This window comes from Nicotiana attenuata, unplaced genomic scaffold (genome assembly GCF_001879085.1).
Source record: "Nicotiana attenuata strain UT unplaced genomic scaffold, NIATTr2, whole genome shotgun sequence".
NCBI lineage: Eukaryota > Viridiplantae > Streptophyta > Magnoliopsida > Solanales > Solanaceae > Nicotiana > Nicotiana attenuata.
The window spans coordinates 1149-73237 of NW_017672440.1; the positions used below are offsets into that span (position 1 = coordinate 1149).

General features: G+C 39.9%; 2 protein-coding genes across 2 annotated transcripts; both read left to right on the plus strand.

Moving 5' to 3' along the window:
* The first annotated feature begins 18769 nt into the window (after positions 1-18769).
* On the plus strand, positions 18770-22479 carry LOC109213211 (transcription termination factor MTERF5, chloroplastic). Its single transcript, XM_019376973.1, has 4 exons — positions 18770-19031; positions 20327-20376; positions 20506-20721; positions 20871-22479. Exons 1-4 carry the CDS (start codon positions 18955-18957, stop codon positions 21977-21979), a joined length of 1452 nt encoding a protein of 483 aa, XP_019232518.1. The 5' UTR covers positions 18770-18954; the 3' UTR covers positions 21980-22479.
* A 29537-nt stretch (positions 22480-52016) lies between these two features.
* On the plus strand, positions 52017-56925 carry LOC109213212. Its single transcript, XM_019376974.1, has 7 exons — positions 52017-52162; positions 52260-52349; positions 52450-52604; positions 53461-53581; positions 56056-56175; positions 56259-56329; positions 56419-56925. The coding sequence occupies exons 1-7, from the start codon at positions 52055-52057 to the stop codon at positions 56666-56668; spliced, it is 915 nt and encodes a 304-aa protein (XP_019232519.1). The 5' UTR covers positions 52017-52054; the 3' UTR covers positions 56669-56925.
* The last annotated feature ends 15164 nt before the right edge of the window (positions 56926-72089 follow it).

Genomic DNA, 72089 nt, shown 5'->3' on the forward strand with positions numbered 1-72089 from the left:
TCCTCATTTTTTCGGTTGAACCAGTGTTCAACTAGGTTAGCCTGTTTCTGATTTGTTAATCTTCATTGTCTTTTAATCAATAGTAAGAATTGGGTCATTTGTCAATTTAGTTGTGACTGAGTTCTTTAGAATTAGGATTGATCATGTTTAGGATTTAGTTTAAGTTTTGAGTCGCTTAAATCTTCTCCAGGCCTCATGAATGTTTAAGTTTGTTCTATTAGTTGTGTGTGTCGAATCTGTTTGCTTACAGTTTTGATCAACACTATTTGAGCACTGTTTTACTTTGACTTGTTATTAGTAGTTGATAATCCAAAAATCAGTAGTTATTTGAATTTAGGATTTGCGATTGGATTGGTGGCTGGTTAATTTGCAGAAATAGTTATTTTGACCAGGGTCAGTTAGAAAGTTTAGTGTAGTTAATGTAGGCTAGTAATTTCAGGAGGTTCAAAGGTAGTTTAGGCATAGGAAAAGGGTACTTTCATCAGATTTGGTAATTTTTGAAGAGGGGTAAGGATAGAATAGGGATTGTAATAGGCATAGAACTTTCTAGGAGGGACTATAGTGTAGGTTCTAATAAACTTAAGTTAGTTGCTTGTGTAACAAGTCAGAAATAATGGGGTAAATACTGAAATTAGAATAGGGACTAAGGGGGTAAAGGGAAAAATCTGAAATTGGATTAAGTTCACCTATAAATAGGCATTCATTTGCCTTGAGTGGGGAAGTTTTCTGAATAGCCATCTCGACCCCCCCCCCCCCCTCAAAACCCTCTGATCATCCTCAAGTTTCAGAAAACAACAGAAAAGTAAAAATTACTATTCCATTAATCTCTCCTAACCTCATTCTCAAATTTCAGTCATTAATCCCATTTCCTAGCTCGTTAAGGATAAGAAGTAACCTGAACTCATCTGTGTATGCTCACTTTGGATATTCACAAGCTGTTCGAATCATGTGTGCATGAGATTTACTTAGTCCAGGTTGATTTGTTGTTTGTTTACTGGGGATGTCAGTCCTGGGTTCATTTTTAGCTGTTTGGTGCTGTTTGGGTTAATCTGTGAACTCTATTGGCTCTCTAATTTATTCTGAGTTGTTGGGTCTGTGCTGGACTGTTGTTGAGATTTTAAACTGGTTTTCTGAGCTGCTGCTGAAGTTGTTACTGCTGCTAATCTCTCCCTTTTCTTATTTGCAATTACCAGGTACACATTCGAATCTGCCCTGCTGTAACATTAAGCTTGAAATGGAATACACATGTTCATCTGTTTGGTTTTGAAGTGTGCTGTTTGGACTGTGATGTATTGATAGTTAAATAGGTGTTAGATTTAATCAGCGTAGTGTCGAATCAATTTTGTAATATGTGTGTAAATGCTGGACTGTTAACTGGACTATTCATATGGACTGTGCAGTGAAATTTGATTCTGAGTATAGCAGTTCACATGTTAGAACCTAATGCCTACTTTCTGCAATGAGATTTATGATTGGACTGGTTCGATTTTTGTTTCATGTCAATAGGATTGCCTATAGCAGTTATTGTATGAACTTTTGGACTTGATCCTCTTAAGTTTGATATCTCCATATTATTAGTAATCACCTTAGTCTAGTTATCCCGTATACATTTCTGAAATTAGTTGCAGCCAGTAGTAGATACAATTGAACAACTTGAAAGAGGTTCGTTAGTATTTTGCCGTGTGAACTCGCTTAAGTTCCAGTACTAATAGTTGCTAACAGACATTAGCTTAAGTAGTCACCATAAAACTTGCATGATATAAATAATGAGTTAATTGAAGTAAGTACAAAACCAGCAAAATAGTAGTCTGATTCACTGATGCATTTGCTCGATAAGCTGAACTGGACGGGCCATCTGGGTCTGTTTTCATTGGATAAAGCCTCTGTCCAGTCAGCCTTTCCCGTTATCAAGTGGCATTAAAATGGCATTGGGCCAAAACTAAAGCCCAATTTTATCCAAAATTTACTGACCAACATAGAAAGGTTATAGCCACTTTAGGATTCCCTTTAAAATAAATGATAGACGAGCCTAGCCTCGCCGAATAAAACACACAAATTGCGGGGCCCTCATTAATTGCTTATATCAAAATATTTAGACTTCGGGATGTGCCATTTAGCGAATTTCATGGCTCCCCACACATTTAATAAACGCGTAGCTACTTTAGGCGCGCATTTTAAATAAAATCACCTTCCTAAAACACGGGTGCACATTTATGTGACCCAAATCCAAATCTCAACGAAGTCGAAATGTGTTAACAATCACGGGTGCACTGGTGCAATGTGGTTTAAGGCGCATTTCCACGACGTTGCAATTCGTTTAAAAATCGAATAAATAAAAATGAAAGCGGTTTATTAATAAAAGCACATAAGCTAGAACATATTTCGAAATCAGACAAAATCAAATACAATAGTTGAGCGACCGTGCTAGAACCGCGGAACCCGGGAATGCCTAACACCTTCTCCCGGGTTAACAGAATTCCTTACTCAGATTTCTGGTTCGCGGACTATTAACAGAGTCATAATTTCCTCGGCTCGGGATTCGATAGGTGACTTGGGACACCATTAATTTCCCAAGTGGCGACTCTGAATATTAATAATGAATCCCGTCCCGATTGTCACTTCAAATTGGAAATAACTCCCTTTATTATATCCTTGCGGGTGTAGTAATAAAAAGGAGGCGTGACACAAGTTAAATACAACCTGCTATCTAACAAGTTCATGTTTGATTCAAAGGCTTAACAAATTGATAAAACCCTCCACGTGACTCAACATGAGCAAAGCACTAACTACGAGCAGTTGATTTTAATGGACAAGGAAACTTTGAGTGAAGATTGAAGATCACTATACCAAGATAACCCTGCTCGCAACATAGTCTAAAAAAATAACTTCCATTTGACACCCATAATCAGACACATTAAAGTTGATCCATGTCATATCTATGTTTCTTGTCAGTACCTCTTTCTTGGATTATAAATCTCAGTGTTTCCTCAAAAAGATGGTGTATCTTGCTTAAATTTCGAAATTTACCCCTCAACAGCAACATGAAGGTGTGGTGAATTTTAGAAGGATTGTCAAGAGAATCGGCTCAGGTATGTTAAGGCTACATCTTCTTTCTTTTTGATATGATCCATATGACACAACGAAACGAGCACGCACGCAAGTTTCATAAATGACTCTATTCATAGAAATATTAGAGGTGCCTATGTTCTTGAATTCCCATGTGTCCTATTATTTTATCATATGTTCATGGGTCTCAGAAAAATACGTAAGTTGAAAAAATTTATTTCATGATATTAATCAGAGGTATAATGGTCTTATGACGTTCCGAGACGTTTTATTAACGTACTTCTCATGCATTGCATTCATTTACATGTACATTTACCCATGACTCAGACGATGTTATATACGCGTATATATGTATATGGGATATGGAAAAAGGTTACGGCGTTATATACGCACCACTACCTGATCAGCTGGTATACGTTGATGATTTGCCCATAGTGGCCGAGATGATATGATGGGACGCCCTCAGAGGCGTGATGATGTTATGGCGTTATATACGCGTATATATGTAAATATATGTATATGGGATATGGGAAAAGGTTACAGCGTAATATACGCACCACCACCTGATCAGCTGGTATACGATGATAATTTTGCCCACAGTGGCTGAGATGATATGATGGGATGCCCTCAGAGGCTTGATGATATTATGAATACATGTACCGATGCACGACATGACATTCATACGACACTATAAGTATTAAATGATATACAGAGTTATCCAGACATACATGTTGAGTTATGTACTCCATGTTTCTTTCATGCTCTTTATATATTTATTTACATGCCTTACATACTCAATACATTATTCTTACTGATGCTTTTGTTGGGGACGCTGCATTCATGCCTGCAGGTATAGATAATCAGTTTGACGAGCCCTCATAGTAGACGAGGTCAGCATTCAGCGAAGAATCGGTAAGACTCCACCTCATTCGGAGTGCAGCCGAGTTTTATGAGTCATCGTATCAGAATTTTGCTACGCACTTATGGGTAGGCCGGTACCCTGTCCCATTTGATGTCAAATAATCTTAGAGGCTTTGTAGACAGAGGTTCATTTTGTGCGGTATGTCAGAGGCCTTGATGGCCCATATGTATTCATTATAAGAACGATGGTTCATTAATATAAGATTGGCCCACTTACAATTGTACATTACGAGTTGTGGCCATGTTGGCCCATGATAGTTATAAAAGAAATGAATGAGTTACAGAGTGGTTCACTCGGGCCACTACGGCATCGGGTTCCAGTCACGCCTCCCCAGGTTTGGGGCGTGACATTATCCATATATACTCCCTGTCTGGCATACATATTGTTTCAAGAATCTGTGCCCACCAGACATTTGGTTGGCGATAAACAAGGTAATGATCTGTATCCCCAGTGAAAACTGGCAGCCGGTACACTCGGCGGATGGCCTCAAGTGATGCATCTACCCAGGTGTTGCGTACTGTGACAACCCCATTGACATGCTCTGGGCAGTTCGCATAGAACTCCCTAAGCATCAGTACATTCACCTCCTCTGGTTCATCAAAGAAGATGTCTAGCTGACACCCCCTCAACTCCGCAAAGATACTTGGGCATTCCGTTTGCAAGGCTTGCCGGTCAATATGTACTTCAGGTAACAATTTCTTTGACGCCTTGGCGTTATACCGGTCCTCAGCTGGTTTGGAGACAAACCTAGCGCGGTCGAACTGTGCCACACTAGCTTGACCCCTAGCTCTAGAAGAGTTGCCCGGTCCACTAGCGGAGGACCCTGTGGTACGTCTCTTCCTGGATTGATGCATTGTACCTGCCAAAAATAGAGCGTCCTACTAGTGAGATTTTTATTTCTGTGAACCCTGGGTGGTTACTCAGACTTCACCACCACCAAGGTCACATTAACCGTTACAACTTCATTGGGGCAATTTCACAAACACCTTGTGAGCAAGGGTTCTATTCTAACACACCTAGCCTCATGGACCCATCACTTTCTCCCCCAAATCAACCATTCGTACTTCACCAATTCACCCTACCACAATTAGTTTATACACACCAAATCACACACTTCTCTACAACATTGTGCACACAACCACGAAAAGGCAGACAAGAAAAGCAAAAGAAGGAGAAAAAAAAACCTACTAGAAATACTACAACAATTAAAGCAATAAACTTACAAAATACTACAACAAAATTACAAGAGAAGAGAGAGAGAAGCTTGACATACCTGGTAGAGTAGAGGGCTAGAGGAGATGGAGGTGGGGGAAGAGAGAGTGGGAGATGGGGGGATGTGAGAGAGAAGTGAAGAAGAGGAAGAAGAAAAGAGAGAGAGTTAGGGTTCTTAGAGAGAGAGAGAGAAGATGGGGAAATAAGAGCGGGGATAAGCGGGTGATTTAGTTTTAGTGGGGAGGGGGGGGAATTAGAAAAGAATTTAGAAAAGAGAGGAAAATTAAAAAAAAAATTAATCTACTTACCTGGGCGACGAAAAATCGCGAATCACCGCGGTCGACCGCGGTTCCACCGCGGCCGCGGTGAGTGACGAGACGACAAAACAGAATGCGCCTCTTTTACTGCGGTCGTGCCGCGATCGCGGTGAATTGAGCAGTCCTGAGGCAGAATGCTCCTCTTCTACCGCGGTCTAGCCGCGTTCGCAGTGACGAGCTATTTTTTATTTTTATTTATTTATTTATTTATTTATTTATTTCATAAGGAAGTTACAAACGACAATAAAAACAACAACATTCATGGGTTGCCTCCCATGCAGCGCCTAATTTAACGTCGCGGCACGACGCAGATAAGCGCATTCAAGGTTCGCTCGACCTCTGAGGTTCAGACAGGTGGATCTCTGACACTTCCTTTGGTTCATTCATGCCCACATATAGTTTCAATCTCTGCCCATTGACTCTAAGTGTATGAGAGTCTTTCTTAGAGGCAATCTCTACAGCCCCTGAAGGGAATACTTCGACCACTCGAAATGGTCCAGACCATCTTGACTTGAGCTTAACCGGAAATAGCCTTAATCTTGAGTTATAGAGCAGTACCATGTCCCCGGGGTTGAAATTTCGCTCCACAATGTTCTTGTCGGGCAACCTCTTCATTCTTTCCTTGTACAATCTTATGCTCTCAAAAGCAAGATATCGGAACTCGTCGAGCTCATGCAATTCTGTGATTCTCGTTGTGCCCGCAGCCTCAATGTCTAGATTCAGCTGTTTCATTGCCCACCAAGCTCTGTGTTCAAGCTCCACTGGCAAGTGGCAGGCCTTCCCGAACACCAACTTATATGGTGACATGCCAATTGGTGTTTTAAAAGCAGTTCTGTAGGCCCAGAGTGCATCATCTAGCTTTTTCGCCCAATCAGTTCTTGTGGCATTTACAGTCTTGGTCAATACACTCTTTATCTCTCTATTAGACACTTCAACCTGTCCACTGGTCTGAGGATGATATGGTGTTGCCACCTTGTGGCGCACATCGTACTTTGCTAGCAACTTCTCGAAGGCTCGATTGCAGAAGTGAGTGCCTCCGTCACTAATAATAGCTCTCGGGGTCCCAAAATGGGTGAATATATTCTTCTTCAGAAATCCCACCACCACTCTTGCATCATTGGCGGGAAGTGCTACAGCTTCCACCCATTTGGACACGTAATCCACAATAACAAGTATGTAATTATTGCCAAAGGAGCTGACGAAGGGGCCCATGAAATCAATCCCCCAGACATCGAACACTTCTACCTCTTGAATTGGGTTCATGGGCATCTCATGGCGACGGGAAATTTTCCCGGTTCGTTGACATTCATTACAGCCCTTCACCTATTGATGTGCATCCTTAAACACTGTTGGCCAGTAAAATCCGGCCTCTAGCACTTTCGCAACCGTCCTGACTCCTCCAAAATGCCCTCCACATGCCGATGCATGACATGCCTGCAAAACAGAAGATTATTCTATCTCGGGGACACACCTCCGGATTATATTGTCAACACCTATTCGAAACAGATAAGGTTCATCCCAATAATACATGTGGCAGTCACGATAAAACTTTTTCTTTTGCACAGAGGAAAGGTCATAGGGAACTATACCGCTTGCCAGGTAATTTGCAAAATCTGCATACCATGGCACTTCATCCATGCTTGTAGCTAGTAGCTGCTCATCTGGAAAGGTTTCCAGAATATCCTCAACCTCAACTGAGTTTTCAGCTCCCTCTAGTCGTGATAGATGATCAGCGACTTGGTTTTCTGTGCCCTTACGGTCCTGGATTTCAAGGTCGAACTCTTGTAGTAACAGCACCCAACGAATCAGGCGCGGTTTGGACTCCTTCTTCTCAATCAAGTACCTGAGAGCTACATGATCAGTATATACAATTACCTTAGAGCCAATCAGGTATGATCTGAACTTATCGAATGCAAACACCACAGCCAGCATCTCCTTTTCAGTCACAGTGTAGTTCAGCTGGGCTTCACTTAGCGTTCTACTGGCATAGTAGATTGGGTGCATTAGCTTGTCTTTCCGCTATCCCAGCACTGCCCCCACTGCGTAGTCACTGGCATCACACATGAGTTCAAATGGTTGCTCCCAGTCGGGGGCAACAATGATGGGTGCTGTGACTAACCTCTTTTTCAACTCCTCGAATGCTACCCTGCAATCATCAGAACACAAGAAAGGGTGATCTTTTTCTAAAAACTTACAGAGAGGGTTGGCAATTTTTGAGAAGTCTCTTATGAATCTCTGGTAAAAACCAGCATGCCCGAGGAAGCTCCTGATGGCCTTGACTAAAGTGGGGGGTGGCAGCTTTGCTATCACGTCAAATTTAGCACGATCTACCTCAATTCCCTTGCTTGATACCGGTGTCCCAAGACTATGCCCTCTTGTACCATGAAATGACACTTTTCCCATTTAAGAACCAGGTTAGTCTCAATATAACGTTTCAGCACTCGGGTCAGATTTATAAGGCACTCGTCGAATGAGTTTCCCACCACTGAGAAATCATCCATGAACACCTCCATTATGTCCCCGACCATGTCAGTGAATATGGCCATCATGCACCTTGGAATGTGGCGGGTGCATTGCATAGGCCAAAGGCATCCTCTGAAAAGCATAAAATGCCATATGGGCAAGTGAAGGAGGTCTTCTCTCTGTCCTCTGGTGCAATGGAGATTTGATTGTACCCTGAGTACCCATCCAGAAAACAGAAGTGAGATCTCCCTGCCAATCTGTCAAGCATCTGATCAATGAAGGGAAGTGGGAAGTGGTCTTTCCGAGTGGCCAAATTTAACTTTCATTAGTCCATGCAAATTCTCCAGCCTGTGACGGTTCTTGTAGAGATCAGCTCATTGTTATCATTTTTGACCACCGTCATGCCACCCTTCTTAGGAACACATTGCACTGGGCTAACCAGGTTGCTGTCAGAGATTGGGAAAATGATTCCCGCATCCAACCACTTAATCACTTCCTTCTTCACCATTTCCGTCATGTTGCGGTTCAGCCTTCTTTGGTGCTCCCTGGAAGGTTTGTGTCCTTCCAGTAGAATTTTATGCATACAGTATGCCGGGCTGATCCCCTTAATGTCTGCCATGGTCCACCCAATGACAGTCTTGCACTCCTTGAGTACCTGCAAAAGTTGTTGTGCCTGCATATCTAACAAACTAGATGAGATAATAACAGGTAATGTGGAGTTAGGTCATAAGAACTCATACCTGAGATGGGCGGACAGTGGCTTCAATTCCAGCTTTGGTGGCTCTTCTATGGATGGCTTGGCTGGAGGAGTTTCTCTGTTTTCTAAGTGTAGGGGCTCAAATTCAAGAGTTCTATCCCAAAACCCTCTGCCCTCTAAAGCGAACACCCATTATGCCAATTCTTCCCCATTTACCTCATCTAAATTTACCAGACATGCATGAAGAGGGTCCTCAATAGTCAACATTTCATCATCAGCTTCTACGATTACATCAACGGCATCAATAAGAGAGCAATTGGCGAATTCACTCGGTCGCCTCATAGATTTTTGCACATTGAATGTTATCTCCTCATCGTTCAATCTCATCTTGAGCTCCCCAGTTTCACAATCAATGAGAGCTCTCCCTGTGGCCAAGAACGGCCTTCCCAAAATTATGGGAATTTCTTCATCCACCTTGCAATCTAAAATCATAACTATCTACAGGAACACAAATTTCCCTACCTGAACCAGCACATCATCCAATATACCAGAAGGCTTTTTGCAGTCCTGTCAGCTAGCTGCAACAACATAGATATGGGTCTAGCTCTTCCAATCCCCAACCTCTTATAAATCGCTAAGGGCATAAGATTTATGCTATCCCCCAAATCACAAAGTGCCTTGGCAAAAGCAAAGTTACCAATGGTGCAGGGAATTGTGAAACTCCCTAGGTCAGACAGCTTCTCAGCAACTGGTCTAGTCACCACAGCACTGCAGGTCTGAGTAAGGGTCACTGTGGCCAAGTCCTGGAAATCGAATTTCCAGGACATCAAGTCCTTCATCTTTTTGCATAACCAGGCATCTCCTTCAAGGCATAAATCAATGGAATATTTACCTGGATTTGTTTCAGCATCTCCAAGAATTTCTTATATTGCTCTTCTTTCTGGTACTTGGCCAACCTCTGTGGGAATGGTGCGGGAGGTCTCTTCTTCCCAATGATTTGGGACTGCTCTTTGTCAGCTGCCACCTCAACTACCGGTTCCTGGGCTGTTTCAGCTTCTTTCTCAGCCTTATCTGTATGTTATGTTCTTCCTGGGCAGACACTGTCACCTCTGTCAGTTTCGTTGACTCATCTAGCTCGATGGGCACTGGTATAAGTGTCTCAGCATGTCTGCTTTCTCGGGCCCTCTCTTGCTCCAAGTCTAAGTATCTGCCATTACGTAGACTCACTGCCATCAGCTGCTTCGGGCCTTGATCTTTTGGATTTACCTGCGTGTCTGCAGGCAGTGTCCCATGAGGACGATTGTTCAAGGACATCAAAATCTGGCCCATCTGTACTTCAATATTTTTAATAGCTGACTCATGTGCATCTACTCTTTCACTCATTTTTGCATTTTACCCAATAACCTGCTGCATCATTGCCTCGAGTCTAGCAAACCCATCTCCATGTCTTCCACCATGCTGCTGCTGAGGAGGATGATAACCCTGCTGTAGATTTTGATTATTATACCCATGTAGCCTTTGGTAAGGCGCCATATTATTGTGAGGTCTCATACCTCCCATGTTTCCATTGTTGAGCTGTGGCTGGACTGGCCTGTATGGCTGATTTTGTTGGCCCCAATTTTGACCACCCTGTCTCTGGCCTCCATAATTAGACACATAAGTTATGTCCTCAGGGTAGTGATGATGATCACTTTCTGCATTCCACTGGTTACCAATTGGCTGACTAATGCAAGATGTGCATAAGCCCCCATTGATAGTATCAACAATGTGTACCTGCTGCTTCTGCCTTGACTCTTCCACCTTTTTGGTTAGTATACTCATCCGTGTCATTAATGTGGCCATGTTTTCAACAAGAGTGTTGGATGGATCTAAGGGCACTGAGTGAACTACTAGAGTGATAGGTGCATTCCTGGTTGTCCACCCCGAGTTCTGTGCCATCTTGTCAAGCTGACTCTGGCTTTCTCTTCATGTTTTGCTCAAAAATGCTCCACCAGCTGAAGCATCAACATTACCCTTCACGCCATCTGCCAAGCCCATGTAAAATCGCTGCCCCAATATCTGATCTGGAATACCGTGGTGTGGACATATAACCAACATCCCTTTGAATCGTTCCCATGTTTCTTGCAGTGTCTCCATTGGTCTCTGTTTGAAACTCAAAATTTCATCAATTTGTTGAGCAGTCTTGTTGGGTGGATGAAACTTGTTCACAAATTGCTTGACTAGCTCCTCCCAAGTCGTTATGGAATTAATGGGGAGTGAGTTTAGCCAAGTCTGGGCAGCTCCTGTCACTGAGAATGGAAACAACAACAGCTTTATTGCTTCCTGAGTTACATTGGGCTGCCTTTGAGTTTTGCATATTGACAAGAAATTCTTCAAGTGCTGTTGAGGATCTTCGATTTGTGACCCGGAAAATAGTCCCTTGTTTTGCAACAAGTGCAGCATGTTGTTCGTGATTTGAAACGAATCAGCCTGTATCTGCGGGACTAAAATCGCTGTGGCCAAATTTTCTGTTGTGGGTTGTGCCCAGTCATATAGAGCAGCCTCTGGCACAAGAGGTGCCACTGGCGCTAATGGTGCAGTTGGGTCTACCACGTTGTCCCCTATGTCCGGTTCGAATTGTTCAATTTTTTTTCCGGTTGGCCCGGTTCAAGGCCTTGAAAACTTTCTCGAGATCTGATAATGCTTCAAATACTTCACCAGTTCTCGATGAGTTTCTAGGCATGCACCTGTACAACCAAGTCAACAAACGTTAAAATTTCAATGTAAAGATTTGAAGTGAAGAAAACTGACTACACTAAGAATTTTTGTATTTCTTTCAATTGTAATTGATAACACCGTTAATTCCCCGGTAACGGTGCCAAAATTTGATCACGCCCAACTATGCCTTATAAAAAGGACTAAGCGGACGTTGCAAATATAATCTGAGTATTTAGCCCAGAGTCGAACCCACAAGAAATTAACCTATCAATTACTCTTGTTAGACTCACTAAATTCTACGCAATCAACTACCCAAACGTTGCGAATAACAATTGAGGATATTTTTACTAACTATAACTGACTGAATAAAGACTAACTATGATTAAGTTGTAAACAATTAAGAGAAGGATCTAAGGTTATGATTTCCCCTATTGATGGAATCCCTTCATGTTATGTTTCATATAGATTTGCCTAACCGTCTCTATCAAACATGAGCACTCTTATTACCGTAAATCTCTCCCGAGTAATCACGACAATTTACTAGACGCACTCCCCCGAGTTAAGCTAGCTGGCTTTTATTACAGCTCACTTAAGATTGCACCCAAGGCTTCGTTATCCCTAATCCCGCCTTTAAAACCTCAGTTATTGATCCCTCATATACTTTGGGAGTGGTGTTGTTCAACAATTACCTAAATATGCACTCTCTCCCGAGTAATACATACTAAATAGGCACAACTAATTGAGGATCCTATCAATTAACTACAACAAGAACGTAGTTGAACAAATAGAAAATAAATCGGGCAAACTATATTAACATAACATGAAGTTCATCCTTCAATAGGTTCCATCAAAACACTAGACAAAGTATTTATCTACTCATAACAAAGCAGGATGAAATCACTAAAGTATTCATAATGTGCAAAATAGAATAACAAAGAGAAGATTGAAAAACTCTAATAGTTGATTGCTCTTCTCACTCTTGTTCTTCCTCCCAATGCAGTCTAAAAACAAGCTTAACCTTTTATTGGGTGAGTTTGTTGAGTTTATAAAGGGTTAGAATAAGTTTCCCCCGATTTACACTTTAGTCCCAATATTTCTGGACAATTACACAGTCCGTCGCGGTCGCGGCAGAACGCGGCACGACCGCGGTGAAACACAAGTATTCTGCCTCACGTTCTTGGCCTACCGCGGTCCCGCCGCGGTCGCGGTGGCTTCTTGCCCAGTCCTCCTTTACTCTTTCTTGCTTATTTCTGTTTGGGTTCTTCTTGATTGGCCTTATATCCACATTGTTGACTCCAAAGCACTCCATAGTATCTTCCTAACTTGGATTAGTCCCTGCAAAGCAAAAGAACAAGATTTAGAGTATCTTGTTATCATTTAGCCTTTAAAACAACCATAAAGTATGGCACAATTAGAGTGTAAATAACATCTATATAGCCTATTATCAACACCCCACACTTAAACCGTTGCTAGTCCTCTAGCAACAAACCACACTCTATAGGCCTAATCATCATTTGGTCACTTCCCTACTCCCTATACCAAGAATAGTTCACATGGATAGACTACTTCAGCGCAACCTCCTCGCCTCAAGAGTGGACTCCTTTCTAGCCACGCAATGCCCCTAAACAACTCTCCTACTCTCAGTCAGAGGTCCAGACTTACCTTCCCTTCAAGAATCATGTGCCTACTGATAACTAGGGATTTTGACGCATTTTATACTTCTTCTTGCTTATGCTTTGATTAGAAATTCATACAAAATAGTCCCAAAAGGCTCATAAGTTGTGCTTGATTGTAGGTTTGATCATCAAAGTGACGAGATGTCAAAGATCAGCTCAAACGGAGTGAAACCTGCACAAGTGCCAAAGACAAGACAAGCTCAGGCTAAACAGGCCTAGTGCGGCCGCACACCACTTTGGGCGGTCCGCACTAGGAGATTCAGAGAGGCTAAATTTCAAGCTAAGAGGCAGTGCGGCCGCATAAGGTTCTGTGCGGTCCGCACTGAAGGCAATGCGGCCGCAGTCGATTTAGTGCGGTCCGCAGAGCCGAGAATCAGAGAGGTTGCATTTTCAGAGTTTCAAGCTTCCGCGGTCCGCGTAAAACGCACTGCGGACGCAGTCCATTATGTGCGGTCCGCGGAGCCTGAGTTCAGAGAGCTGGATTTTGAAGCCAAAAGCCCAGTGCGGACCGCGGTCCATTTTGTGCAGTCCGCACTAACCCCGTAGGGGCATTTTTGTCAAGATCTTTCAGCCTAGTATAAATAGCTTCTTTTTCCATTTTTAGGGAGGAGATATTGTAATTAAGCAGCTGCACTCGTGGGTTCGACTTTCTAAGCCATTTTAAATCATTGTATTTAACTTAGTAATTAATTATTATGAGTTTTTCTTCATCTATTTCTTGCTTTTCTTCTTTAATTATGAGTAGCTAAACCCATAAGCTAGGGTTGTGGCTCAACCCTAGTGTGGGTAATTGATGGATCTTGTATTTTAGGGCTAATTTGACTATGGGTGTTTGTTATTTGGGCCAATTTCATGATTTAGTTTCTGAATTAGTGGTTGCAAACACTAGTTTGTGTTGAGTTGACTTGAGCTCTTCTTGAGAAAGAGAGCCTAAGTCTCTGAAATTGGTCCAACAATGAATTGGGGCGTACTCAAGAGATTGATAGCCCCAATTAAAGGGTTAAACCTCGAGAGAGTAATATCCAAATTGAACCCTAGTTGCTTGTGCAAATTTGCATACCCAATTGGTCTTGAGAAAGCCAATTTGGGCAAAATCACTCGAACCACCGAGAGGTGTAGAGTGGGTAAAGTCGTGCAACGGTTATAACATACTCCCCAAACGTGTCAAGCATGCCTTAGATTCAAGTACCCGTCAATTGACCACCTAGGCGGTAGTCACTACCCTAGTGCCTTTTAAGCCTATTTGAACAACTCGTAGCATTATAACTCTTAGCATAATTTAGTTGCAATTACCATTTGTAGATTGATAATTGTAGAAGTAAACAAAAACCCCAAAAATATTGAGAAGTGTAATTAAGAACACATACGCAATCCTAAACTAGATAGATACTCGATTCCAATTCTAGCTCTCTGTGGATATCGATCCCGACCCAAAATCGGGTAAAAGCTATTGCGACCCTCTCTTGCTACTTTTTAGTAGTGAGGAGTTGGCAGCGATCACCTACTCACTACAAAAGAGGATTATATCGTTTACAAATCACACACTGAGGAATTTGAATACAACATTTCACTCACCCTCAGAACAAATTCTTATGCCACAAACAACACACCATAGGCTTGCCCGTAGTGTAATACTCGACTAATCGAGCTCATTCGATCTAGAATCAAGTAGGACTTTATTTGGTTGTAATGTTGGCTGCGGGACGGGTAGGATACATCTGGGTATAGTGACTACACCTCCCTAAGCACTCCACTACATTGTGTACTTTTAAACTCTTCACTTTATCACACCTTCCTTCTACCAATACATTAGTGTGTTAACCCCTTCTTTTTTCTTCTTAAGCACACTTTTTCTTTTAATAGCTGCCACCACTTTGATGCTTCTCTTTTTTTTTTTTTTCTTTTCTTTCTTTGGTGACCTCTAATATTGTTTATCAACAATTGCACTTTTTCTTTTTGTCCCCTTAATTCCACTTAACAGCCCAACCAATCATCCCACACTTATAATTTTCCATATCCGTTATACTTTGAGTGCTTCTAAGAGCTGATAGGGTTCAACAAGATAGGCTATTTAAACTCAGGTTAGGCTTGTAATGTGGTTGCCAAGAAAAACAGGTCTACAGGCTCAACGGGGTTGACTAGGGTATACACATTTAGGTGGGAACAAGCATACATATAAGGGTTAAGCAAAGAAACGCCTCTATCACTTTCCAGACCAAACAAGGCTACCATTTCGCTTTGCACACACACAGGGCAAGTTCTAGGCATTGAATGTTAACACAGAATACATAAAACCTCACTCACACACGGCACATGACTCAATTCAGTTAGGATCATCAGACACTCCGTTCTAAGTACTTGAGCCATTCAGGGACACACAATTTAAGGCCTTCTTTGAGTCAACTAAAGAGCCTAAGTGTCACACTAAAGTAGTCTTATTCAAGGTACCTTAGAGTTAAGGGTCCCTATTTCCATTTCTCGCCCAAGACTTTCTAAACTAAAAAAAAGAAAAATGCTAACTACACCCGGTTCAAATAGTAACCCTTAGAAAAGAACCGTGGTCTAAAGAAAAACCAAGGGGGAGTTGATACACTACCTAATCAAATGAAAATCTTTTTTTTCTATTTTTTTTGTTCGACTTATGTCCCTCAAGAGACCCGTCGAGAGGTGTCCATCTTTGGGCCAAGTCAAATTTAACTAACATAAACCAACAATACCAAACAACAAAACAACACCATACAAAGTTATACAATTTTTACAACAACAACCATCCCCCACCCCATACTTAAAGCTTTGGCATGTCCCCATGTCAACGAATATAAAGCAGAGTAAGGTAAAGGGACTTTCCTGAAGCTCAATCCTGATCGGATACAGTGCTAGGATTGAGGTGACATGCTCGTCCTAGTGCCCGGAGCCAGCCCATAATCTTTTTCTCCAACTTGGCCTGTTGACTAGTCAAATTGTCAACTCGGGTGCCTAGGTCAGTGACAGAAGTGCGAAGGCCAGCCATTTCTTGCTCTAGGGCTGCCAAGCGGGTACTTCGGCGGGCATGTGATGGGCCCGCCTCATCAGCTCTTGGCGGTGGTGGGGCGGCAGTGTCCTCAACATCCTCATCAGCATCATCATCATCATCGACTACCACTACCGGCTCTCTCCCCACTGTGATCTTGCTATCTCGGAATGGGGCTTTCACTGGCAATTTCCCATCTACTCTGGGATTTTCAGGGACTCGTGCAGCACGGCACAACTTGGTAACCAGAGAGGGGAAGTAAAACCCCTTGAGTACTTCTGGGGAGCGGATGAACATCTCATCATGAAGGAGCTTGGCGACATCAAAATCCTGGTGGGTCATAAAACAGTAGATAGCTGCTGCTCGTGGCCCATTGACATCGGTAGTGTTGCTGGAGGGCAGCAACCGGCTGTTGATAATTGTGAGCCGACACTTAGCCTCCCAATTGAGAGATTGGGAGTTCAGTGTGATCCGGTGCTTTATCCATATATACTCCCTGTCTGGCATACATATTGTTTCAAGAATCTATGCCCACCACCGCCTAACATTATCAACTATTACCATGCCACCCACCACTACCATACATAACCACCGCCACCACCACCACTACCTCCTCCTTAATCATAGCCGCCACCATTATCGACAACCACCACCCAAAATCCCCATTACCCTACCACCATCATTCTCAATCAAAAACACAAACTCATCAACCTCAATTACCACAACTAACCACCCCATCACCAATAACTACCATAGTCTACACTTTCCACCATTATAAACTACCATCACCTTCCTCAATCACTACCACCATCACACCACCCACCATCATTAATTATTACCACCTGCCACCATCATTCTCAACCATAATTGCCATCACTACCAATTACCACTAGCTACTACTCAGAACCACCATCATCAACCAAAACCACCACCAACCACCGCCTCTAGTCGGCATTCACAAGCATCACCGTTAGCCACCACTACTAACTACCATATTTTAATATATATATATATATATATATATATATATATATATATATATATTATTGATAAAATATTAGATTAATTAGTATTTATTTGAATTGAATATTTATTAATTCTCAAATAAAAATAAATTTTATACATTCAAATTCTAAAAAAACAAACAGTCTTAATCATTTAGTATTCAAATCTTAATACACATCTTAATATTCAGACGTGTATTCAGATTCATATATCTTAATCTTAATGCACATCATAATATTCAGATGTGTATTCAGATTCAGACGTATTAATCTTAAAAAAATAAATGAGGCACTTAATGATCAATGAAGTGGGTTGAGAACAAGGGCCGCCTCAATGGTAAAGCCACTCAAGCAACTGCTTGAGGCCCCACATCTACGGAGGCCCCAAAATTTTCTGATATTAATAAATTTTTAACAAATTTTCTGATATTAATAAATAGATGTATCGGTATTTGATGAATTTTTAAAAAAAATATTTAGTATATAAAAAAAGTATATCTTTTATAAATAAGGAAATTATGGGACCGATAGAGATAATTTGGGAATAGAAATCGTAACTTACGTGTGAATATATTTCTTGCCTCTTTTATATGTTATCATTATTATGACAGGGCCCACATTACTTTTATTTCTTTCTCATTAAACTGTTTTTACTTAATCTTTTATATTCCTTTTAGCCTTTTCAGACTTATAAGTCCAGTGTCTCATAAAATATTCTGTCAAATATGATAGCAGAAAGCAAATAGCGAACTCTTTTTTTTATCAAGCTTTCCCGGCATTGCACCAAAAACATTGAAACAACAAAAGTAATATCAAGTTATCTATGACTATTTGTTAAACCAGGTTCAATTATTCTATACTTTTCTTATTACTTTGCATCTAAAATCTATTATTTTTTGATATTTTTTGTTTGTAAGTATACGTATTATCTTTTTAAATTTATTAGAAACTTAATATGTCAAAAAGAAAATATGAATCCGCATATTAAAAATGTCAAAAAAAGAGAGAAGAATTGAAACTTTAATACAATCCCCCAAAATAGGAAGAATTTATGGTAGATAAACAAATCACTAATATAATTGAGCTAGAAGAGAATGGAATCCAAGAAGAAGAAGAGAAGAAGTTGGTGAGAGTTTAACATAGATCTTTTAGAAAATCAGGAAATCCTAAAAAAAATTGAATAATAATCGTAGAAAATAGAAATATATATAATCCTAGTTAAGAAATTAATTATAAATAAATTATTAAAAAGTTTACATCTCAAAAAGCTAGAAAAATAAACTTCAAAATAAAATTTTATTAAATGAGTTTTTAAATATGGAAAAAATTAGGGCCCCTGGTTGAAGTTTGGCTTTAGGCCCCGGATACCGTTGAGCGCCCCCTGTTGAGAACTATGAGGTCTCGAGTTCAAACTCTAGGTGTGACTGGTCAATGAAGTAGGTTGAGAACCAAGAGGTCTCAAGTTCAAATCCCAACTAAAACGAAAATACTAATAGGTGTAGGTGATTTCTTCCCATTTGCTACTTGCTAGCCCAGACGCAGTGGTCATTAAAAAATGTACTAATACTTGGGGATGATATGGTAACTTCAAGCATATGTCGTTGATCACTTGGACATTTTACCTACTCACGTGCAATGCACATGCTTTTTCATCACTACTCAAATCAGCCAACATTTTATTGCTGCTTCAAAAGATTGTGTTAGGCACTAGAGAACAAACAACAACTTGCGGTCCAAAAGCCTCCTCTCTCCGAAAATCTTCAAATACACCCGATACCCAATTCCAAGCAAATATCTCAGAGTCAGCTTTACTACAATTTCTTGTTTACTCAATGCTTCGCACTGGTTTTCACAGCAACACGATTAGCTACACCAGTGAGCAGCTGAGAAATGATATCTTTAATACAAGTCCGAACCCCAAACCCAAAGCTTGCCTTTCTTTCAAGAACGAGAGTACCCCTTTATCGGTAACGTTATCTTAGACTTATATCGCAATTTACTAGTCTTTTAATGATTTTTCTTTGTGGGATGTTACAGCTTTGGTTATGATCCTCTAACTAGGGATGCCTCTACTTTCCTTCTAAACTTAAACTTGTCCCATGACTTGAGCGCAGAATGCCAGCTCTTATCTGTTTATTTCCCTTGTCTGCTTTCTGCACTGATGTTTTGGTGCTGTAACCTGTTAACTAGGTTACCTCTTTCCATTTGCAGACCGAACATGATAGGATATTAACTTAGTTACTTAGAACTAGTAGGGCTAGATATTACCAGTTTACATGATATATTTTAAAGGATACTCTCCAATTGCCTTAATTTGATAATACTGCTATCTTTATACTTGAATTATGAAATATGAGCAATTTGCTTTGATTTAGAAGCCACTCAAATCTCTGGTGTTAAGTTTCTGAAACAAGGTGTTTGTGATTAGCATCACTCATGGATTTGAACTCTGCCGGGACATTTTCTAGGATTTGATTCCTATAAAAAAGTGCTGGTGTAGGCTGTAGCTGTTAAAGCTCTGGCCAATGGAGGGACACTTTGTTTTGTTTATTAGTTTCCGTTCCTATTTTGGGAACTATGTATGCCTAACCCTTGAAATCGCCTGGAATCCTATAGACCTAGCGAAAAATAGAGCACAATGGAGGAATTTTTTTTCTTTTATATAGGTGATATCAATTAGTTGAGATTAAATGTTAATCAAGTTTGTATTTTTTACTTTACGTCCATGTTTGCTAATAGTATTTTCGAGCCTTGCTAGAGATTTTTGTGTTTGTAGAAAATGTAAAGAACTTCTAGTGATACATAACCTAATTTTTAATAATATTTTACTCAGATGGACTTAAAATGGAGCTATATTATGTTTGTAGAACATGTAGAAAACTTCTACTGCGGGAGAAACTAATTTCTAATAGTGTTGTACTGATATGGACTTACATGGAGTGATAAGGACAATGAGGATTCATATAACTGGCCCCAACTTGCTTGCGATTGAGGCATAGTTGTTCTATGCTAATATTCTCTCACAGCACACTCCAGTAGTTGTGTGATATAACAGTATCACTTGTCTAGGATAAGAACTCTAAATGCCTCCTCTTTTCCCCAACCATATGAAAAGAAGACGTAATATAAGCAGTACATGGTTTTACCATTACACAGGCATAAGATTTGGTTATACTTCTATATAGACATGTAACTCTTGGTTTTGTTGGCATATCTTTTTCTCTTTAAGTTGGGGTTGAATAATTAGTTAAACTTTCTTCAGGATTGAACTGTCTTTTCCTCAGAAGGTTTTCTTTTGCCGAGCGAAGTATTGTAAGTTTCTAAATTTTGAATATCAGTTGTGTTACCCCAAATTAACTGTTGGAACCATCATTTGGAACTCCTCCAACCAGTGCTCTTATTGGTTTGCCATAATGTTTGTACATTTTCTTTGATCGACAGCTGAATCCGAGATAGATGGTTCTTTTAACTTAAGGGTGGTGCCCTCAAACCTTGTAGCTGCAGAAAAGGAAGAAGCAAAGGCTGTCTTGACATTGTTTCTGAAGAAACAGGGTTTAAGCAATGCTCTTTCAGCAAGAGTTATCAACAAATCAGAGCCTTTTATTGATCACCTTGTCTCGCGTCTGCATTCTGTTCACAAGTCTCGCTACCTCGTAGGTTCGGTTTAAATAGATTCATTCTCTTGCTCCTCCACTTTCTTCTTTGCCTGTACGTATGTGAATATGCAGAATGTGTTCTGCCTATATTCACAGTGTTGTTCTCTGTTTAAGTTCATCTGTCAATGATGAACTTCCTTTAATTTGCAGGACGAGAACTAACAACTCTTGAGATTAGGGATGCTCTCATTCCATACCTTGAGGCCCTCCACGAGGAATATGGAAGTATTCTAGTGGATGTTGTGGAGAGCTTTCCGAACCCACCTGTTCTGGAAAAAATAGAAGAAACTATTGAAAAAGTACCTCTTCCTGTCACACCAGCTTCACCTCCTAGTGCTGTCCTCGACTCCAAGAAGCTGAAGGCTCTGGCACGAGTCAGTGATATTGGACCGACTGGAAAGCTTCCTCCACATATTTTATACCTTGTTGAGCTGGGTATGGACATTGAAACGATTAGAGTAATCACACGCAAGTTTCCTGCTTTTGCCTACTATAGTCTTGAGGGAAAAATCAAACCAGTTGTTGAGTTTCTCCTTGATCTAGGAGTGCCAAGATCACAGATTCCAACCATTCTCAGCAAAAGGCCTCAACTATGTGGAATTAGCCTCTCAGAGAATTTAATTCCAACAATGGCATTTTTGGAAGAACTGGGCGTTGATAAAGAACAGTGGGCTAAAGTAATCTACCGTTTTCCTGCACTTCTCACTTACAGCAGGCCGAAACTGAGAGCAACTGTAGACTTTCTTTATGAAATGGGTTTATCTGCTGAGAGTGTGAGCAAGGTTCTAACCAGATGTCCGAACATCATAAGTTATAGTGTGGAGGACAAGCTAAGGCCTGCAACTGAGTACTTCCGTTCAATGGGGGTTGATGTTGGAGTTCTTCTTTACCGATGCCCTCAAACTTTTGGTCTTAGCATTGAGGCTAACGTTAAGCCTGTTACTGAATTCTTCAAGGATAAGGGATTCAATATGGCAGAAGTTGCCGCAATGGTGTCAAGATACGGTGCTCTATATACTTTTAGCTTGGCTAAGTTGATCTTAAAATGGGATTTCTTTCTGACCATGGGTTATCCAAGAGCAGAATTGGTCAAGTTTCCTCAGTATTTTGGTTATAGTTTAGAAGAGAGAATCAAGCCCAGGTTCGCCATTATGACTCAGACGGGTGTAAGGTTGTTACTGAACCAGATGTTGTCACTGTCGGAGGATGCTTTCAATAAGGCTTTGAAGAGAAAATTGAAGAAATTATTAGATAAGTAGCCAATGATGGCCTGTGGAGATTTTGGCATTTAGATTTTCAAGTCCATTGAGCTAAAAGTTATGGTTTTCAGTTATTGCTAGATGAAGATAGCAGTGTTATGTTTATAAGAAGTTGTCTCGATGGATGCTAGGGAAATTTGTTTCCTCTTCTCTTGATGAATCTTATTGAGTGTATGGACATCTAGAATGCCTGGTATACAACTGTATAGACTGATATTTGTAGACTAGCTCTTAGGCGACGTATTTTATCTGTATTTTGCACTCTAGTATAGTTGGTATGTCCAACCACATTGTGTTTATAGGTTAGAATATGATGCAAGTTTTGTTGACAGGATTTATTTGCAGTCATCCAGGTTCTTAACAAAGTGATTGCTCTTTGGGAGATCAACACTATTTGTGAGGACAATATGGCTTTCGACAGAATCCTTTGCTGGAGCTATGTTTTCTTTTATTCATAGAAAATGTAACACTTCTTAGTCACTGTTTAGTTCAGTTAGTTATATGCGTGAGCATGTGATTTTTGCCTCGCACGAATTACTCCTACAGATTTCTTAAATTTAAGATTTTTTTCTTTTAATTTTTTAATTTGTAGGAATTAATTGCACAATTTTCGTGTTTATTTGCATTTTTACTGTGTGCATTTTTATTTAACATAATTCATAAAAAATACAAAAATTCGCATTGCATTTGCATTTAGGATTTAATCTTATATATTTTAGATTAATTAGTAATTAGGATTTCACAAAAAATATAAAAATCACAAAAATGAGTTATTTTTGCTTTATTTTTTTAGCTTTGATTTTGGTTAGATTTCCTTTAAATTTGGTAGTTAATTAATTGTGTCATTATTAAATAGATTGGGTAGGTTAATTTAGTTTTTAGAATTAATTTAGACTTTTAAGTTTTAATTTGAAAAGAAAGAAATTAAAGAAATGGAGGTCTTAATAAAATACCCATTGTTTTGGGCCGGCCCAAGCCAAAACCCGTTAAAAATCCCTTCCAACCCAGTCCAAACCCAAACCCCAATCTGGTCCAGCCCCAGGTCAGTCAAACGACGTCGTTTTTGTGGGGTTTTTAATCAGGACCGTCGAGGTTTCTTGATCGGACGGTCCTGAAGCCCACATCATTTAATATATATATGTCCAAATGACACCACCCCCCTCCAGACCCCCCTACCCTCTCATCTCTCTCATCTCTCACCGGACACCCCAACCCCACCGTTCACCGCTGCCCTCCACCCTCCGCCCTCCGCCACCTGCCGGAAATCGTCTCCGCCGGCGGCGGATCTTTGATGGCCACCAAAATTTCACCACCGCTGCTCCTTCACCTCCCCTTTCCAAATCCGACCCCCGTTTCCTTCAAATCTCACCCAAACGTCTCGAATATCAGATCGAAAAATCTGGCCAAAACGCAAACTCATCCAAATTCGACCAAACTCACACCCTATACTCCCCTAACCTCCCTCTTCCCAAATCCCAAACTAGAACCCTTCAAATCCAACCGAAACCCCTTTTATTTTAGATCTAGGGTTTCGAAGTTCCACACTGTTTTGGGGATTTCTTCACTCGAATGATTTTTTTACTAATGTTATATGTTTTATTTTAACAAAATAAACATATAACATTAACAAAAAAAATCAATTTCGAGAATCAATCAAGTAGAAGACCAAAATCAGTGAGTTCCTTCTCTTTTGATTACATTTCTTGTTTGAATGTTCCGGTTCTCATATTTTTTTTTTAACTTCTAGTTTAATTTTCATTGTTTCTTTTTTAATATTGTTCGATTTTGTCTTGATTGATTTCTTGAGTTGGTTCTGATTTTTTGTTTGATTTTTGATTAATTCTGGTTACTTGCTTGTTCTGATTTCTGATTTTAGTTTGGTTTTAGTTGGATTTTATTCGATTAGGATTCATTCTGCTTTGATTGTTGTTCTTTTCTATCTTTAATTTCTATAGTTTGATTTTAGTCATTGTTTGATTTTTATTGTTTGTTATCAGTGATTCCATGATTGTTACTATTTAGTTTTAATTAGTTAATCTGTTTGGTTATAGCTGATAGTGTTTTAAATAGGTTAAAAGGGGGCTAGGGTAATACAATAGGTGCAGGGTAAATAACAGGGCATTGAAGGGTAGCTTGGGTAATTCATGCTAGGGAATCTTAGTAACTAATTAGGAAGTTTCTAGGAAACTTGGGTGGGGGATTTTTATTGAATTTCAGAAGTATGATCGTTTAACTTGGGTAGCAAGTCAGAAAGTGTGGGACTAATTGGCAAAAAATGAAATTAAGGGGGAGGGTTAAAGTGCAAAATAAAATCTGCAGAGATGCCCTACTTACTTGCCTATAAAGGCATTACTTCCTTGCCTTAGAAGGATATAGAAAAGAGCCCCAATAAAGAGCTAAGAATTCTGCAAAATTGAGAGATTTTAGAGAGTAAAAAGATTGGAGAGCCTACAGAATTAAAGAGCTGAAAATACACAGAGAGAGATCATATTTTAGACTTTAGAGATAAAATCCTGAAAAATCAGAACAAAAAAAAATGCTAAGAAATCCTACAGTAAACACTGTTCCATTAAGATTGGTTGATCTTTGAAACTTTCAAGTTCTGAAATCATTTTTAGATCTAAAGGGCAAAATGGTTTGATGTTGGTTGATTAGCAAGAGTTTTGGGGTCCAATTTCGACTGTTGTTTGTTTACTGAACATCCCTTGATTACTGATCCTGGATTTACCTCAAAGATGGTTTTCTTTTGGTCATTCCTGGGTTAAGTTCATTGCTGCCTTGCTGCTGTTTCCATTTTGCTGAGCCTGCAGTTCTTACTTCTGCTTTATTTCCTTCTTCTTCCAGGTATATCTCGATCTTCATGGATGTCACCTAACCTGTAGTTTGAAGCATGAGTTTAAGAAGGAAATAAATATGATGTTGTCTATGAGCTTCACATTTTCGTCCTTTCAATTTCATAATCATCATGTGACTTTGGAACTTTGACTAATGTATAGATTAATTGTAGATGAAGCAGATAGTATTAGTTAGTATTTGGCTTTTTCTAATTGATCTTGTTGTTGAAATCTAGTAACTAGTACCGGAGCTCATTTTTTGAGGTTTCATCTTGTTATTATTTGTTTCAGAGTTTGGCCTGCATTCTTGAGTCGAATTAGGTTCTTAGCTTGCTAATATATGGTTCAATATGGTTGTAATTGTCATGCTTATGGTGTGATGAGATAGTTTGTTGTAACCAAAAGAGAAAGTTCTGTCGGATGGTTTGGATTAGACTTTGCACTTAGAATAGGATATCTTAAATCTCTTAATGCCTTATATGCCATGATAATTCAAAACAAAAATGATTTTATTAGTTAATGATTTATCCGATCAAGTCAAAGCAGTAAGGCTACCCTGTTGGACTGCATTTAAAATTGAAATGGTTTTATTATGGGTTGGATCCATGACCCACTTGATATTTGACTCAAGCATGCCTCATCTAGATTGGGCCAGCTTTGAGTCCAATTGGCAGTAATTCACCTCAGTTGTGTTTTCATTTGACGCACAACCCATTTAGCACGAGGCTGATTTCAATTGCTATTAAGATTTAATGTGTGGGCTTTTGTATGTTTGCCGGTGTGTTCCTCTTCTCAAACAAATTGGGCTCATTCTTGGGCCCAAAATGCTGAAAGACACGGGCTAATGTTTTCTTTTATCTAATGTTTTTTTAACTCAATATATAAGCATTTGGCTTTCCAAGTTAAGCGGCGGATTCGAGCTAAGGACCTCTTCAAATTGAAATTGCCCTTGTTCGAATCTGGGCTTGATCTTGGGGCCCAAACCTGCCTTTTCTTTCAAATATTTTTCTTTCTTATTGGGTTGTGGCATATTGGTCTTGGGCCTGGCTTTCCCCTTGAATGAAATAATTGAGTCTTTTCCATACCCGCCCTTTAATTAATTAATTAGAACTTTAGTTATAGCTAGTGTTAATTATTCGAATATCCTTTAAAAAATGAGATCGAGGTGCGTCGCGCCAAACAAAAATCATAAATTGCGTGGCTCTCCTAAAATACCTCCATTAAAATACTTAGAATTCGGGACATGCCGTTTAGTGAATTTCACGGCCTCCCACAAAGTTAATAATACGCTAGTTGCTTTAGGCCCGTTACTTAAATAATTTTACCTTCCTAAATACGGGTGCACATTTATGTGACCCAAATCCAAATCTCAACGAAGTCGAAATGTGTCAAAAACCGCGGGTGCATTTATGTGACGTGGTTCGAGACGCATTTTCACGACGTTGCAATTCTCTTTAAAAAATAATAATAAAAGCGGTTTATATTTTAAAAGACGCATAAGTGAAAACATGTATTAAAATCATATTTTTAGCCATTTATAGCAATTTAAGCGACCGTGCTAGAACCACGGGATCCGGGGGTGCCTAACACCTTCCCTCGGGTCAACAGAATTCCTTATTCAGAATTTCTGGTTCGCAGACTCCAATTGGGAAGTCGAGTTTTCCTCGATTTGGGATCTAAATTAAATCGGTGACTTGGGACACCAAAAGCCAATCCTTTCCCATGTGGCGACTCTAAATAAATAAATAATCCCATTTCGAATAATGTCACTTTAAATGGAAAAACTCCTTTATATATTATCCTTCGGGGTAGGTGTGTAAAAAATGAGGTGTGACAGCTCTAGCGACTCTGCTGGGGATCGAACCCAGAATTTCGATTCAGGGTTCAAGAATTCGAGCTTAGTATAATTGTTATATTTGGCTTTATCTGATTTTTCTACATGTTCCATGCTATATGTGCTAAATGCTTTACCGCTTTGATATTATCTGAATTGTGTATAAACTATGCCGAAACCCTTCTCTTCTCACCTCCGGGGATGTGCTTACTGGTTGAGACTCCCTATTCTGTTAGTGTCATACCCTGAAATAAGAAAGAGGCTCGGACAAGTTACTAAGCCGGACGATCTTGCGGGTCCCCGGTACGTAGCCCCCTGCTCGACTCGAGTTGTCCGTTCGGGTACACAGTCTAGAACATATACCCAGGTTTTGAACCTAGAATAACTCGACCTCATGCCGGATCCCTAGTAGGACGTTTGTTTGCATCATGTGCATTTGACTTAGGGGACTCAACACAGGGGTTAGGTCTGTCTAGGACAGGTGACCTAAAATGAATTGACCATCCTGATGCATCCTAAGTGCTACTTGCGCATTTATTTGCTTGACTTTGCATGTTGACCGGCTCGTCTAAATGAGTTGAAAATTGAGAAAATAAGCAGTGTTAGGACTAAGTGAGGGTAACCATTTGTTTTGAAAAAACCCCAATGCCCAAATAGTACCGAAATGCTGCCGCATTTTTTTTTTTTTTGAAAAATGAAAAAGAGAAAAGAAAATGTTTGGAAAATTCGAAAGAAAAATGTGGTTTCAAAATAGTTTTGATTTTGGCAAATCTGCCCGAACTACGCCGGTTTGATTCTCACCGGATGTGAGATACGTAGGCAACCCCCATCGGGTCCAACCACCCTTTTGCAAAAATAGCCAAAATACCAAAATTTTAGTTTTTGTCAAAATAAGTCGGGTGATGTCATTCTTGTTTTAAAATAAGCCGAATGTCCCCAAAAGGGCGCCGGAAGGCCGTTTTTGCAAAAACAACCACCTTGGGTCAATTCCAACGGTTAGCGGGCACAGCCTTAAAATCTTCTTTACGAAGTGCTGAAAGGCCGTATCCACGAAACCGGTTGCTTGTTTTAAATTGGAAATTTGAACAAAATAGTGTCATTTGTTATTTTTTCCTTTTAGGTCAAAATAAGTGATTAAATCACCTTAATAAATGTGCAGGATGAACACGATTCAAAATGAACCTTTCTCAATCATGACTAAAATCCCTCTGGAGTTGCGTCTATGGTGGAACAATCTGGGTAAAGAAGGACAGGACGAGGTCAAAAAGTATTTGAAAGGGCTTACTGGTTTGCTAGAAATTGTGCCTCGGGGAGACATCATCAGAGCATTGGTCACATGTTGGGACCCGGCACATAACGTCTTCCATTTCTCGGACTTTGAACTAACCCCGACCTTGGAGGAGATAGCCGGGTACATTGGAAATAATGAGGTGCCTTTAAGACAAAAATACTTGGTTGCCCCAAGAACTGTAGCTGTGCACATGTTCTTAGACTCACTGAAGATAATCAGAACGGTCCACAATCCGGATGGCAAAGGGTTTTTGTACTCCACACTTCATATACCATAGATATGGCCACATCGGAGGGTTCAATAACCCGGAAAACAAGATATGTAGTAAAGGAAACCGCCAAAAATGGGAAGAACATAGGCGTTTTGCTTTTATGGTGGTTTTTCTGGGACTTTTGGTATTTCCAAGGAAAGATGGAAACATTGACATAAGAATAACCGGGGTCGTCAATACTTTAATGACTCAAGCCAAAAGCACTCTTGCACCCATGATAATAGCTGAAATCCTCCGAGCTCTCACAGCTTGCAAAGCGGGAGGGAATTTCTTTGAAGGGTGTAATCTCTTGTTGCAAATGTGGATGACTGAACACTTGTGCCACCGTCCTCAATTCCTGAGTTATGGTTCATCCGAGAAAACCTGCATCGGGGAGTTCTACACAAGGATTAACGGGGTCAGCTTACCTAAAGGAGTAACCGCCTGGACATCATACTTTCGGACTCTCACCGCCAGTCAGATACAATGGACGCTTGGATGGTTACCCGTTGATGAAATCATGTATATGTCAGCGGTTAGGTCACATTTTCTCTTGATGGCACTTAAAAGCATCCAACCTTACGCTCTATATCGGGTTTTGAGACAACTTAGGAGATGCCAAATAGTGCCACAAGATGAGGATCATAGTGCTTAGGTAATTGAGATTAGCCCTGATGGACAGTTTCCTGAAGCACGAGTCCGCCAGATTTGGAACGAATGTCAATATTTAAAGGCAAATACTTGCGTACAGGATCGAGCCAAAGGTGAAGTATCGCCAGGATATCTTGCTTGGTACAGGAGAGAACATGAGTACGAGAGGCCAGCTAAAAGACCACACCTCCAGGACTTTGTCGAATCATCACAGGATCAGTGGGGTTGGTTGGCAAAAGAAAGGGAATACAGGGCCCGCATAGGAGCATTGGAAAAACAGGTCCAAGACCTCCAGTTTGAAAACAGCGTGCAAGCCGCGGCTGATGAGGGTGAGAGAAAGAAATTGGCCNGAACCGGCTTGTCTAAATGAGAGAAAATTGAGAAAATAAGCAGTGTTAGGACTAAGTGAGGGTGACCATAGTGTTTTGAAAAACCAATGACCAAAATAGTACCGAAATGCTGCTGGAATTTTTGTAAAAAAAAAAAGCAAAAAGTAAAAAGAGTAAAAATAGGTTTTTTAAAACTCTAAAAAAAAAATGGTTTGCTTCTTTCTAATGTCTTTTCAATGAAATAAAAAGAAAAATCAATAAAAATCAAAATCCAAAAATACAGGTTTCCTTCATTTTGAAGTATTTTTCCAAAAATCCAAAAAAGAAATCAGAAATAAAAATCCAAAAATACTCTTATTTTTTTTTAGAAGTCTTTTTTTTTGTAAATGTCAATAAAAATTTTGAAAAAAAAAAATTTTGAAGTCCAAAAATATTTTTGCTTTTCTTTAGAAGTACTTTTATAAATAAATAAAAGCTCAGAAATTCAAAACACTTTTCTTAAAGAAGTCCCTCTTTCGAAAATTAAGAGGTTACATCCAAAATCCAAAAATATTTTCTTTTTTCCTTTGAAAAAAGAGAAAACAAATGAAAAACTCAAACAAAAAGTATTTTTCTTTTTACTTTTAAAATTTTCAAAGTTCAAATCAATTCCCAATCTGCCCGAACTACGCTGGTTTGATTCTCACCGGATGTGAGATACGTAGGCAACCCTCATCGGGTCCAATCACCCTTTTTCAAAAATAGCCAAAAATACCAAGACTTTAACTTTTTGTCAAAATAAGTCGGGTGCCGCCATTCTTGTTTAAAATAAGCCGAATGTCCCCAAAAAAAGGCGCCGGAAGGCTGTTTTTGCAAGAACAGCTACCTTGAGTGATTTTTAAATGGTTTGCAGGCACAGCCTTAAAATCTCCCTCCCAGAAGTGCTGAGAGGCCGTATTTGCAAAACCAAGTCTTTGCTTTCTTAAATAAAATTTTTAAAAAAATAGCCACTTTTCTTTTAAGTCACAATAAGTCAGCTTTCTTTAAATAGTCAGACTTTTCCTTAAAATTCCTTGTCCAGGATAAATTCAAGTAACATCGAAACCTTCTCGGTCCTGAGCGAGATCCCTTTGAAACTCCATATCCCGGATCAAGAGAAAAATCATGGCAAAAGAAAAAGGAAAAGCAGCAAATGAAAAATAGAGGGAAAAGAAAAATGAGATAAAAACAAAAGAAAAAGAAAGAAAAGAAACAAGAGAAAAGTCGGGATGACGCATGCAACTGAAGCAAACATGTAGATATTCATTTAACTATATTGGTGCATCGCATTCCAATGTGCGGTTACCTATCTGTTGTTTATCTCAAAACTAACCGTTGCTGCTGTCCATTCCAGCTGAGCTTTTTAAGAAACAGTGGTTGGTTTGTGGTAAGCTGGCTTCACATCGCTATTTCACCAGATCCAAAGGAAATACAGAGATGTCATCTGAAATGACTTTGCCTGCTATCTCCATACCCGAAGACAGCCCCATCTCGGGGGTCCCGGCCTCTGAATCTTTTACAGATGAAGAAAATCGGATCTTGCACCTGCGATTGATGGAGATGTGGGATGCTTGGAACAACGGAAAGGAACCTCCAAGCACCATTCCCGGATTCCCAGAGTTATTCCCTAGATCTGGAGGTGCTACTACTGTCCCTATCAGTCACCCTCATACTCCTTTGGGACAGCCTACCATGACTGCTCACTTCGTCGGGACACCTTCTGAGGTCCGCCCCCAGGTGTTCCCAGCAGGGGCAGCTCCTAACATCTTCACTGCTCCACCGTGCCCTGCTACAACACAACCTTCACTTCCAAGGCCTGCCTTTGATCCCTCAGCATTCACCTTCCAAAACCCTGTCTTTCCGGTGGATCCTCCTCAATATCCCACATATAATTACTCTCAGCCACCACCATACGAGCTTACACCAGGGCAAGACAAAACCCCCAAAGCCCCAGAGCAGGAGGAGATGGCGAAGAGAATGAGAAGCCTCGAGCAGAGCTTGAAAAACATGCAAGGACTGAGCGGGCAAAAGAGTGTCTCCTATACAGACCTATGTATGTTCCCTCATGTACACTTGCCGTCAGGGTTCAAAACACCAAAATTTGAGAAGTANGAGGGAATTTCTTTGAAGGGTGTAATCTCTTGTTGCAAATGTGGATGACTGAACACTTGTGCCACCGTCCTCAATTCCTAAGTTATGGTTCATCTGAGAAAACCTGCATCAGGGAGTTCTACACAAGGATTAACGGGGTCAGCTTACCTGAAGGAGTAACCGCCTGGACATCATACTTTTGGACTCTCACCGCCAGTCAGATACAATGGACGCTTGGATGGTTACCCGTTGATGAAATCATGTATATGTCAGCAGCTAGGTCACATCTTCTCTTGATGGGACTTAGAAGCATCCAGCCTTACGCTCCATATCGGGTTTTGAGACAACTTGGGAGATGCCAAATAGTGCCACAAGATGAGGATCTTAGTGCTCAGGTAATTGAGATTAGCCCTGATGGACAGTTTCCTCAGGCACGAGTGCGCCAGATTTGGAATGAATGTCAATATTTAAAGGCAAATACTTGCGTACAGGATCGAGCCAAAGGTGAAGTATCGCCAGGATATCTTGCTTGGTACAGGAGAGAACATGAGTATGAGAGGCCAGCCAAACGACCACACCTCCAGGACTTTGTCGAATCATCACAGGATCAGTGGGGTTGGTTGGAAAAAGAAAGGGAATACAGGGCCCGCATAGGAGTACTGGAAAAACAAGTCCAAAACCTCCACTTTGAAAACAACGTGCAAGCCGCAGCTGATGAGGGTGAGAGGAAGAAATTGGCTAAAGAGAATGAAGCCTTACGAGCCCAAATCCAAAAGATGAAGCTAGCGGCCGAAGATCCCGTCAGGAGCAACAAAGATGTAAAGCTTATAGAAAATCTAAGGCAAAAAGTGAATGACTACAGTTTTGACCTCAACAAAGCGGAAAAGGAATTAGCTGGGGTTCGGAAACAATTGGCTAAAAACTCGGAAGAACGGGCCCGCATGGTTAAACAGTTGAAAGAAGAATATGACAATGAGGTCACAGGATTAAAGAAAATGGTCATTGCCACAGAGAACAGAATGATTAAACAGGCAAAAGAATTCAAAGTTGAAAGAGAGCATTGTTACATGGCATTGGCACAATTAGAAATGGACTTGCAACAACTCCGGGAACAAAGCCAGGCAGCTGAGCAAACTTTGGAGGCTAGGACCCAACAGATAGGGCGGTTGCTTCAAGAAAAAGGCAGAGTCAGAGAGAGAATCTTAACCGTTGCTCATTCTATTACCAGGAAATGCCAAATGTGCGAGAACATGACCCGTACCACCTTCTTCGCATCAGTAATGATATTTGTGAAGCAGATAATAAGTGACCTGGACAGACTTCAAGGGGAACTTGCATATAGGCCCGCGGCGAGGTCCGAACGATGTCCCGCGGGCACCAGGAGCTTTAATGTATTCATGATTGTCTTTTGAGTCTGTATTTCTTTTTCTACTAGAATTTGTCATTTGAGTCTGTATTTCCGTTTCTGCTGGCGTCTGTATTTCCTTAAAAGTTAGTCAGTCGATGGAGCCCGTATTTTTGTTTGAACTAGAATAGGGAGGGCGGAGTCTGTAGTTCTTTTCTGCATTAGAGCCTTTGTAATAGACGTAGTTGCTATCAATAAAATTGAAATTCCCAAAAATATGTTTGCTTCTGCTTTACTTTTATTCTGCAAGAACTACGCTTGGTCTGATCCATGCGGGGTCATGGTACGTAGGCAATCTCCATAGGATTCGACCGTAACCCTAAAAAGAGAGGAAATAAAAGAAAAACAAGAGAAAAAGAAACGCAAAAAGAGAAAATAAGGAATCGAGAGAAAACCCACGGCAAAAGAAAAGGGAAAAGCAGAAAATGAAAAAAAATAGAGGGAAAAGAAAATTGAGAGAAAATAGAAAGAGAAAGAAAAACAAGAAAAAAACAAAGAATAGAAATCAAAAGAAGAGAAAATAGAAAAAGAAAAGCCGGGATGACGCATGCAACCAGTGCAAACATGTATACATCCGTTTAACTGTATAGGTGCATCACACCCCAATGTGCGATTACCTATCTGTTACTTGTCTCAAACTAACCGTGTGTTGCTGTCAATTTCCAGCTTAGCCTTTAGAAACGGTGGTTGGTTGTGGTAAGCTGGCATCACATCAATACTTTACCAGATCGAAAGGAAGTGTGGAAATGTCTACAGAAATGACTTTGCCCGCAGTCCCCATCTCTGAAGACAGCCCCATCTCGGGGGTCCCGGCCTCTGAATCTTTTACAGGCGAAGAAAATCGGATCTTGCGCCTGCGATTGATGGAAATGTGGGATGCTTGGAACAATGGAAAGGAACCTCCAAGCACATTCCCGGATTCCCAGAGTTATTCCCTAGAGCTGGAGGTGCTACTACTGTCCCTATCAGTCATCCTCATACCCCTTTTGGACAACCTACCATGACCGCTCATTTCGTCGGAACACCTTCTGAGGTCCGCCCCCAGGTGTTCCCAGCGGGAGCAGCTCCTAACATCTTCACTGCTCCACCATGCCCTGCTCCTGGACCGGTATTCTCTAAAAGAACCCCTCAAGACTACTATCCTCATACTGGTATGGCCTATGCCCCTACACCTTATGCGGTCATGAATGCACAATCCTTCGGCCGACCGCAACCACAAGCTAACCGAAATCCACCTCCATTCCAAAGAAATCAACCTCCTTACTAGAACCAGTATAACCCCCGACCACCGCAAAATAGCTTCCGCCCTCGAGAACTACCCAAACGACCAAATTTTACGCCAATTGGTGAACCTTACTCCAGTTTGTTCTCGAAACTCGTCCAGATGAATTTACTGCAGCCTATTCCCCAAAACAGGCAGAACCCGGAATCTCCGGCTTATCAACGAGGGGTCCATTGTGCCTACTATTCAGGAGCTGAAGGGCATAGTACTGATAACTGCTGGACATTGAAGAAAGCTGTGGAAGATTTGATTGAACAAGGGAAAATAGTGTTGAGGGATGAAGAAGCCCCGAATGTGACTAATAACCCATTGCCCACTCACAACAACGGGCCGGTAATCGGGATGATCTGTGAAGACAGGGATTTGATCCAGATTTGAAAGCCATAATTGCCATTGCCGACGCAGAAAAGAAACCCAAGGTACCCCCGAAGCAAGGGAAAGGGGAGAAGAAGAATAAAAGTGTCAAAACTGAGCCTGAGAAGAAACCTGAGACAAAAGTAGAGACGGAACCTCCTAAGAACGGAATTCTCTATGTTCCGCGAGGACGCCAAGAAAAACCATTAGTTGTCAGTGCTCCAAGGAAGGTTGAAGTAAAAAGGGAAACACCAATATACGTACCGAAAGGAGCTTATGTGGTACGGGGGACAATTAAACCGCCTCGGCTGAATGAGCCAGTGGTTATTGGACGCGTACCACAAAAGCCAATGACAGACCCCTCTGCAGTGCCATGGAACTATCAGCAAACAGTGGTTACATACAAGGGCAAAGAAATTTCGGGGGAACTTCCAGGGAAAACCTCTGTTGAGAAATATTCAAATGTACAGGAGGTAAACAATGCCGCTCGAAAGCGCTTTCCGTCCAAGAAGCCAGTGAGTGCTGAGGAAGCAGAAGCCTTCTTCCAGAAAATGAAGATGCCTGATTATGAAACAGTGGATCAATTGAGGAAATATCCTGAACAGGTGTCCTTGCTATCATTGGTGACGAAATCTTCCGAACATCAGAAGATCTTAATGAAAACTCTGAATGAGGCATACGTACCAGTTGAAACTTCAGTCGAACAGCTCGAAAGGATGGCAGAAAGGTTCTTCGCCATCAATCAACTCTCTTTCAGTAAAAATGACTTGCTTCCGGAAGGCGTAGCTCATAACAAAGCCTTACATACCGTCAAGTGTGAAGGTTATTATGTCAAGCGAGTCATGGTAGATGGAGGATCGGGGGTTGACATTTTCCCACTCTCTACACTGCAAAGGATGGAAATTGGGACAGGAAGGATTCGTCCAAATAATGTTTGTGTGAGAGCTTTTGATGGTATTAAGAGGGATACCATCGGTGAAATCGACTTGATATTGACCATAGGTCCAGTAGAGTTCGAGGTGACCTTCCAGGTGTTGGACATAGATACATCTTATAACTTCCTTCTGGGGAGGCCCTGGATCCATGCTGCAGGAGCTGTGCCCTCTACTCTCCACCAAATGGTAAAATTCGAGTATGAAGACCAGGAAATCGTGGTCCACGGAGAAGACGAGCAGTCCATTTATCGTGATCCATCTATCCCATGTTTGGAGGCGCGGGAAGGAAGTGAGCATATTGTGTATCAAGCCTTTGAGATTATGGTAGCAGATCAGCACGAGGAGGGAAATCCTTGTCCTCAGCCTTTCCTGTCTAATGCTTCAATCATGGTGACCAGAGAAATGATTAGACACGGTTTCAAGCCAGGGAAAGGGTTGGGAAAAGCTTTACAAGGAATATCTGAGCCGGTAACTCTACCCATAGCAGAAAAGTTTTTTGGAATAGGCTTCCACCCTACCCCAGATGATGAGAAATGGGCCAAGGAAAGAAAGAAAGAAGGATGGGTTCTGCCACAACCATTGCCACATCTCTATGATACTTTTGTCAAGGCCAAGTATGGCAAAGAAGAGGACGATGAGGTGTTCACAGCTGAGGAAATCGAAGATATATGTAGAGCTATGAGACAAATGCTTTATGAAACCAACATGGTTCAGCCAGGGGAAGGGACTAGCACCGCTGAGGTGCTCTATATGGGACCAGATGCTAAACTCCAAAACTTGAAGGCTACGCCATTCCCGATCAGGCGGGAGTCCCGGTAGACTAGCCCTGCCATCTTTTCTGCATCCCGAGTTATCTCAGGGTGTAGCTCGGGTGTTTCTTTTAGTTTTTTGTCTTTAAATTCCTGAATGTAAACCCTGTTATCTTTCCGATTCCAAGAAATAAAATCAATATTTCATCGTCCATCTTTCTTTTATTTCTAATTCTGGTTATTTTTCCTTTTTCCTCTTTTCTTTTCAGTTATAATAACGCGGCTTTAAATAACATGACATGCTTGCGGACTTCATGCCCAGACTCAAACACGCTGTCTAATTGTGAAATAATGAATCAAGAACCGGAATATGATGAAGAAGAGGCTTTTAGGGAAATAAATCGAGAACTGGAACAATTTGAGAACAAACCTAAGCCAAACCTGAATGACACTGAACCGGTTAATTTGGGAACTGCCGAAGAAATAAGGGAAACCAAAATAAGCATTCACACAGATGATCAAACTCGAGATGCAATAATCCAACTCCTGTTCGAATTTAAAGATGTGTTTGCTTGGTCGTATGACGACATGCCAGGACTGAGTATGGATCTAGTGGTGCACAAATTGCCAATTTACCCCGATTGTCCTCCAGTACAGCAAAAGCAAAGGAAGTTTAAAACTGATATCAGTGATAAGATCAAAGAAGAAATCACAAAACAGTTGAAGGCGGGGGTAATCCGAGTGGTCCGATATACTACATGGTTAGCCAATGTGGTTCCAGTGCCAAAGAAAGACGGGAAAACCCGGGTGTGTGTGGATTACCGAGATTTGAATAGGGCAAGTCCCAAAGACAATTTCCCGTTACCTAACATTCACATCCTTGTTGATAACTGCGCCAAACATGAAATACAGTCCTTCGTGGATTGTTACGCAGGATATCATCAGGTGTTGATGGATGAAGAAGATGCCGAGAAGACAGCTTTCACTACACTCTGGGGTACCTACTGTTATTGGGTCATGCCATTTGGGCTGAAGAATGCTGGGGCAACTTATATGAGAGCCATGACCACCATTTTCCATGATATGATGCATCAAGAAATAGAGGTGTATGTGGATGATGTAATCATTAAGTCACGAACTCAGAATGACCACGTTCGAGATTTGAGAAAGTTCTTCGAACGGTTGCGCAAGTATGATCTGAAGTTGAATCCAGCTAAATGTGCTTTCGGAGTCCCATCAGGCAAGCTACTGGGTTTCATAGTCAGCAGGAGAGGTATTGAGTTAGATCCCACAAAGATAAAGGCCATTCGAGATTTACCTCCTCCAAGAACTAAGAAAGATGTGATGAGCTTATTGGGCAGGTTAAACTATATCAGTCGATTCATCGCTCAACTGACTACCACCTGTGAGCCCATATTCAAACTGTTGAAGAAAGATGCGGCTATCAAATGGACATCCGAATGTCAAGAGGCCTTCGACAAAATCAAGGAATATTTGTCAAATCCTCCAGTATTGGTCCCACCGGAGCATGGGCGACCCCTCTTCTTGTATCTGACAGTGTTAGAAAATTCTTTCGGCTGTGTTCTTGGGCAGCATGATATAACTGGAGAAAAGAGCAGGCAATTTACTATCTAAGCAAGAAGTTCACCAGCTATGAGGCCAAATACACTTTGTTGGAAAGAACATGCTGCGCTCTGACATGGGTCGCTCAAAAGCTGAGACATTATCTTCAAGCCCACACCACCTATCTAATAACCAGGTTGGATCCTTTGAAATACATATTCCAGAAATCGATGCCCACTAGGAGGCTGGCAAAATGGCAAATCTTGCTCACTGAATTTGACATAGTCTATGTTACTCGCACGGCAATGAAGGCCCAGGCATTGGCAGATCATTTGGCTGAAAACCCGGTTGACGAGGAATACCAACCATTAAGCACCTATTTCCCGGATGAGGAGGTAAATTCAGTGGAAGCCATCTCTGAGGACACTCGTGCTTGGAAAATGTTCTTTGATGGAGCAGTAAATGCAAGAGGTGTAGGCATTAGGGCAATCTTGATATCGCCCAATGGTCACCACTACCCAGCTACAGCTAGGCTCCGATTCTTTTGCACAAACAATACGGCTGAGTACGAAGCTTGTATCATGGGCATGAATATGGCAATTGACCAAGATGTTGAAGATTTATTAATCATGGGGGACTCTGATTTGATTATCCGGCAAGCCCAAGGGGAGTGGGAGACTCGAGATGTTAAGCTCATTCCCTATCGACAGCATGTGGAAGATCTCACCAAACGCTTCAAGTCGATAGAGTTCAGGTATATCCCTCGGTGTCATAATGAACTAGCCGATGCACTCGCCACTCTAGCTTCAATGCTGCCTTACCCAGGCAATGCCCATATTGACCCTCTGGAGATTCAAATCAAAGAAAAGCACGGGTATTGTAATGCGGTTGAGGCGGAACCCAGCAGTCAGTCCTGGTATCATGATATCAAGAGATTTCTGAAAACACAGGAATACCCCGAGCAAGCCACTGGAGATCAGAAAAGAACCATTAGGCGGCATGCGAGCGGTTTCTTCTTGAGCGGTGATGTTTTGTATAAAAGGACCCCGGATCTCAACCTGCTAAGATGTGTTGACGCCGAGGAAGCCGGAAAAATTATGCATGAAATGCACGCAGGAGTATGCGGACCTCATATGAATGGTTATGTGCTGGCAAAGAAAATTCTGCGAGCCGGGTATTACTGGATAACTATGGAAAAGGACTGTTTCAGCTTTGTTCGAAAATGCCATCAATGTCAGGTGCACGGTGACTTGATTCATGCGCCTCCAACAGAGCTTCATCCGATGTCAGCACCTTGGCCGTTTGTTGCTTGGGGTATGGATGTCATTGGGCCGATCGAGCCGAAAGCTTCGAATGGGCATAGATTCATATTGGTGGCAATTGACTATTTCACAAAATGGGTTGAGGCCATCACTCTCAAGTCGGTCACCAAGAAAGCTGTGGTAGACTTTGTGCACTCCAATCTCATTTGCCGTTTTGGCATTCCTGCAACTATCATCACCGACAATGCTGCAAACTTGAACAGTCGTCTGATGGGAGAGGTATGTGAACAATTCAAGATAACGCATAGAAACTCTACTCCTTATCGGCCAAAAGCCAACAGTGCTGTCGAAGCAGCAAATAAGAACATCAAGAAGATTTTGAGAAAGATGATTCAAAGCTCCAGGCAATGGCATGAAAAGCTACCTTTTGCATTACTCGGGTATCGTACCACAGTACGTACATCAATTGGAGCGACACCGTACTTGTTGGTTTACGGTACTGAAGCAGTCATACCTGCAAAAGTAGAAACTCCTTCACTTCGGATAATCGTTGAAGCGGAGATTGAGGACCGTGAGTGGGTTAAGACCCGACTAGAGTAATTGTCCTTAATTGATGAAAAATGGATGGCCGCAGTTTGTCACGGGCAGTTATACCAACAAAGAATGGCCCGCGCCTATAACAAGAAAGTGCGTCCCAGGAATTTTGAAGTGGGACAGCTAGTACTCAGACGCATTCTCCCTCATCACCAGGAAGCAAAAGGGAAGTTTGTCCCTAATTGGAAAGGTCCATACATAATCCGAAAGATATTGCCAAGAGGAGCACTGTATCTGGGAGACATCGAAGGAAATGACCCTGAAACAGCAGTCAATGCAGATGCAGTCAAAAGGTACTATGTCTAGGCCTCTTGCGATGATGGCTTTTGTGCAATTGAGATGACGAAGACTTCCTTTCTCGCTACCCAAATACTATTAACCCTTCGTAAACCCATTTGAGCCGGTTACCCTTCTTTGGATACCCTCTTTGGAACCCGAAAGTATTATCAAAAAAAAAAAGAAAATATGATGAAAAAAAAAGAGAAAAGAAAAGAAACAGAAAAAAAAAAGCAAAAACAAAAACAAAAATTTGTTCTCTGAACTACGTCTGACTTGATTCCGAAAGGATACGTAGGCAGCCTCTCCCTGAGGTTCAGTCACACCAAAACAAAAATCCCAATTTCCCCAAAAATGAAACTGGGGCAGATGATATAATGGTTCGGCCATCAATCCGCCGAAATGGTTCCAAAGTTGTAGTTCCGCCCAAAATCCTTTTTACCCCAAAACCTTGTCCAAGTCCTTCCGATCAATTGGCAAAGGCAGGGAAGTGGAAAACGTTATTGTTGGAATCTGGCACAATGCGAATTGAGAGAAATAAAATGAGAGAGTCTTATCGGTGAAAACCTTCGGGCACCATAAGGCGATGGTGAGTAGAGAAATTGGAAATGAAAGAGTCCGCTTAGTGAAAACTTGCAAAGAGCACTATCGGGCGATGGTGAGAAGAGAAAGGAGAGAGGTCGATTGGAGAAAACCCGCAAAGGGCGCCGTCGGCCGAAAAGAAGACATCTCATCACTAAAATAGTCCTGGCAAGGTTCCCTGGTTTTGAAATGCGGATCAATGGGTTGACGAGAAGCTGGAAAGTTTGTGTGGGTCGGGTGTCCAATCCAAGAAGCATGTCATGTTCATTCGAAGCCAGCACTCACCCCAGATAAGTCCTTCTTTTCCCCCGAAAGGGACGCTTCTCTTCAAACTCATACACTTGCCTTTTGCATACTTCTCTTTGAATCCCTTTCGGTTTAACACTGATTCCGAATTACTACAAAGAAAGGTGGCAGGGTTGGTTCCATTGGGCTCCGCCTGGCAAAAGCCGGAGGAAATACCCAGCTTCAGCGAGTGCGTCAGGCCAATCCCGACTGACCATGGTGGTTGATGCTTTCAAAGCAAAAACATTGGAAAAGAAAGGAAGTCAAAGGCAAAGGTCCTAAGGGCAGAATAAAGTGAAAAGGCCAGAGCCCACACGGGCAAGTCATAATGGGATCCCGAGAGTTGAATATTGTCGGTTTGGAAAAACAATTCACCCTCAAGATCAACAAGTAGCAGGGTTCTCAACAGAAAGGGGGTCGGGATCAAGCAATTGGGATGATCAAGGCCACAAAACCAACCACCGTTTCAAACTAATAAATTGTTCTTTGTTGAAAACAGGTCTAATTCAAAGCAACCGTGCAAGAAGCAGGTGCAATCCAAAAGAAAATGAAATGCGCAAGCGCTGAAACAGCTTTGCAGTAGGAAAACGACCAAAAAAGAAGTCCCCCCCCCCCCAAATTCTTTCATGCGTTTTGTTAAATGAAAAAGGAAAACATATAAAGAGGAAAAGAAAAGAAAAAGAAAGAAGAAAAGACATAAAATGAAAATCCCAAAAGAAAAGCAAATCGTGGTAGCATAGGATCCCATTCCTTAAATCTCCCGGCCAAAAAACCGAGGAGCTTTTTCTTTCCAAATACCGGCAAAAAAACCGAGGATCTCCCGGCCAGAAAACCGAGGAGCTTTTTCTTTCCAAATCCCGGCTAAAAAACCGAGGATCTCCCGGCCAAAGGAAACCGAGGAGCTTTTTCTTTCCGAATCCCGGCCAAAAAACCGAGGAGCTTTTTCTTTCCAAATCCCGGCCAAAAACTCGAGGATCTCCCGGCCAAAAACCGAGGAGCTTTTTCTTTCCAAATCCCGGCCAAAAAACCGAGGATCTCCCGGCCAAAAATCTGAGGAACTTTTTCTTTCCAAATCCTGGCCAAAAAACCGAGGATCTCCCGGCCAAAAAACCGAGGAGCCTTTTCTTTCCAAATCCCGGCCAAAAAACCGAGGATCTCCCGGCCAAAGAAAATCGAGGAGCTTTTTCTTTCCAAATCCCGGCCAAAAACCGAGGAACTTTTTTCTTTCCAAATCCCGGCCAAAAAACTGAGGATCTCCCCGCCAAAAAACCGAGGAGCTTTTTCTTTCCAAATCCCGGCCAAAAAATCGAGGATCTCCCGGCCAAAAAACCGAGGAGCTTTTTCTTTCCAAATTCCGGCCAAAAAAAACCGAGGATCTCCCAGCAAAAAAACCGAGGATCTTTTTCTTTCCAAATCCCGGCCAAAAACCGAGGATCTCCCGGCCAAAAACCGAGGAGGTTTTTCTTTCCATCTCCCGGCCAAAAAACCGAGGAGCTTTTTCTTTCCAAATCCCGGCCAAAAAACCGAGGATCTCCCGGCCAAAAACCGAGGAGCTTTTTCTTTCCTAATCCCGGCCAAAAACCGAGGAGCTTTTTCTTCCCAAATCCCGGCCAAAAGCCGAGGATCTCCCTACACAATCCTGATTTGAGTGCTTAGATATGTATCACAATTAACTCACAAAATTTTCCTACTGAAAACTAGGGCAGAAAAATTTTGTTCGTTTGTTTTGGTATCTTATGCAGGTCGATCTCAAGACATAGGGTGCGAGATGACCAATGGAATGAGTCTCAATCCAAAATCAAGAAAAGGAGAAAAGAACAAAATGAAATAAACTCAAATTTGAAGCAAGTAAGGGTGCGGGTTGCTCAAAATCTGGTTGAAATCACAAGCTTCGCTGATCCTGTTTTGACCCAAATGCTGCATGAAGAAGTAAACACCTACAACTCGCGAGCATCAAGATTCAGATCGAAGTCCACAGCAAAATCAGCTAAGTCTCAAGATCAAGTTTCAAGAGAATTATAGATAGGAATCTTGTAACTCATAGTTGATAGGCATAGCTAGCTTAGCTTTGATTTTCCTTTTGGTGTAATAAGGGTGTCAGCAAGCAGTAGCAGTAGCAACAGCAGTGAAATCACAGCTCCTGGTTGTCCCAGCTACCAGACCTTCCAGAACTACACTGACCTGATTCCTTTATAGCCAAGGATATGTAGGCAACCTCTGAAGCAGGGTTCGGTCAGGCTCTTTTCAAAATGCTTCTCATGGAGTGCCGAGCAGGCAAAAATCCTTCATGGTGCTCATTTATCTTTGCCCGAAAACCCCTTGTGTCTTTGAGCAAAGAGGGGCAGCTGTGAGCACGTGATTTTTCACGCTTAAATTACTCCTATAAATTCCTTAGAATTAGGATTTTTCTTTATTATTTGAATTAATTGCATGATTTTGTGCCTTGTTTGCATTTTTGTGTGCATCTTAGTTGCCATAATTCATAAAAAAGTACAAAAATAGTGCATTTGCATCTAGAATTCGATTTTATATTTTTAGTCTTACTAGTTAATTAATATTACTAAAATGAGAGAAAAAATAACAAAATGGTCTTTTCACAATTTTAAATTAGGACTTAGTCTATTCTTTTAGAAATTAATTAGTCTAAGTTTGGGGAGTTTAAATTAGGTTTTGTTAGTTTTAATTTTGTAAAGAAATAAACAAAACAAATAAATAAAAAGGAAAAAAAAGAAAAGAAAAGGATTGTAATAAAAAGAAAGTGATTAATTGAATTAAAACAAGAGAAGAGTAAATCAGGCCATCAGTCTTGGGCCAAAATCGAGCCCAGAACCTCTCAAGCTCACCTCAAATCCGTTAACCCAGCCCAAGACCCTGTGTAAACCCGGCCCAGGCCCCCCATATGCAAAACGACACCGTTTTGGCCCAGGTGAATCCAGGCCGTCCATCGCCCATCATCCAACGGTCCAGATTCGTTCAAGGAATTTACATAAAAATGTAATAACCCCTTTACAAAATTAAAGACCAAACAGTCACCCTCCTCGTACCCCCGTCTCCCACTGCCATTCACCATCAGACCACCGTGTCTCCGCCGCCTTCCACTGTGCGCCGCCGGCCGGAAATCACCTCCGGCGGCGGCGATGCTCCAAATCACCCCAAAATTACACCGTTGATTCCTCTCCTCCTCCTCTTTCCATATCTAACTTTAAATTCCCTCAAATCCTCACCGAAAGCTTCGAATTTCAAATCAAAAATTCCGGCCAAACCCTAAATTCATCCAAACAACCCCAAATCCATACCCCTTGACCACCATGACCTTCTCATCCCGAATCCACAACCCATTGCCTTCAAATATTCCCCAATCACCTCGAATTTTAGATCGAAACTAGGCCTGAAACCCTAAATTCTCAGGAGCTGAAGGTTTACTGATTTTGGGCTATAATAGCCCTTTATCATGTGTCTTCTCATGAAAACACATGGTTAAGGACAATTATAATCCCAAATCACTCCGGAAGTTGGCCTTAATGCGAGTCTGATTCGAGAGTTGGAGGTATTTCATTTTTTCTTTTACTTTCTGCTTTCCTCTCGCTCACGATTCTGACTTTTGTTCTTCTATGATTAGGGTCCTGATTATAATAGTATAGTTTAAATATTTGTTCTTATTTGGTTTGATCCTAATTGAATGACTCCTTATCATTAGTCGTGTTGATTGATTTAGAAATTTTAGGTTTTTTTTTTAATTCTATTGATTCTGTTTTGGTTTTAGTTTTTGTTTGATTTCTGTTCTGTTTTGATTTTCTTTTTAGTTGATTTTGTGTTTGGTTTCGATTAAATCATCCATGATTGCTACTGTTAATTTGATTTTAGCTTCAAGTTTGTTTGGTTGCCATTAATTGTTAGTCTACTAATTGTTAGATATAATTTCATGATTAGTTAGGTGATTTGATTAGTTTAATTTTAGGTCCTGTTTGGTTATAGCTGATTAGTCTCTAGTTTGATATTGACTAACTCGGGTAGACTGAGACCAAAGGGGGTTGAGTTAGTTTATATAGGGTTTAAGGCCAATCAAGGGCAGTTTGGGCATTAAAAATGGGCTGGTTTGTTAAAGACCAGTAATTTCAAAACAAAAACAAGGGTAGTATAGGTATTCCATGAATGGAAAACAATGCTAGAATATCCTAGACTCTTCTAGAATAGGGCCTTAGTAAATTTCAGTAGTCTAGTGCAGTGACTTGAGAAACAAGTCAAAACATTAGGGCTAATGAGCAAAATCTGAAAATAAAAAGGGGGAAAATGAGTGAATGCATTCTAGAAGCTTCCTCCCCATTTCTTGCCTATAAAGGACAGCCTACATACCTTCATTTGCAAGTTTCAATCTCTGAAAATTCTCCAAAATTTCCAGCTTCTAATTTTCCCCCCAAAAACCATTTCTACAAATCTGAGCCTCCAAATTTGGATTTCAAATTCAAAGAAGTTCAAAATCTGAACTCTTATAGTTCAAAAACTTCTTTTAGATCTTAATTTCCTCCCAAAAGCCAAAAACAAACAAAAATACAGTAGAAAATTCCAAAAAAACACTGTTTCACTAAATTTTCTAGGCTAATTTTGAGTTTTAGGCATTGATTCTCACCTTTCAGCTTGATTCTTAATTGCTGAAACTTCAGATTCGGCTTGGCTTCAATTTCGAGTTGAATTTGGGTTATTTGAGTCAAATTTTGGTGTGTTTGCTGGTTGTGTGGATTGTTGGACTTCATTTGCATATTAATCCTGGGTTTTGAGACTAATTTTGAGCTGTTGTGACCTGCTGTTTGCTCCTGTTGGTTAATCAAATTGCTGCTGACCTTCCTCTTCTCCTTTATTTCATTGTAATCCAGGTACACGCTCGAATTTGGTTTGATGTAACTTTGAAGTGGAGATGAAATGAAAGATGCTCGCATATTTGCTTCCTGAATTATGCTTGCTTGGATTGTTATGCATTAATAGTTAAATAGATATTAGAGTCTAATATGATTTGATTCCAATTCGTGTGCACATGAATCCTAGGCTGTATAACTTGGACTGAAACTGGACTGTATTGGACTATGTAGATTGTTAGAATTATGACTGTTCCTCCAAGTACTGTAACCCTAGCATAATTTAATTCCCTTGCGTTAATTTGACCTTTAAACTTTGAAAACATATTGTAGAATTCGAAACTAATTCTGAAATAGTATGTATACTCGCATTTGTTAACTCCAGATCTAGGGAGTGTTTGGAATCATGCTGCATATCACGTATTTGATATCTAGTGGTTTAGCTTGTGAAATCACAGACCTGTATCTCGGCATATTAAATCTGTTAATTCTGATGCTTCCATGTAATAGATAATCACCTTGGTGTAATCATCATTTTTTATAATTGATTGTGTTAGTTAATAGCTCAACGAAAAGGTTTAGATTCTAATTGATATATGAATTTGATTCCTAATGTCTAATTTTTTGTCTCATGCACAACGAAATAAAAGTTTGGTTTTGGGCTGATAGTCTAAAATCCTAGACTGCTTGGTGACCACGGATAAATAATTCAACCTGACCATAATTGAGGCCAGGATCGTCTTCTGCTGATTCAATAGAAGCTTGAGCTGTTGGGCTCCATGATAGACCCAATTTCCTTATCTCTTATTTTTCTCTCAATGCTGGCCTCTTCTTAAAATTGGCCATTTCGCCCATTTGGTTTAATTTCCCTTTAGTAGCCAAGGGTGTTATGAATAAGGTCAATCGGAATGTTTTTGGGCTTTTCAAATAAAGTAGCGGACTCGAGCTAAGGGTTTCTTCAGTAATGGGGATCGCCTTGTTCGAGTTCGGACTTGAACTTGGAGGCCCAAATTCCTTAATCACTTTAAATAATGGCAATTGGTGCTTATAATTAATTAGGGCCCTTTAGAGACAAATTCAATAGAAAAATAATAGTTTGCTTTTAGGTTGGCCTTTAAATAATAAAACGAGGTGTGCCGCGCCAAATGAAACCCATAAATCGCGTGGCCCTCCTTAAATGCTTAAACTAAAGTACTTAGAATTCGGGACGTGCCGCTTAGAGAATTTCACGGCCTCCCGCAAAGATAATAACACGTTAGTCGCTGTAGGCGCGCTTTTAAATAATCTTACCTTCCTAAATACGGGTGTGCATTTCATGTAACCCAAATCCAAATCCCAAAACGTTGAATAAGAATGTGTCGAGGATCCGGGTGCATTTCATGTGACGTGATCCAAAAATACGTTTTTAAACGACGTTCACTTTCTTAAAAATTAATTAAAAGCGGTAAATAATTTCAAAATTGCACTATAGGATGACATGTATCAAAATCAGATTTTTAGCCAATTATAATAGTTTAAGCGACCGTGCTAGAACCACAGGATCTGGGGGTGCCTAATACCTTCCCTCGGGTCAACAGAATTCTTTTTCAGAATTTCTGGTTCGCAGACTCCAATTAGGAAGTCGAAATTTTCCTCGATTTGGGATTCAAGTTAAACCGGTGACTTGGGACACCAAAAGCCAATCCTATCCCAAGTGGCGACTCTGATAAATAAATAATCCCATTTCGAATAATGTCACTTTAAATGGAAAAATTCCCTTATACATTATCCTTCGGGGTAGATGTGTAAAAAAGGAGGTGTGAAAAATATTGATTCAATGCTTCAAACTAGTTCATGCTTCACTGATTCATCTTTTAGATTCGATTTATTTGGTATAACATTTTGTTGATTTAGGTTTTCTGAAGTTCATTATGAAATTAGCTCATTTTAGGCTCTTAAGTGTCTAGAAATTCTATGTTTTGCTGTTTGATTTACATAAGAATGCTCATGTGTGTTTGCCCTGATTTGTAAGTCCTTAGAACTTATAGGGACCTAATTGAACTAAAAAAAACTTAGGGCAATTTTCAGAAAATGTCTAGTAAGAGGAAGCTTCTAGAAATGGTACAGCTGTCCTAGTTGTTACAAAAGATGCTGAAATAGGATAAGAAGGGCAGCTGTATTGTACTATTTTTAGGGATTAAGATAAGGAATATACCCAAAATATACCCTCCCTAGGCAGCCTATATATGTAGGCCATTACATTCCGAAAAAGACAATTTGAGCATTATTCTCTGCATAGAAATTCCTGAAAACACAGCTGATTTCAAAAACCTTAGAAAATACTCTCTCAAGTTTAGCTACCTTTTTTAAAAGAGAGAGTTCAGTTCCTTGGCTTCTGATTTTCAACAAAAAAAACATTCAAAATCTCTTATTTTCTGGTCTTCATAAGCTGGGAAACATGGCTTGAAGTGGAGGTCTTTCTTGGTTTTCTTGGGGAATACTGGTTCTTAGCTGCTGTAGCTGGTTGTGGAAGTCTGGCTCTTGATTCTGATTGTTGATTTTGAAATCTGTGACTGCTCTTTTGTTCTAAGCTTTCAGACACTTAGTCATCTATTGGTTGCTGATTTTTGCTGCTGTTTCTAGGTATTTAACCTCAGCTCTTTCTACATGTAATACCTTAATGATTATTGATATAAAACTTAGAATTGGCATGTGTAGAAATAGTTGTCTTTCATGATATCAGTAGTTTTCATTGATATGGATTTGATTTAACTCTGTTTATGTGAAGTTTGAGGTGACTTGTATGAACAACTTGGTCAATATCTGAATACTGCCTTTTATCCTGAAAACAGTTATGTTGTGATGATGTGTCGTTAGAAATTCTGTTTTGTTAATGCTGACTATGAAGTTCAGTCGTGCTTTTCTCATCTTTCTTCTATCTAAATGAATGGTCTGCTATTTACTCAAGGATTTTTGTTTTTGTCTGTTGGTCATGAGCTGTTTCCTGCAGATTTGGTCACTAGTTGGCCAAATCAGCGGGTACTAGAAGCTGAAATTTAGAACCATACTATGTGGTATGAATCTGATGCTCTTCATGGAGGAAGCCAAGCTTGTGATGGACAAGTCATGTCCAAAAGAGGCAAGGATTAGTTAGGTTACTAAAATTGTAATAGAATAGTTTTGTTAACATTAGTAGTTTATGTATTAATAATCTTATGTAACATGCTTTGGATTTCTGGAAAAATTTCTTTCTTATTTTATTTGGGCTGCTGTAATGAATCAGATTTCAATGTCATGTAGTTAAGGATCAAAACAGTAGCTTTAGGACTATATTTTTTTTGTCATTACATTATCGTAAGTGTAGTGGAACAGGCCTTGAGCCCAATCCGTGATGGTAAAAGGGCTATCTTCAAATTCAAATGGGTTGAAGCTGTGAGTAAGCCCAGGTGGAAAATTACCCCTAAGTGAATCCGGGCTTCGATCATTGGGCCTGAGCGATAAGCCTAAGAATTTGGTTTATTCGTAAAAGGTTCTTTATCAGCTATACTATAAATATATGTTTTGTTGCAAACTGTGTAGTCAATGGTTGAACTAGAATTACGCTGTATATTTCTGGTTTTATTTTAAAGCTTAGTTGATTTCATTTTTAATCGTTACAAATATGTGAGTAGCGGTCAGAGGTAAGGGTGGATAGGCCCAGCCAGAAAAACATAGTAACTGGGTCCGCCTGGTATTGGCCCAATGTGGGCAAGAACTTGTTTAAATTTTCAACAAAGGCAAGAGCTTTCAAGCTCCTTCTCTGCTGGGCCAAGCCTTAGGCCCAGATGCAACTCCTTGTAAAGCTGAACCATTTTTCCTAATTTAATTAAGCCCAAGCCAAAATCCCTTCCCAAAAAGATTAACTTAGACTTAGCCCTTCTAATTAGGTGTAACTTTCCTCTAAAAAAAGGCAATAATTCGAGGTGTGCCATACCAAACAAAACCTATAATTCATGGCCCTCGTAAAATTAGATCAAGAGTTAACCCTTATAAAAAAAGATTTGAGGTGTGCCATAAATAAATTAAATCATTCATGGCCCTCACAAATGTTGCTATTAAAAATTGAATCCTCGTAGTTGCTTTAGACACGTTAATTAATTAATTCATCATATGCATTTCATGTAGCGTGGTTTAAGACGTATTTTAAATAGCATTGAATTTTCCTAAAAGGTAAAAGCGGTTTTAAAAGTTGTAAAAATGCACAATAGGTTTAAAACATGGAATAAATGAGATAATAGGCCAAATATTAATAGTTTAAGCGACCGTGCTAGAACCACGGAACCCGGGAATGCCTAATACCTTCTCCCGGGTTAACAGAATTCCTTACTTAGAATTTCTGGTTCGCAGGCTTTTAAAATAAAGTCAAAATTTCCTCGATTTGAGATTTTAAAATAAAACCGGTGACTTGGGACACCCAAATAAAGTATTCCAAGTGGCGACTCTAAAAAATTAAAAAATAATCCCATTTCGAATAATGTCACTTAAATTGCAAAAAACTCCCTTGTACTCCCCCTCGGGTGGTAAAAAAGGAGGTGTGACACCAACGAGGGGTCCTTACATATGATTATAAAAGCCCACAAAGGGTCCTTACACAGAAACAAAGAAGCGAAAAGGTACACGTATAGTAAAAGCCTAGAGCCTAGCCTACTCTCAAAGGTGATTCCTCGGCAGCCGCATCTTCGAGCGTCATCTCCTCGGGCATGCATCCTCGGCGGCAGTGTTTTCGACCGCCACCTCCTCTAGGACCTCATCTCGATCCTCTAGAGTAATATCTCCGAGGGCGAAGATGAAAAAGAGGAAAATGAGGAGAGAACGAAGATAGAAGTGAGGCGGAAGAAGTAGAAAAAAGAGACATAGCCCGCCGAAGCCAAAGGTTGAAGATTCGGCGGGCACCTACCCTACTTGCACGGTCGCTCTAAGTCCACCTTCTGGGACATAGTGCCGTGCAATTTTATCAGCCGGTCGTGCCATTTTGTCCCTTGGAAAACCCAGGGGATGAAGTGCCACACCAGGCCAGGGTAGGAGAGAGCAGCGGTGTATAGTCCGAACGCTCTCCCGAGCAGCGGTGTAAGGGTCCGAACGTCCCCTTAAGTTGGAAGAAGTCGGACCCCCCATCTCATCACCTCGAACCAACGACGACAACCGCAACAACCGCAACAACAGCAACAACAGCGACAAGACAATGTAATCTCGCTCGGTAAGGGAAAGCCCAGACAAAAGTCCATGGCATGGCCGATGAGAACGCCGCCATATAACCTTAAGGCCATAGACCCTAAACATGGTGGGTAGCAATGGAGGAGAACAGTGGGGAGAAAGGGATGAAAAGAGGTTGAAAGGCACTTGGACAGAGAGATAGTGCCGGAAGGCCCCCATTTATAAAGGGTGATAATATGGCCAACGATGCCATCAATGCCTTTGAAAGACGGATCCACAGACGCAATCAATGCGTTATTGAAAATCGAGTCGACGGCGATACTATCGCTTTAAAGAATGGGAATCGGTAGCGCATTAAATAACGCTGAAAAGACAAGTCCATGGGACGTTCCGGTTATCGTGAAGGCTTACAGCATAAGATGATATCATCGGTATGACATCATCGCGGGAAGTCCGAAGAGTTGGATGTCAAAATCGTTTCTTATCACTCCTCTCTAAGAAACGCGGGGACTATCTGTATATGGTGAAATCGGAGGGTCCAATTTCTCATCATTAAGGCACTCGGAAGATCACCTCGACGGCTCGAGGCCGCGGCCGAGTATCTTTCCTCGAGGGTCGACAACACTCGACCCCAGGGTAGTAATGATCACGGTAATGGTGGAAATGGGGAGTTTCCAAGGCACGCGGCTAGGTCTGACACAGTCTAGCGGGCTACTCTGAACCCGAATCAGGGCGTCATTCAGCCGTCCCATCCCCATATCTATATAACTAATGTATTTTGTACTATGTGGGAATTTCCCTCCTATATAAAGGGAGTCCTTGTAATTTTGTTAGGATCTGTTGCTTCAGCTGCTCCATAAGAAATATAAGACAACATTCTCTGTGCTCTCTTACATATTCTCTTGATATTATTACTCCCATTTATTATCTTTATTATTGTTCATCATTTATTACTTATCATTGGCCATAAAGAGCCTTCTTTGATTTTATTATAACTGTTAGTCATACTTCGATTACCTTCGATAGCTCACAGTCGAGCCCCGGAATCGACCTCGAGGCCCCCGAATCGACAAGCTCGAGGCTCGATTGCTAACCTATCGGTTTGACCATCACCTTATCCTTAGCTCTTATTTCGTTTCCAAGTCTCACATACCTAGCATCAACTCCTTAACAACCGGCATAAAAATAGATCACGTATTTTTAGAGTCCCATAATCTAATTTAATTGTTGTTACCATTTTCACGGTAAACAGGTATAAAATTCGAATCTTATATCCTGAATTCTAAATAAGCAGCTCAAAAATTTAAGATTCTTAGTCGTGAAATTTGAGTGAATTAGCTACTCTTTAAATAAATTATAAATTATAAATTATGGATATATTTTAAGTGGCTAGTGGAGCACTACGCCCTTTATAATGACTTGATCCGGCCCAGATGTTCCAGTTTGGCGGGAAAAGAAGAGAAAAGAAATGAGCTCGTCGGCGGTTGAGCCGGAATCTCCCGATCTAGTGTGCCAACTTGACAAGGTTCAAGGCGTCGTCGACGCCCTCACCTCCGTCCGCTGGAAACGCCACCAGGTTCCTTCTTCCCCACTCCCATTATTAACTTCTTTTGCACAGCAAAATACTCCTAACATTCCAATTCGGTATCACTAATTGCCAACAACACCATCAGGATGCAGTTGTGGAGCTTTCGGAACACGGCATAGTGTTAATTGTTGAGGAAACCGCTTGTCTTCAGGCCAAAGTTTACTTGCAACGAGAGGTTTTGAAATTTCTGTATTGTCTCCGTATTTTCTACCTGTTTAAGTTATGTGAAATTTTTAGTTTTTTCTGATGCGGAATTAGGTTTTCTTTTTCTGTAGTTATTTGTTCGTTACGAATATAGCGCAGAAGGGAGGCCCCGTTTCGGAGTGAGCTTAGGGTTATTTGTTGATTGCTTGAATACGTTTTCGGTTCCAGGACATTCAAGTGCTATTGAAATATGCTATCCTGGTCCTGATATGCAACTTCTTCTCAAGTAATTATTCTCTGAGCCTCGCTCTCTCTAATTAGGTTGTCCAATAGCTTTTGAAAGTTGGCAGTTTTATTATGCTTGTTTGAAAATGCAAAATGGTTTTGCTAGGGTTGTTTTCAAATGCATTGTTAATTGACTAGATAGAGTAAAATTCAGAAGGTTGACATAGTGAATTAAGACCTACTTAGCACCCAAAAGACGAAGAAGAGGGGAGAAAATGGAACTGAAGCATGGAAAAACAAAAGCATCTTCCCCCACTTTCCCGGTGTTTCCGACAGGGTAGATCTAAAATTTGAAGATGATGCTGGACTTCTTAATATAATACATACTTTTAAAAGTTCTTTAAAATTTGTATTTACATTTATAATAATTCGAGTATGATACAGTGAGTCCTGAGTGCACTGCTTATATGTTGGATTCACCTTTGATCTCAAGGTCGTATCAAATTACTTGGCATTTTAATTAGCATAAACGTGAATTAGTGACAGAACAAGTCTTTTTTCCATTTATGCATGGCTTTTTAGAGAACACTGTTTTTTTCTTCGTGTACATCTGCCTTTTATTAAGTGGAAGTTTAGAAAGACCTCAATAAAGAGATAAAGTGAAATGGTAGTTGTCAATGTCTTTGTAATTGAGTAGTTTCGCCATTTAAGTCAATGTTAATGAATCACATCTTCTACAAATTCTGTTATAAAGTGTTATCCATGCATTGACTGATAGAGGAGTTATGTGGAATCTTCAAAACAAAATCACTTTATCTTTAGGCACATTCTGCGTATTCCCAAGTTTTCTCTCCCTGGATAAGCACCATTGGCTAGCTTTAAAGTTTTGTAACCTATTTTCCTAATTCCAAAGTTAGGTCTGTTGACTCTTCAGGTGCTTGTACTTATGCGGAAATCAGAACAAGGATTCCTGATACAATATCATGGGACTACAATTTTGAACCTGCTGGAAGTACTCCTCTCAGTTTTACTGTGAAGGTAAAATTTCTCTTCGGTAGCAATTACAGAGTAGATCCTGGTATCAGTCGTTGCTGAGCACCAGTCTACAAAAAGCATGTGTCTGTATGCTTCACATCTTATGCACATAGTATATGCTTTTGGACCTTGAGTAACATAAAATTTTCTTATTAAAGATTGCTCTCTGTATGTCCTTTTGTAATTTCTTTGTATTTATGACTCTGGTTGACATACAATTATATTGATACGATCGTACTAGTTGTTATTTTCCTGATTATGTGCTCATACTGGACAGGATGGACTAAATAATGTATATTAGTCAATTGGAGGAACTCGATTGTTTCCTCATATTCATTGAAAGTTGAGACTTCTGCAGTTCTTCCTCTCTTTAGTCTTTGGGAATCAATGCTATCTATCAGATTAGTGATATATCTAGCTAAATGAGTGAATCTGGTCGTAGGCTGGCCCTGTTGATGTTTGCTATAAAGCTTGCTTCAGTTTTTTTAATGGATTTCTTTAGAGCTGACAAATAGAAAAGGTCTTGTACTTTTTAAGGTCTGGTTTTGTATTCAAGCGAAGTCCTTTCTTTCTTCCAAGACAGTACAGTTGGAACTAGTTCATTTGTTTTCTATTCTTTTATCATTTGAGAAAAGGTCCAAGGGAGACTTCTACGAGGAAACTTGTCAGATATCCGAAAACATTTTAGGCGGTTGCTCATCCATATTTTTGAATTGTGAGGGTTATAGCAATCCTAAGCTTTGATATGGAACATAAGCCTCTTTTGTTGCATGAGGAATAGTTCTTTTTTTTTTTAATCAAATTCCATCATCTCGATGGTGGAGTTAGGCCAGACTCCAACTTGTATATTTCAAAAACTTTGATTACACGGAGGATCATGAGGAATAGTTCACTATATGATTTACATGCCATAAGTAGGGAGTTTGTTGCTGATTTTGTTTTCTGTAAGGTCTTGAATGCAAGGTTTTTTGAAGTGGTAAAAAAGGTTAATAAATTCTCTGTTATTTATTTTGTGGAAAGATCAATCTAAGATGTGCACGTCTTCCTTTTCCTTCCGGTAGTAGTTGCGTATTCTAGTATTTCCATATGCTTAAAAATTTATTACTACTTGGTATTGCCTGTGTTTTGGTTGCTCTACTTCTTTGTTGTTTCGTGATTTTTACAGTACTGTATTTTTTCTCTATACTGTTGTGATTTGCATGCTTGCTTGGAGCTGAGGGTCTACCGGGAACAACCTCTCTACCTGCATAAGGTAGGGGTAAGGTTGCGTACATACTATCCTCCCCAGACCCCTATTTGTGCGATTACACTGAATTTGTTGTTGTTGTTGCTGTATCAATCTAAGATGTCTTTCTGTTGGTTGAATAAAAAACTATTAGCTTTTAAAATTCCCGATCAAAAAGCCATTATGTTTAATTGACTGCAGATGGCCAAGGCAAAGAGGACATTAAATAAATTTGGAGTGAGAAGTTTCTTTGCATTTGTCTAGGATTTAACTTCTCCAGCAATGTCAAGTCGTGAACACCCAAATAGATATAAGTATCATGGAAGCTCATGTGCTAGTGCATACACTATTAAACTAACTCCATTTCCAGTTCCTTGCTCTATAGCACTTTAAATTCGGAAGTTAGGTTTAGTATCTTCCCATAGTTTGGTTAAAGAGCAGTGTAAAGAGAAGTCATCTGTCTCCTTCTATGCCTCTTTCAGGAGGCTGCATCTGGCAATATAACCTAATCTTTTGCTATTAATGTGAACGTTTTGTTCCGGATACTGAAACCAACGTGCCATGCCCGAAAACAAAATTTTGTGCTTGGGTTCAAAAGAGGTGTTTTCCATTTTGACTAATTTTGTCAGTGACTCAGGTCATTTGCAGGAGCAATCAACAAATGCAGGGTAGTGCTCTGTTCATCTGGTTTCCTCTCCACATTCTCTCTAAGGGTTACTTCAGAAAGGAGGGGAGGATAATAATGGGAAGGAAATAGAAGAGGAAGTGAAGGAGATCATTTTTATTTCCTGAGTTTGGTTCAAAGGGACTTGGGGAGGGAAGTAAAGTTATATTCTTCCCTCCTTTGGAAGTTAAAGAAGTTACTCGGAAGTAAAACTTGTGTTTTTCCTCCTTATGCTTCTAACTGGTAAAGCAACAATCAAAAAGAAAAGTTCAGAAATTTCGTGGATTTTGTCTCTCGTTCCCTTTAATCCAAAGAAATAAGAGGTTGTCAGAATTAACTTTTAATAGTTAACAGTCGAGTGTTGGCTTGCTGGTACTTCAAGTCGCATGAGTTGAGCTTAAGCATCTGTTGGAAGTTAGCTTCATGTTTTTGTAAGTGTAAAGTGTCGTAAATTCATACACAGAATGTGTTCTTCGTCCTTTACAGTGTCACACTGTGGTTAGGGCAAAAAGAATTGTGATTGCTTGAAGTCTCAACCATCCTTTACTGTTGAGCTAATTATCACCATGTCATTGGTTCAATTGATAGTCTGCAGCTCTAAAGGAAGCCATAGATGACCTTGAGTGGCCAGGATCAAGCATTCATCTAATCCTACAGCCTACACCACCATCGGTTACCTTTAGAGGTGAAGGTCATGGTGACTTACAGGTAGGGCATGACTTGATGTTTTAGTACCATTCTCTTCTCATATTCTCTGCCCTCTTATGTTTTTAGATTCATCTGTTTTGCAGATAGACTTTATGTGTTATGCCAACACTGATCTTCTGGTTGCATTTCATTGTGATCGTCAAGTCTCTCACAGGTTCTTCTCCTAACAGAATGATATGATAAACCAAATGCTTTACATTTGCGCAAGACTGTATGATCTGATCCAGTTCCTGACATGGACAGGTATAAATACAAATTTCTCCGTGCTACAACCTCAAACATACCCAGCAGTGTCATCCGGGATAATCGAGGAAGTAAGTTGACCATTGGGAGAGGGGGAATGCTCAAAGTTCAGCATCTGGTCTCAGTTGCAAAACCAGCAATGCCTCACCCACATATTGATTCTGCTGGCTATCAGCAACCCAGCCGTATTGCATATATTGAATTCTTTGTCAAGCCAGAGTTTGATGATGACGGTGCGAATGATACATAGGAAGTTCTTGCTTAACAAAATTAGTTGCTCAATGTTCTTATTAAAGGGGATATTGGCAGCTTGATTTAAAAACTTCCTCACGTGTGGAGTTACTATCCTAATTCCTCTGACAGCTTAAGTAGTCAGTGTTAGGATATGCATTGGAGTTGTGTTCTCTTAAAATCAGTGTTTAAGGGATTTGTTTTGCGGATCGTGATATATTCAACTTGTGATGGGTAGACGCAAGACATTAGCATCATGATATTAAGGTTTTTTGCTCACATAAAAAGGTCCAAGTTAGCTCTTCCATGTGAAACAGTACATTAACAAGTGTGCTAGACTTTTCCGGGTTTGTCAAAAAAGAAACATCCACGGAGATAGAATTCTGGCAATGGAAAATCAATCCTGGCAGGAAATCTATATATCTATATCAATATCAATATCAATATATATATATATTAAAGGAATAAAGTTTGCATTGTGGTTAAGCCAAGTGGCTAGCTATTAAGAAGCCACTTGGCAAACTTGGAACAAAGAAATGATTAATTAATGAAAGCAAAATGAAAATAAATTAATTCAAAATTTGATTTATATTCTCACACATACCTTTCTAAGATTTTGAAAGCTTTCCAAAAATAAGGATTTCTATTTAATTGTTATTCACCGTCTACATGAAAAGTTTTAGTTTACTTCATAATTTTTATATTTTTGGAAATATTACGTAAAGAAATAAAATGACAATGAAAATATTACTACAATATTTAAATATAATGTGTTCAAATAATTAAGAAAATATTTTTCTATGATTAATATCTGAATTGAGTGCAGTTAATTTAAGTTTGAAAGCATTACATAATTTTTTGAAAAATGCGGTTAAATTTAAAAATTAGAATGATAAGAATTATTTGAATTTGAGATGTGATTTTTTTTGGAAATATGATAAGAAAAATTATATTTTGGAATATGAACAATAAAGTTAAAGTTACTATCGAAATATTTTTAATTTTTACCTATATTATATTAGAATGAGTTTTGTAGAAATAGATATTAAATTCAAACAAGCTAAGGAAAAGCCACATGACAATGCAATAATATTAGGTATTGAATAATATAAAATAAGGAATAAATAGAAAAAATAAAAAATCAAAATTTTTATCATAGAGAAAAAAGGGTAATACTTATTTAAATTTGAGATGAGAAAGCTTTTTTATATTATGATAAGAAAAGTCATAAAATGGATAAGTCTACATAACTCGAGTCTAATAGATAAAATCATAAACTAAAATATTGAATAATAAAAATAATTTAGAGATAATACGAGTATACTTATAAATCATAAGTTTAGAAAATAAATTAAAGTTAATATACAGTACTTTAAAATATTATTAACTAATTTAAATAATTTAAAATTTTGAGCTATGTTTTTAAAACAAAATAAATATTTATTTTAAGATTTAAAAAATCATATATTTATATATATTATATTAAAAGAGCAGTAGTAGATAATGATATTAAATAAAGTTACCATTAAGTTAAGAAAAGCCACAGAAAACGTCATAAGACTATGAAGGTGTTTGGATTGGCTTTTAAGCTGGTCAAACCAGCTTTTAAGATTTTTTTTAGCTTTTTTCAGTGCTTGGCAAATTTAAAAAAATACTTAAATTTAGTTAAAAACTGCTTAAAACAAGCCAAAAGCAATAAGTTGGGCACCCCAACTTATTGCTTTTTGGCTTAAAAGCTATTTCTGCTGAAAAAAAATACGTTTTTCAAGCCAATCCAAACGGGCTCTATATATTAGATTAAAAGTAGCAAAATTAAATATCTAAAACAATTGCTATTAAAAATTAAAGGAAAAGACTATTTGTATTTGAGATCAGAAAGTTCTTAAAATTATGACGAGAATGCTCAAACTAAGGATAATACCAAGAAATTGAGTCATATTTAAGAAAAATAAAATTGATAAAAAATAAAATTTTAAAAATACAAAATAAATTTCTAATGTAGGTAATTTTACTAATGAAAATTAAAAAATAAATTTTTATCTTAAAAACTGAAAAATAAAGAAAATTTAACTTCACGTAATACGAAGATTATAAGAAGACTCGATACATTTGGAACATAATAATCAAAAAGAATTTATCTATTAATATTTTAGACTAATTCAATGTTACAATTTAAAATAAAATATAATATAATTTTGGTTATGGGTAAAGCATTAGTATAAAAACTAATTAAAATTTATTGTAGGGAAGATAATGTATAAAAAAATAGAGGTAGTGTAAGGATATTTATATTTTAAATTAATTTAAAAATAAATAAATTAAATAATTAAATTATATTTTAAAATACTATTGATAGATTTAAATGATTAAAGAATTTTGAGCAAGAGAATACAAGCATAAATATATATTAAATTTCAAGACTAAGAAAATTATATTTATAGAAACTATTAAAAGGATAATAAGCGAGGCACTAAATTAATTTTTAAGCTAATAAAAGATCATATGATAGTATAAAAATATTAAATAATGAATAATACAATAACTATTAGTAAAGAACAAAAAAGAAAAAAAAAGAAAAAAGAATTTGCGCAAAAATAATGTGATGAATAAGACTTATTTGACTTTCAGATGAAAAACAAATTGATAGTAAGAATTTTGTTGAAATAATATGATCTAATGTGCTTAAACAGGACATATCACAACATTACATATTTAATATTCTTTAATATTGACAGCAAAACGAAATGCAAGTATTAAAATCAAGGGGTTAGGTTGTTACAAATATAGAAAAATATAGGTTGTCCACTACGAAATTTGAACAATAATTTCATATCTTGCTTTTAATTAATATCTAATGATTATATAATTCATATATGGAAAGTTTATATTTTAAGGTTATTTGCACATGATTAAAACAATCTACATCACAATTTGACATGGATTGTGTCAGCTTATCGCGCGGGTACTAATAGTAGTTACAAAGAGTAAACCATAAGAGTTCGATTCACGTCGGGTCTGATCCTGTTTGTTGCTTGATCTCTCAGATATAATTGACACCATTAGATCCGACACCTCCTCTTCTTGGGACTTCACGAGAATGTAACTCTCCAAGACTGAAACAATTGTAGATTGATGTTACATCATCTTCTTAATGAATGTTCCTCTTATTCTTTTGGGTCTAATATTGAGAAAATTTCATAGAAATAATGATTGTGCTCTATACGTGAAATTGTGTTCACGTTCTAGTATCTTGATTCTTGAATTTGGGAACTGATAAATGCTAACCATTTAACTTATGAATCACTTAAGCTAATATATATGGTGCAGTCAAATAACTTCCAATCAGATAAAGGTATTCAGATGCCTTCTCAATGCTAGTTTCCACTTCAACCTTTTCTATGAGTTATATGTTAAAATGCAAATAACTTTCCTATTACCTTTTACCAGATTGGGACTTGGGACCTGTGGAAATTAGTTGATCGGTGGGGACTTTAGTGATATGTATACATGTAATACACATTGGTCCACTGTATCCGACAGGAAATTAGTGTCACATATACATTAAGTATTAACGAAAGGGATCGAAGAAGAGAATATAAAACTATAAGTATGTTGAAGGTTACAACATACAAATATATATACCACTACTAATTCTTTTAAACTGAAGAACTCAATCACTAAAACAGCATAAACGTTCATGTACATGACTAACCGACAATTTTTTGTATGCGTATATCTCTTTCATATAATCAAATTTATGTCTTGTAATTTTATATGCGATTAGTAGTTTATTATTTTTTAGATACAATTAGTTATAATTGACATAGAATAATGTTCAGCGCAAGTATACATTGAAATTTTGGTGTTCATGTGATTCTCACTGCAAAACCTTGATATTTTAGTCACACACAAATATATCACTCGAATTCAAATTGAGATTATAATAAAAGAGAGCAACTATCTTTATAAAGCTTTTTAAAACTCGCGAAGATTTTTTCTTTGTTCATTAAACTTCGAAGTTCGAATCAGAACAAAGATAGAAGGGATTCAACTCTTCTTCGGTGTCAATCAAGGAACGAGTAAGTTTAATGACAATTATAACGGCACAAACTACACCAAATTAGGGGGCAAGTTCATGTCTTCTGCTATTGTCTGAAGCAGTTTGAAGTTTTCTTTTATGCAGTTACATTTTGTATTACTTTGATTTCTAGGTATAAGCTCAACTAATTTTTTTTGTTTTGTTTTGTTATTAATGCATTTAAAATGTTACTATTTCTACGCAAATAGTAGTTAAATATAGGGAAGTATGCTACTATATATACATGAAGCACCCTAAGGGGCCAAAGTAAGTTGAAAAGAAATTCCAAAAAGAGAAGCAACTCAAAGAAATCAAATTCAAGAGCTACAACACTTCATGGAGAAAAATAAGAAATTTGACAATCTTCTTCAAACAAGTGGCTAAATGATAAAAGCAAGCCAAAGATAGAAGCTAGGGAGGGAGGTAACAATTCTGAACCTTGCTTCCAAAGTACTAACTCTAATGGGTTCTATAAATGTCAAGGTTATGATCATTGAATGAGTGGATGCCTTAATAGAATAACCATAACCCTTATATATGGAGAAATCCCGTGAAAGAGAAGAAAGTGATGAACCTTGTAAAGGAAAGGTGGCCGAAAGTGAGGGAGAAGGGGTTTATGATACTCCTAGTTGACTGACGAGCGCAAAACCAATGTATAAAAACTAAAGCTTGTGCTTATCAAAGATAGTATAGAAGATATCATCTCCACCAAAAATGGTTCAAATATTGTTCAAGCAATTCTTATTGATCATTATTCAGGAAAATAAACTCTTGAGTTCGGATGATATGTAAACATGTGAACGCATTCCCAGAAAACATCAATGGTTGTTTTTAGAGAAAAACTTCTTGCTAATATTTTTTGTAGAGAAACATGAACCCTCAACTCCCGACCCTCTTTCAATTACCAAGAGGAAACTGAAGATTGAATTCCAATAAATCATGTGAAATTAATAATCAAATAATTCTCCTTCCGAATGAAAAGAAAGATAATTATACTTGATCCGATCGTAGCACATGGAGTTGAAAATGAAGGGGGGAGGGGGTGAATTGAAAATTTTCTTTTCTTTTACAAGGTAGTTGACTAATTTTCTTTCTAGTCTACTAGATTCTTGATGCGAGAGATATAAACAAAATACAGAATGATAAATAGCAGAAAGTAAATGACACCAGATATTTTATATTGGTTGGATTCAAAGTGAATCCTACGTCCAGTCTCCTTGGGTTACAAGGGTGTTCTTGTAACGAACCGACATGTCGTTTTGAGCTCTAGCGCATCGTTCGGCAGTTTGAGGCCATGAGTAGCTTCACTTCAGGTATTATGGCTTGTACGCGTGGTCGGAATTGGAATTTCAGAAGTTCAGCGTTGATTTGGAAGGAAAATTCTCATTTCGGAAGCTTTAAGTTGGAAGAATTGACTAAAGTTTGATACTTGAGTAAACGACCTCAAAATCGCGATTTGAAGGTTCCAACATGTTCATATGATGATTTTGGACTTGGGCGTATGTCCGGATCGGGTTTTGGATGACCCGGAAGGGTTTCGGCGCCTATTGTGGAAGTTGGCATTTCGAAAGAATTTCATAAATTTTGGTTGAAGTGCATTTCAATGTTATCGATGTCCGTTTGGGATTCTGAGTCTGGGAATAGCTCCGTATGGTGATTCTGATACTGAGAACGTCCGAAAGTGGATTCAGAGGTCCATAGGTCATTTTGGGGTCATTTGGCAAAAGTTAGAAATTTGAAGGTTTTTAAGAAGTTTGACCGGAAGTGGACTTTTTGATATTGGGGTCGACTTCCTATTTTGAAAGTTGGATTAGGTCCGTAACATCGAATGTGACTTGTGTGCATAATTGGAGGTCAATGGGACGTGATTTGATAGGTTTGACATCAAATGTGGAAGTTTGAAGTTCTAAAGTTCATTAAGCTTGAACTGGGGTGCGATTCATGAATTCGACGTTGTTTGATGTGATTTAAGGCCTCGATCAAGTTCATGTTTGTTGATACCCAATTTTTCCCTATAATATTTTTCAAAATTCATATATACCGCCAAAAACTATGCATTAGCATCAATTAATATTTTTCCATAATTTCTGCATTTTTAAGGGTTTTAATTAATTTATCCCAGTATTTTTATTTATATAAACAATTATTAATTGCATCACAAATAGTTTTATAATAATTTTGTGGCTTAATTTTATCACTCGCATTTGTACTAAGTTTTAATTATTTCACAAATAGCCATATTTGCGTTTTTGGGGTTATAATTGCGATAACTTTGCAATTATAGCCCATGCATGCATTATTACATTATTTTACCAGAAAATAGCTTTTCGTATTTTTTAAATACTAAGTGATTGTTTTAAAATATTTCTAGGCATGAAAATCATTTTTTATAATCTGTTAATTATTTTTTAAATTTGTTTTTATCAATTAAATGGGTATTTAACAAATAGCCCTTTTTATTTTTTCGGACCTAGCCTATTAAACCAGCCCAATTTCAATTCCCCAATCCCAATCCAATTAGAACCAGGCCCAAATCCACCCCAGCCCAAACCTAAAGACTCTACCCGGCCCCAAACCCCTTTGATCTTGGCCGTTGATCATAGAGATCAACGGCCACCGTTTCCCCCTTTCCTTTTTTAGTCCAAAAGACCCCTAAAACCTAGTCATTTGTCACCACTGGCCGCCCTGAAACCCTCTCTTCTCTAGTTCTGTCTGAGACCAAACTCTAACCCTAATCGGCGCCACCTAAACCTAGCCCTAATCCCTTCGATTACTACCTGTTCTATGAGGTTCCACGATTGTTTCAGACCTCCATTGGTCTCCTACTCCTTTTGGTTATTCGACTTTGCTATTACATGAAAGGAATCCCAAAAGATCTAGCCCAGATCTTGTTCGAGACTCTTTAAGAGTCCGCCTATTGTTACCTCCGTTTGTGAGTGCTACTGTCTCGATATTTTATGGTTCAAATCTCTGGTTCAAAGCCAGATTCTCTTAAACCGTCCACTTTTCCTCAAAACCCTAATCTTTGAACAGTCCGTCCAGATCTTTGTAGATCTGGAATGATTCGGAGTTCGTCAATGACTTTTCTTTAAAGATCTCTTGTTTCTTTGTTGTTAATCGATTTTTAGCACTGTGTTACTTTAGGGTTTTGGTTTCCTTGTTATTTGTTGGTCGAATCTCTGTGTATCTGAAGTGTTTTCAAGATTCCATGACCGTTTTCCTTAAGAATTTTCTGATTCCCTACTGTTAATCAACTCTAAGTATTTTTCAAAATTAGGGTTTCAGCTTTGTCTATTTTTGCAAAGGGTTTTCCGAAATTTCTCATGTTTTTGTTTAATCTTTCTGTAATGACTACGTTCCAGACTTGATTGTTTGACTGTTCGTTGTTCGCTTCAACATTTTTGTCCATTATTGTTTTGAATAATTGACTGACTGACTCAATTATCCAGGGTTTCATTTTTTGCTGAAATGATTTACTGAATTTCTGCTTGCTTTCCTTAATCCTGAGATTCCTAATTAACGTCTCTTGCCTATTTAGAGGTTGTTTGACCCCAAAATGGCCTCTAATTGCTCAGGTTACCTTATTTGTGTGATTGATTGCTTGATTTATGGGTTCTAACCTTAATTGGCTGTTAGACTCACTTCTTGCCTTATTTGAAACTCAATCCAAGTTATTTATGGGTATAATTCCCTGATTTTCTGTCCTGTCAAGCTTAATTGATTATTTGATTGCTTCCCTTACCTTATTTACAATATTAAGCTGCCTTGCCTTATTTACTTTACACTACTCGACTCCTATAAAGGACATGATTCTATTTTCAAACACACACACCCAGACCCAAGCAAAAAATACTTAAAATTCCTGCTCTCTCTCTATTGCAAACTGCTGTTACCTGTCTACTGCACTATCTAGTCGGCTGGAAGCGAAAGACTAGATCTTGAATCCTCTTTACTTCACTCTTTTATTGCAAATTTCCAACTGGTATGCCTCTACTAGTGTCATTCAATTAATCTGTGTGTTTATCAGCATGTTTACTTCTGTTTAAATCCATGTGTTTATCAGCTTGTTTACTTCTGTTTAAATCCATATGTTTACCAACATGTTTGCTTCTCTTTAATCCATGTGTTTACTAACATGACTGCTTCTGTCTAATCTACATGGTTACTTCTGTTCAATCTGTATGTTCAATAGCATTTCTATTAATGTTCAATCTATGTGTTTACTGCACTAGCACGCCTACTGCTGCCCAATACATGTGTTTACTACAATAGCATGTTTAAATCTGTTTTTAATTAAAACTATGTGTTTCTACTTTCAGCAAATTTGCATGTTTTCTCATGTCTAAATTAGATCTTATTTTTTTCTGCTTCCCTACTAGCATGTTCGCCCTATCTAGATATTCACCTTTCACAACTTTGCTCCCCAATCCCTACTTCCCCTTTGTATGTGATTGTTTGATCCTCAGCATGCCTTGTCTTTGTGTTTGGTCAGTTAGTAATAGCTAACTTAAGTAATCCCATTTTTGAATGCTATTTGTTTGCTGGAACCTTTGCCTAAGTTCTAGGAATTGAATGACTCTGTTTGCTTCTGGTTTCCTGACGAGTGCCTAACATTGAAGGACAAAATCCAGGCTTTGATTAACGACAAGATCATCCAGGCAAAGGAGGCTACGCCTAATGTCCGCAATAACCCCCTCACAGATCACAGGGGTGAAGGTCTCAATGTGATAGAAATGGATGAAGAATGGGATCCGGAGGGATCAATCGGACTTATCAAAGAGGGTGATGACCCGAAGAAGCCCGCAATCACACTCAATCCCATTATAGTGCAGATACAGCCGCCAGTGGAGGTCGAGGTAACGACATTAGTCCCATTTGAAGTTGAGGTAGCACCCTCTGCAATAGCACCTATTCCATTTGAGGTGAAAGTAGCCACACCATTTACAGTGACAGTATCAGCCACACCGCCTTTCAGCACCCAGGCTGCACCATGGGATTACGTGGCTGAAGCGAGAAGAAAAGGAAAAACCAAAATGGTAGAATCTGGTGCTGCACAAGGGATGACTAGGACTGGAAGGGTCTATACACCCGAGCATTTGGGAGAGTCCAGTAAACAGGCCTCTAACAGACCTCCCGTTATTAAAACAGGTCCAGATGACCTCTAGGGGAAAGTACAAGCAAGGGAGTATTCAGTCATCGATCATCTGAATAAAACTCCTGCTCAAATATCTATCTTGTCGCTGCTATAGAATTCAGAAGCACACAAGAACGCTCTGATGAAAGTATTGGACGAAGCATATGTGCCCAATAACATCACAAGCGGAGAAATGGCTAACATGGTGGGACAGGTACTGGAAAGTCACAAAATCACTTTCCACGAGGATGAGTTGCCGCCTGAGGGTTTGAGTCACAATAAGGCGCTGCATATCACAGTGCAATGTGAAGACTACTTCATTACCAGGGTCCTGATTGATGGAGGATCTAGTCTCAATATTTTCCCATTGACAACACTGAAGAGGTTGGGCAAAGGCCTATACAAGATACGAGAAGGGACCATGAACGTGAAGGCATTTGATGGGTCTCAGAGAGCTACCATCAGGGAACTTAATCTCTGAATGCAGATGGGGCCTATGTGGTTTGATGTCGAGTTTCAGGTTCTGGACATATCTGCATCCTACAATCTGTTATAGGGATGACCATGGATACACGCTGCTGGGGCTGTGGCATCAACTTTGCATCAGGCAGTGAAGTTTGAGTGGAACCATCAGGAGGTGATTATCCATGGAGATGGGAGCAACCCCATTTACACCCGTCAGACTATTCTGATGGTCGAGAATAGGAGAAAGCTAGGTGAAGAAACCTACCATCATATCGAGGGGGTCAATGCAATCGACAAAGATAAGTGGTTGGATAGCAAGATAGCAAGCATGATGAACTGGAGAGGGTATGAGCCTGGCAAAGGTCTTGGCAAAAATCTTCAGGGCATTTCCAAGCCAATACAGCCGAAGCGTCATGGCACTACTTTTGGCCTGGGATACCGATACACTTGACAAGAGTACAGAAACTGGTCACCACCATGGCGTGGTCCGTACTATCCATTGGAGCAGCCTATACCGCACTTGAGTCAGACCTTCCAACAGGCCAGCATTATATGGGGATCAGAGGAGGAAGCAGCACTGGCAGCCTTAAGGAACCTGTTCTTGGAGGATGAGGACATGGACTGTTGTGTAATTGTTGAGGAGGAGGAGGAGGAAGGCCTTACCATTCGGGCTGTGGAGAAAGGATCATTCCTCAAGAATTGGACTGTCAGACCATCCAGGGCCCGACGAGTCCCCGGGTAGCAAGGCTGAACAGCATTGTTTTGTTTATTTCCTAAGAAAAATGATTTCCCTTTTTGGCATTTTTTTTGAATAATATTTCCAATGCTCCGAAACGTTGTTTAAACTATTGAAAATCGCTTTTATGATTCAATGAATCAATATTTATTATTACCATTTTTCTCTCATATCTTTATCTATACAGCATTACCATTTCCTGTCTCGATGAACCAACAACTGTGACATGTAATGAGACGACGCAACAAAAGGATAGTGATTCGGAAGAAGAAGATGTCATACCCGAGGAAATTGTCAGAGAAGTAGAAGACTTTGAGAAAAAGCCTAAGTCCAATCTGGACGAAACAGAAATAATCAACTTAGGAGACTCTGAAACTGTCAAGGAAACACACATCAGCATCCACTTGTCGCCATCAGAAAAAGAAGAGTACACACAGTTCTTGAAAGGGTATGAGGACATCTTTCCATGGTCATACAATGATATGACCGGGTTAAGTACATCCATTGTGGCTCACAAGTTGCCCACAAACCCAACGTGTCCACCAGTGAAGCAGAAACTCAGGAAATTCAAGCCTGACATGACTCTGAAAATCAAGGAGGAGGTTACTAAGCAAATCAAGGCCAAGGTCCTCAGGATGGTTGAATACCCTATTTGGCTAGCCAACATCGTGCCAGTTCCAAAGAAGGATGGGAAGGTCAGGGTCTGTGTAAATTATCGGTATCTCAACAGGACCAACCCAAAGGATGATTTCCCACTTCCAAACATACTGCCACCACCGAGAAGTAAGAAAGATGTAATGAGTTTTCTAGGACAGCTAAACTACATCAGCCGGTTCATAGCCTAGTCCACAGTTATATGTGAGCTGATTTTCAAGATGTTGAAGAAAGATGCTGCAACTAGTTGGACCGAAGATTGTCAAAAGGCTTTCGACAAGATCAAGGAGTACTTATCAACACCGCCAGTCTTGGTCCCGCCAGAGCCAGGTAGACCTTTTCTACTCTACCTTGCAGTATTAGATGGAGCCTTCGGCTGCGTTCTAGGGTAGCACGATGAGACAGGGAGAAAGGAACAAGCTATCTATTACCTGAGTAAGAAGTTCACTCCATATGAAGCGCGGTACTCTCTATTAGAATGTACCTGCTGCGCTCTGACTTGGATAGCTCAGAAGTTGAGGCATTACTTCTGTGCCTACACAACATACCTCATATCAAGGATGGATCCCTTAAAATATATCTTTCAGAAACCCATGCCCACTGGCAAGCTGGCTTAGTGGAAAATCCTGTTGAGCGAGTTCGACATTATTTATGTGACTCAGAAAGTAGTCAAGGGACAGGCACTGGCAGATCATATTGCTGAGAACCCTGTGGAAGGAGAATACGAACCCCTGAAAACGTATTTTCACGATGAAGAGGTGCTATTCATAGGAGAAGATATTGCTGAGTCCTAAGACGGTTGAAGAATGTTCTTTGACGGAGCGACAAATTTCAAGGGAGTCGGCATTGTAGTCGTCTTGGTATCAGAAACTGGCCAACATTATCAGGTATCTGCTAAACTCAGATTTCCCTGCACCAACAACATGGCAGAGTATGAAGCCTACATACTAGGGCTCAACATGGCCATCGTCATGAATATTCAGGAGCTGCTGGTAATCGGTGATTCAGATTTGCTTGTGCACCAGGTACAAGGAGAATGGGCCACCAAGAATTCCAAGATATTGCAATATCTGTACCATGTTCAGGAATTGAGAAAGAGGTTCACGAAGATAGAGTTTCAGCATGTTCCCAGGATTTAGAACGAGTTTGCCGATGCATTGGCCACTTTGTCATCCATGATACAACATCCCGACAAGAACTTCATCGATCCCATCCCAGTAAGGATCCATAGCCAGCCAGCATATTGTGCCCATGTTGAAGAAGAAACAGACGGGAAGCCTTGGTTTCACGATATCAAAGAATATTTGGCAAAAGGAGAATATCCGGAGCATGCAAATCATACTCAGAAACGTACGCTTCGGAGGTTGTCCAATAATTTCTTCCACAGCGGAGGAACCTTGTACAGAAGAACTCGTGATTTGGGATTGCTAAGGTGTGTCAACGCAAAAGAAGCTTCTAAGCTACTTGAGGAGATACATGCTGGGACCTGCGGCCCGCATATGAATGGCTTTGTCTTGGCCAAGAAGATACTTAGGGTCGGTTATTTCTGGATGACCATGGAGACAGAATACGTCCAGTATGTCCGAAATTCTCCCAATGTCAAGTACATGCCAATATGATAAAAGTGCCGCCAAATGAGCTTAATGCAACAAGCTCACCTTGGCCATTCGCCGCTTGGGGAATGGATGTCATTGGTCCAATCGAGCCCACCGCCTCAAATGGGCATCGGTTCATCTTGGTAGCTATTGATTACTTCACCAAATGGGTCGAAGCAGCATCTTACAAGGCAGTAACTAAGAAGGTCGTAGCAGATTTTGTCCGCGACCGGATTGTTTGCCGGTTCGGAGTTCCAGAATCAATCATCACTGATAATGCCTCCAATCTCAACAGTGATCTGATGAAGGCCATGTGTGAGACTTTCAAAATCAAGCACAAGAATTCCACAGCCTATAGACCTCAGATGAATGGAGCTGTAGAAGTCGCTAACAAGAATATCAAGAAGATACTGAGAAAGATGGTAGAAAATCACAAACAATGGCACGAGAAGCTGCCATTCGCTTTATTGGGATACCGTATCACAGTCCGCACATCAACCGGGGCAACTCCCTACTTACTGTTTTATGGTACTGAAGCTGTTATTCCTGCTGAAGTGGAGATTCCTTCTTTGAGAATCATACAAGAAGCTAAGCTCAGCGACGCAGAATGGATAAGGAGCCGTTATGAGCAGCTAGCCCTCATAGACGGAAAAAGGATGAATGTAGTGTGTCATGGGCAACTCTATTAGAATAAAATGTCCAGAGCCTTCAATAAAAGAGTCAAGCAGAGACAGTTCACACCAGGGCAGCTGGTGTTGAAGAAGATCTTCCCCCATCAGGATGAAGCCAAAGGGAAATTCTCTCCCAACTAGCAAGTCCCTTACATGGTTCACAGAGTATTGACAGTAGGAGCCCTCATAATTGCAGAAATGGACGGAGAAGTCTGGCCAAAACTGATCAACTCAGATGCAGTCAAATGATACTATGTGTAACTATTTATGTTTTTAGAAAATGATGTAAATTGAACTATGCTCGACCTGATTCCCGTTTAAGAGGAGATACGTAGGCAGCCCTGTGGGTTCAGTCACAATTCAGTAAAAATCCTATTTTTCCCCTTTATCAGAAACTGGGGCAGAATTTTGAGAAGGACCCTCAAAATTCCGAAGCAATTTCAGCCGATCGCAGCATGTGCAACAGTCAGATGTGTCCATCTAACTGGGGCAGGACTTTGAGGAAGACCCTTAAAATTCTATAGCAGGAGAGGTTGCGATGTCCCGGATCGTGTCACAATCACTGGTTCATCCAACCAATTTCTAAAATAATATATTTTTATTACGTCTTTGAAAACTATGCATGCTTGCTTGTAAAATGACTCTACTTAGCTAACGCTACCCCCAATGATTTGAACAGGACCTTTGGACCAAGCAAAGCAAGCCGACGGAGGCACGAACCGACCTCCCCATTTACACAACTCGCGATTTTTCTTTGGATGCAGGAGCGAAGAATATACATGCCTCCAAGTCACAATCTTCATAACAACCGTGATACTGAAATCTATTACCAGCTAAGAAAACTCTGCTATCACCTGTTATTTATTCTATTTTTGCATGGGACTAAGCCCTGTCCCAAACCCTGCATGAGGCTAAGCCCTGCCTCCATATTTGCGTAAGGCTAAGCTCTGCCTTCCATTTGCATGGGACTAAGCCCTGTCCCGAATCTTGCATGAGACTAAGCTCTGTCTCCATCTGCATGAGGCTAAGCCCTGCCTTCAAATCTTACATGAGGCTAAGCCCTGCTTTCATATTTGCATAAGGCTAAGCATTGCCTTCTCTCTGCATGAGACTAAGCTCTGTCTCAATCTCGCATGAGGCTAAGCCCTGCCTCCATATTTGCATAAGGCTAAGCATTGCCTTCTCTTTGCATGAGACTAAGCTCTGTCTCAAATCTTGCAAGAGTCTAAGCCCTCCCTCCATATTTGCATAAGGCTAAGCATTTCCTTCTCTTTTCATGAGACTAAGCCCTGTCTCAAATCTCGCATGGGGCTAATCCCTGCCTCCATACTTGTATAAGGCTAAGCACTGCCTTCTCTTTGCATGAGACTAAGCCCAGTCTCAAATCTTGCATGAGGCTAAGCCCTGCCTCCATATTTGCATAAGGCTAAGCATTGCCTTCTCTTTGCATGAGACTAAGCCTTGTCTCAAATCTTGCATGAGGCTAAACCCTGCCTCCACATTTGCATAAGTCTAAGCATTGCCTTCTCTTTGCATGAGACTAAGCCCTGTCTCAAATCTTGCATGAGGCTAAGCCCTGCCTCCATATCTGAATAAGGCTAAGCACTGCCTTCTCATGGGACTAAGCGTTGACCCTCCCTGCATAAATGTTGCTCTATTCTTGGCACTATCTTCTTCTCTCGGGCTAAGCTCCGCGCCAAACTCCGCGCGAGACTAAGCTTTGTCTTGCTATCACTTTTTATCATATCTCTGCACTTCATGGGCCGACATATAGCCAACCTGTCCAAAGGCGTCATAGTTCGAAGGCATCATCCTCATAGCCTGAAGACACCATGTCATGGCCTGAGGATCTCTCAATACTTGCACATCATTATTCAAAGGCGTCATGTTTCAGAGGTACCATCCTCATGGCCCGAGAACATCATTTCATGGCCTGCGAATCTCCTATCTCACAATTCATGGCCTAGGACATCATAGTCTAAGGACGTCATCTGCACTGTCCAAAGACAATCTTTCATGGTCTAAAGGGAATTTGCATCATCTATATACTCGCATGCGTTGTGTTTTAAGTTTTGTAGGTAATCGGAGGTAACCGTTCTTCAAACTA

Bases quoted from the DNA above. Each gene is read 5' to 3' on its own strand.
- LOC109213211 (XM_019376973.1), top strand. From the start codon at position 18,955: ATGATATCTTTAATACAAGTCCGAACCCCAAACCCAAAGCTTGCCTTT. The intron at 20,377-20,505 runs GTAAGTTTCTAA...TTTGATCGACAG, and splicing joins CTTTTGCCGAGCGAAGTATT to CTGAATCCGAGATAGATGGT. The intron at 20,722-20,870 runs GTTCGGTTTAAA...TTTAATTTGCAG, and splicing joins CAAGTCTCGCTACCTCGTAG to GACGAGAACTAACAACTCTT.
- LOC109213212 (XM_019376974.1), top strand. From the start codon at position 52,055: ATGAGCTCGTCGGCGGTTGAGCCGGAATCTCCCGATCTAGTGTGCCAA. The intron at 52,163-52,259 runs GTTCCTTCTTCC...CAACACCATCAG, and splicing joins TCCGCTGGAAACGCCACCAG to GATGCAGTTGTGGAGCTTTC. The intron at 52,605-53,460 runs GTAATTATTCTC...TTCCAAAGTTAG, and splicing joins GATATGCAACTTCTTCTCAA to GTCTGTTGACTCTTCAGGTG.